The sequence below is a fragment of the Marmota monax genome, unplaced genomic scaffold, assembly GCF_021218885.2.
Source record: "Marmota monax isolate L192 unplaced genomic scaffold, Marmota_monax_Labrador192_F-V1.1 WCK01_AAM20220418_F8-fsc00028, whole genome shotgun sequence".
Classification (NCBI taxonomy): Eukaryota; Metazoa; Chordata; class Mammalia; order Rodentia; family Sciuridae; genus Marmota; species Marmota monax.
The window spans coordinates 10681933-10754021 of record NW_026694779.1 but is presented as its reverse complement, the minus strand read 5'-3'; the positions used below and the strand labels follow the sequence as shown (position 1 = coordinate 10754021).

Here is a 72089-nt window from a genome sequence, read left to right as displayed (position 1 = left end):
CATCCCAGCAGCTCCGGAGGCTGAGGCAGGAGGATCCTGAGTTCCAAGCCAGCCTCACCAAAAGCGAGGTGCTGAGCAACTCAGCGAGAGCCTTTCTCTAAATAAAATACAAACTAGGGCTGGGGATGGGGCTCGGTGGTCGAGTACCCCTGGGTTCAATCCCTGGTTCTCCCCTTCTCACAAAAAGGGGGAGCAGCAGGGCCCCCTCCACCCTCAGTAGGGGTGCCTCTCTGTGCTCTGTTGTGCTTGGTGGGACTCAGCCCATATTCCTCCAGGATAAAGCTTGAATCTTGTCCCTCATCTATCTTTTATGGATAGGAGGTCTTCTCATAGCTTGGTGGTCTCAGTTTACTCCAGTGACACTTTTGCACTAGTTTTTTTGCACTAATCTCTAGATTAAAGCAGACAGCAATTCAGTTCCCATGCACCTGTCCCCTAAATTCAGGGACCCATTTCAAACCGTTCTAACAGCTCTTTCTAAATCATTTGCTCCAGCGAAAGCAAGACAGGGACTGTGGGTCATCAACTCTTCCAGTGGGGGAATAAGATGTCTTTGTCCTTTCTTGAAAGGTGAGGAAACAAGATCTTCCCTCTTGAAAGAATAATTTCTTAGACCCATATAGCATCTCCTGAATCTAGTGTAGAGTATGTTTTTCAACCAACCTGGTTCTGAGACATCAATGAATAATAACTGTACTTTTAAATAAATGAAATCAACCTGCTTTGAGTTTTGTTCTTTTGTCTTATAAAAGAAGAAAAAGTTACATATTGCAAAAGGAGAAGGTAGAATTTAACATGTTTTCTTCCTTGCAAATAATCTATCTTGGGTTTCTTATAAAGACAGTAGACACTTGGCATTTACATTTATGTCTCTCTAGCAATAAAACACAGAGCTGTATTTCTGAGTGAATAAATGCATTCTTCCTGGGATTCAAAAGCCTTAGAAAGAATACGTATTGATCTTATTCTCTTAGATCCACGGTTCAAGATTAGACTCTCTCTCCATCAGGTTTTTAAATGAAGATTTCTTTTTGAGGAAACAATTTATAATGGTCCTGATTACGACTCGTGCTTATCCGTTTTGAAAGAATTTAGATGAGGTCCATCAGAAATGACAAAATAATGACTACCTTCTGCTCCCTCTCAAAAGTTTTCAATGTTCAAAGCAAAAAAAAAAAAAAAAAAAGTTTTTTTTTTTCTCAGATTGGCTAACTTTTTTTTTCTTTTTTTAAAGAAAGAGCCTGACATATTTGTTTATGGTGTATTCATTCCAAAGAGCATTCTTAAGAATGCCCTTGCAGGAAGATGACGAGGTCTGAGAAATGAAGAATTTGAAATCTCACAAGAAAGCATTTTTTTTTCCAAGCTAGCAATGAAAGAGCTTTGTGTGTTTCAAGGTCATTTCACCAGGGAGGAAATTGATAGAGTCTAATTAGGGTGGAAATGGTAGGCAGTCTGCGTGGTGGAGATGCTCTTGGCGACACAGAGAGAAGGAGTCAAAGGAAGCATGTACAGATTTCTCCCATTGATTTACCTTCCATATGGCCCCATGAATTACATGTATGCTAATATCACCTGCCGTGTCTTATCCCGGTTAGGAGAGTAAAGTGGCACTGGGGGAGCTCACTTTTGCTCTCTTATAATCTTATGAGTATTCCAGCCAACATGGAATTGGAGATTTAATGCCTTACAAAGTGCCTCCCTTTAGCCAGATTCTGAAAGGTCACTCTGAAGGGTCAAGCAAGGCACCACTGGCCAGAAGGATGCCAAAGGCATGGACCTTGGGAGGCCTTGTAGCTGAAGTGACAGATAATGATGCGTCATTATTCCTCTGTTGTTGACATGGAAAGAAACGTGCTCTTTAAAAATTGTAATCATTGTATTTACTGTGTTTGTCAGATATCTTCTAAGTCAGATATTTTTCTTGGAGATCACACATACACATGGGTGTGTATAAATATATATCAAACATATATATATATATATATATATATATATATATATATAGTCTGTAAGTGTGTGTTTGTGTATATGTACAGAAGTATTCATTATTTTGTATATATACACATGTGTATATACACACGTACATGCATACACATATACATGCACACATGCTCATATTCATATGCATGCATGCATATACACACATAAAAACAGGAAAAAGGAAGATTGTAATACCTCTGCAGAATTTTTCTGCGGCTTAACTAATGAGAGTCTGAGAAGATGCCTATTGTGTAGCAAGGCATATTAATGCATTTTAGGACTCCAAAAGTATAACACAGATAATGTGATTTCCAAATAGATTCTTATTATATATCTCCAAGCTCCTATCCCAATGTTGGACCTTTTCTTAATAAAGCATCTGGAGTTGAGTCCCTTTGCTCTGAATTGGCTGTGGGGTGCCTCACGAAGTACTTATCCGTCCCTGGGCTCCCCTGCTGGCCCAACTCTCTTGGACTGAACAGAGAAGGGAATATTTGGGGTCTGGCCTGAAGATACAGCAAGTCATGATTACTCTTCTTTTTCTCTTACTATTTGCTTTTCTCTTTGCCCTAATAAAATATAAAGGAGGGGGGGAAAGCTACAAAAAATCTTTATGAAGTGTTCTAGTTGTCCCACTTGTGAAGAGCTAGAGAATGAAATTCCTTCAAGATCAGTATAATTTATCAGAGGGACCCCTGGTTCTCTGTAGGCAAAGTCTAAGTGACATTAAATCCAAATTCCGCTCATTCAAGTTCCATCCAATTTACTGCCCACCGGTGAATCCCACTTGACTTCATAGTGCTGTTTTATCTTCTAATAATGTTTTTATGAGATTGTCATTGCACACTGGCTTTTCCTGGGCTATGTGTGCCTAGGAGACCGATTTATCGTCCTGTGCATGCTCTTGTTCATATGGGTACAGACTCGGACTCCATGACCCTTTAAAGTCACAGAAGTGAGAAGTACCATTCCAGGAAGAGGAAACAGGTTACTCTGGAAAATTATCAGAATTTTTGTCTTGTCTGGAGCCTCTCTAAGGCATTTGTGACTTGCCGTCATCTTGAACTTTAGAAGCTTCTTCTATTCAGGCCATTTCTTGGGTTAAACTGACTTGAGCTAATGCGGGACTTCAATGGTTGCAGACTCTTTATAGTGTTATGGTTTGAACTTAAGGTTCTGCACAACAATCATCTGAGTTCAAAACCTGCCCTTCCTGGTTGTCTGATCTTTGGCAACTTAATTGCCCACTCTGTTTCCTATGTTTAAATTACGGAAAATATGAACACCGGTCTCATAAGTCATTGTGAGAATTTTGCGAAATTACATGTGTATTACACGTTAGGTGGCGTCTGGTGCATACTGAGCCGTCAATTACTGCTGCTAACCTATACTATCTGATAGAGATCATGTTGCAAAACCTTGTCATTTTGTGAACACTCAGAATGAGATTCAAACCTCAAGGAGCTGACCTAACTGTTCTGGGCGTTAGAATTCATCTTGCCTTTCTCCTCTGAGTGCAAAGGCATTATTGGATAGACCTGATTTCATGATCCAGGACTGCCCTTCTTGTGTACATAACTTGCAGCAAGTTTCTTAATATTGCTGGGAGACTCAGAAAGGTTGGATAGTTTACCTAGCAATGCAAAGCAAGTAAGCAGAGGACTTGGATTCATCCCAAGCAGGTCGGATTGAAAAATCAGTATGTTGTCTCCACTTAGAATGCCAAGAAGTTACTTTATGTACGGGTCTGTACGTATTTCTCCATATTTCTCGTGTGTGTGTGTGTGTGTGGGTGGGTGTGTTTGTATGTGTTTGTATTTTATTTTACCCTATTTTTTTTTTATTATTAGCTTTTTCGTCATTGTGACCAAAAGACCTGACAAGAACAGTTAGAGGAGGAAAAGTTCATATTTTGGCTCACAGTTTCAAATGTCTCAGTCCCTAGACAGTTAACTCCATGTCTCTAGGCCTGGGTGAGGGAGAATATGGTGGTAGATGGGTTTGGAGGAGGAAAACAACTCAGAACATGGCAGCCAGGAAGGAGACAGAGCTCCACTCACCAGAGACAAAAAATAAATCCCTCTGACCTCCCTCCTCCTGCCACACCCTCCCTGTGTACAGTTACCACTGAGTTAATCCAGATCAGTGGATTAATCCACTAATTAGGTTGAGGTTCTCATAACCCAATCCTTTCACCTCTAAACCTTCTTGCATCGTCTCACACATGAGCTGTTGGGAGACACCTCAAATCTAAACCGTAACAAGGCATAATGTTTGTACACCATTATGGGGCCCCATACAGTACCTGACCTATGTACACAATGTGTGATAATCTCATCCAGGTAATACGTATTCCCATCTCTTCAAACATTAATGGTTTATATGTGCTGGGAATTTCCGACTCTTTCTAGTCCTTTTGAAATATAGATTGTTTTAACCAATAGTTGCCCTACTGTGCTGTAGAAAAGCCAGAATTAATTCCTCCTGTGTTTCTGTCTCCCTCATCGAACTCCCCTGCCCTTCCCATTCCTCAGTGATTACTCTCCCCCTCTGTTCTTCTGAGATCGACTGGTTCCCATAGTGAACGGGAACACGTGGTACTTGTCTTCCTGTGTCTGACTCTTTGCAGTTAGCGTGAGGACTTCCGATCCCATCCAGTTTGGGGCAACTGTTAGGATTTCATTCTTTGTGGCGGGGGCTGAAGAACATTCTGGGTGCAAAGCCACCCCGTGTCACCACCGGCCCATCCTCTGGTGGGCATCTGGATGGATTCCACGTGCTCCATCTTCCCTAGTCTCTGCAAGGCAAGTGGGAGAGAGACGTGGGACATGGGCTGTGGTTCCAATTGGTCCCGAAGCTGCAGAACCCGAGGGGCTGTCTCCCACCCTGTGAGGCCCACACCGACCCGAGGCTCCTGGTGGCATCCGGAGAACCAGCTGTGAGCTTCCAAGTTGCATGGTGTATAACAGTAGCTCTGTCACAGCTTGGGTGCTGGGAGCCGAGGAGGCCCCGAGTGAGCTTCTTTGGAGCAAAGCAGTGTCCCCAAGACCAGCCAAGCCAGCTCCCGACTCCAGAATATCTCCCTCAATCACCTTCCTCAGAATATGGTCTTTGCTTTATTGCCCTAGATCTTCCCTGTGGCAGAGTCCTGCACAGGGCACCTCTGTCCACCCACCTGGGCTGCCCTCTTGTGGCACGTGCTGCTTTTGGTGAATGAGGAAGCTGAAGGTCAACTTCCTCTGCACGGTTCTAGCAAACCTGACACAGAACTTGGATCTGAACAGATGCCACAGGGATTCGCAAAGCCTGGCTCCACGTTGAGGCTCACCTGGATGACACACTTTAAAACTTACACTTACCTGGGGCCCCACCTCACCAGAAAGTCTTCAAAGGCCTGCTGAATCCATTCTAAGATGCCGATGCTGAGAACCATGGACCTTGACCCACATAGTGCAGAGCAGTTTATTTCCTAAAAACAGCCTCCCTCCCAGACTGCATGCTAATGATTCCCCCCAAGACTTATCCTAAGATGAACCACACGGCCACAGTTCCAGCCCCTGTCCGGTGACCCTCTTTAACATTTTGTCAGACTTTGTCTCCACGACGGAGAGGGAGCTATAAAAAAATTAATACAGAGAATAATCCCCTCTGGCCCTCGGTGATTTTTTTTCCTGGCTTCTTATTAGATTTGTCTCCTCCTCTAAGCTGTTTTTCTTTGAACTCCTGTAGAATATTTTCTTAACATTTTCTGATGGAATGTATTACTTTGCAAGTTACACTTAAGGGCAGGGATCATTTAGGATTCCTCTTTATCTCAAAGAATAGTAAATAATATGGAGAACAATGCCAGTTTGGTTTTCAAAAAAAATACCAAGAAAAAAAAATCCTCCGTGGCCTTCATTATTTCTGTCCTTGTTTCTTATTCCTTACCTGATTTATCTCCTCCTCCTGATCTAGGATAGTGTGCTCCTCGATGCATTTGGCTGGCAGCGCTGAGGTTCCTAGTCTGCTGTTCGAGAGCTTCAGTGACTCCTTCCTGCCCCCTGGTAAATGTTAGTACCCTAGATCCAGAGCTACTAAGACCTCTAGAGTCTATTTTTTTTTATTTTTCAGGGGGTGCTACAGGTTTAACTCAGGGGCACTCGACCACTGAGCCACATCTTCACCTCTATTTTGTATTTTATTTGGAGACGGGGTCTCAATTGCTTAGTGCCTCCCTTTTGCTGAGGCTGGCTTTGAACTGGTGGTCCTCCTGCCTCAGCCTCCTGAGCCACCGGGATCCTAGTTGTGCACCACCACGCGTGACTGTTCAGTCTATTCTCAAGTGCACGTGACAGTTTTCTTCAGTCATTGATTTCTTTTCCCTCCACTTCCTTATATTTTATCAAATATTTTGTCTTACCCAGTCTTTAATTTTTAATTTTTTGTATTTGTTCTAATTAGTTATACGTGACAGCAGAATGCATTTCGATTCACTGTACACAACTGCAGCACAACTTTTCATTTCTCTGGTTGTACATGATGAAGTCACACCACATGTGCAGTCATATGTGGACATAGGGTAATGATGTCCATCTCGTCCGCCATCTTTCCTGCCCCAACTCCCCTCCCGTCCTCTCTCCCCTTTGCCCAATCAAAGTTCCTCCATTCTCCCCATGCCTGTCCACCATTATGGATCAGCATCCACTTATCACAGAGGACATTCGGACTTTGTTTTTTGGGGATCGGCTTACTTCACTTGGCATGATATTCTCCAACTCCATCCATTTACGTGCAAATGCCATGATTTTATTGTCTTTTAATGCTGAGTAATACTCCATTGTAAGTATATGCCAAGGTTTCTTTATCCATTCATCTACTGAAGGGCACCTAGGTTGCTTCCAGAGTTTAGCTATTGTGAATTGAGCTGCTATGAACGTTGATGTGGCTGCGTCCCTGTAGTGTGCTGTTTTTAAGTCCTTTGGGTATAGACCGAGGAGTTGAACCATAAGGCCTTGGGGGAGCCTTAACTTTGAGGATGACACGTGTGAATCCTACCTAATCCATCTGTGGGTCCCAGTCCCTAGGCCATGGTGATTGGTTCTAGGTTGTGTGCCTAAGTTGATCACAGAATAAAATCTTAGGAACTTTCTTGGATTTTCAACTTGTAAATGTGTACATGCAGCACAAACATCTGGTGACCATCCTGCAATCAATGAGGGTTAAAAAAAAAAAAACTGTTTAAAATAAGATTTTAAAAATGCAGAAAGAAATAATGAATCTGAGGAACATACAAAGGACCTGTCTAACTGGCCTAAAGCTACAAATCGCACTGGATCATCCAGTCATATCATGCAACTGAGTTATTTAACATTTAAGCCTATTCAATTAGGTGTTCTGCATATTAAAAATCAAGGAAATAACTAGCGTGAGACACAGTCACTGTGTCACCTGAATGAGCCACAGATTACATTACCCATGCAACCCCACTAAAATGGGGAAGGGAGAGACTATATCTTATACCCAATCAAATCCTCTGGGCTAATTGGCAAAATTTTTCTCTTTGCTTCTTATCTCAGCCAAAGAACTTTCACATACTTAAGTTTATCTGACGAACACACAAGGACAGAAAAGACACTCTCCTCTGTTCCTCTGTCAACCCCACACGGCGGAAGGGCCTGTGCTCATCACCTGGCTTCACTTTGCCATGCAGAAGATAGCGACATTCTCCTCTGATCCGCTTAATTGTAAACCAGGATATTCTGCGAAGGCTTAGGGGAAAGAAAAAGAAAAAAAAAAAAAGATCAAAGATAAAAGAAGGGAAAAGAGAAACCTGCGTGTCCAGATCATGCTCCTTATCTTAAGACAACTTCAAGTCCTTTCAGGTATTTGTAAAAGCAAGAGAAAAAAAGTCAATGAGAATTAAGGCCGCCGGAGGGAAGGACCCATCAGATCATTAGAGGTTGATCATGTTCTGGGTGCAAAGTGGCTCCGGCTCACCGGCGCCTGTCATCTGTCTCAAGAAGACAGCAAGGCATTGTCTCTGTGTTTTCAGAACTTAAGTGGAGATAATGCTGGGAGCACCCTGGTGCCCTGAAACAAGGTCACGGGCACCAGCGTAGTAGGCAGTGCTTAGGAAGTGTTGCAGGATGCTGTTGATTGGGAGGTGAGGTGTCTCCCCGCAAAAGGTCCTGCAAATGCAGAAATATTCTTAGGTGAAATGTTTAGACTATGAGGGCTGTAACCTAATCAGTCCATTGTAGCCTGAATGGACCGACTGGGTGGTAACTGTGGGCAGGGGTAGGGCATGGCTGGAGGAGGTAGGTCATTGGAAGTGAGCCCTAGAAGGTGCATCTCCCTGTGGCCCCTTTCCCTCTCCTCTTCCCCTCTCTCTCTCACTTCCTCTCTCTCTCTTCCTCTCTCTTCCTGATCCTACCAAGAGCTGAGTGGCTGGCTTTCCTCCACTGGGCCCTTCCACCATGATGTTGTCCCTCACCTGGGACCCAGAGCAATGGACCAGGCTGTTGTTTGAGTCAGCTCTTTCACTGCTGCGACTAGAAGACCCAACCAGCACAGCAATGGAGGAGGAAAGGTTTACTTGGGGGCTCCTGGTTTCAGAGGTCTGAGTCCCATGGACAGCCGACTCTATTCCTTGGGGCTCAAGGTCAGGCAGGACATCATGGAGGAAGAGTGTGGCAGAGGGAAGCCGCTCACATAGTGATCGGGAAGCATAAAGAGAGACTCCACTGTCCAGATACAAATATATGCCCCAAAGCCATGCCCCTGATTCCCACCTCCTCCAGCTACACCCCAAAACTTCAGTTCCGACTCCATGAATCCATATCAGGGGGATTAATTCACGGATGGGGTTAAGGCTCTTGTAACCCAATTTCTTTTTGCACTGTCTCCCACATGAGCTTTGGGGGGACCCCACATCTAAACCTGAACAGCTGTCTATGAACTGAACCTCTGAAACTGTGAGTCCCAGGTAACCCTTCCATCCTCTCAGTTGTCCTTGTTGGATATTTTGGTGACAGTGACGTCAAAGTTGACGAAAACAGAGGTTAAGAAAAGCCCTTAGAAGTAGAGCAATTATATATAGGCTCCAGGGAGGGAGATGGAAGAGATGCGCAAAATTCACACCAAAGTGTGCATCATAAGCCTAAAAGAAGTCAAGAAGGAGAGGGAGGGGGTGGTAGGAGTGGAGAGGTGAAGAACCCAGGGTTGCCTCAGCCAGTGTCTGTCCTGCCTTGCACAGATCACCTCTGTGACGGGAGCAGCCCCCAGCACGCGGCATCTGGAATTCCCCCTTATGGGCTGACAGTGATGCTGCAGAAGCCACCTTTCACTCACAGTCACACATTTATCCCCTCCAAAAGCAGACAAGGAGGCCACACTGTCCTCATGTCAGTGGTGGACAGAGAGACTTGGATGCAGAAAGAGAAAGCTGCAGTTACACACATAGAAGGACTAAAGTGGAGAAGTTCCCAGGCCTCCCGTATGTCACATCATTGCTAATGGTGGCAAGATTTGCACAGACAGCCAAAGGGTCCTATCAGGGGGGACGGAGCTAAAAGAAGCCCTCCCACCCTCGTCGGTGCATAGATGGCCATGCATGCAGAGGGTCCCTGTGACAGCCCCCAGCTGCTTCCAAGAGCAAAAAATTCGGAGGCCCAGAAAAATGTCACCTAATTGTCAGAAGGAAATGAAATCAGTGACCTCAGTGTGGGGCCTCTAACTCATCCTTGTTCTTTGTGTTAGAAATTTGCGCAAGTTCCATCTGGAAGGGAATTGGTAAGTGATCTCTCCTAAGACGATATTCTTTAACACACTTAAAAAAAAAAAAAAGGTGTATCTCTTAAATAATTCTCTCCATCACCTCTGGGGGAGAAAGAAGTGCATACTTCTCAGGGATCACAGGGAGAAAATGGAGGAGGAAGTAAAGTTGGCAAGGTCTCTGTGAATTATCCCAGGCTTTTGATTTGAGGGAGTCATCATTTTAGGAAATTTAGGTAGAATCAACTGTGGGATAACCTGGTGGTTTTGGATGCGATGGTAGGAGCTCTTAAGCTCAAAGTCATTAACGCAACTACTTTGTTACACTAAAAACTCTTTGCCTCCTTTATTCTGTCTCTTCATATTAAATTAAAACAAGAAACTCTGTGTGTGTGTGTGTGTGTGTGTGTGTGTGTTGGCGGATCTATAGCTACATCAAGAGAGATGATACAGAGACAATATATGAAAATATCAGACTGTCTCAGAAAATAGAAAGGGGTAAGATTTGCTTGTAATTGGGCCAGCATTGGAAAGATTAACGAAGTGCACATTTCCTTGAAGGAAACAGTGGCTTGATCCAGGTTGGGAACCACCAGGAAAAGATTCCCCTGCAAAATCAAGTCCCGCTTTCTTCTTTCACTCTTTAAAATGATGGTAAAGTGCTCTCTGTTGTTCATGGACCTGCCTCCCTCAGGGATAAATCCCCAATGCAGCATTCTGAGCTGTGCAAGCCATTCTCACTCCTCTCCATACCCCTGCAGAATGCTGCAAGTTCCCCCTTCCAGGGGTAGGGGCGTCTCAGATCAAGCCTTCCAGAAACCCAAGTTGGCCTCAGCCAGGGAAGTCCTCTACCTCTCCCACTCTTCAGGGGCTTCAATGGCTGGATTGTGCCGCCACGCTCTTGAACCTGCTCTGGGAATTCTGTCAATCATTTTTTCAAAGCTGCCTGGCTTAGCGCTTCCTTGAAACGCAACTTCCAATTCTACCACGCATTAAAAATACTCAAAATTAACAAGACCCACAGAGGCTTGGCGATTATATGACGCTCGATGTCAAATTTCAAATTTGCTGAACTTTGAGATTTTTCATCAGAAGTCATTAGCCAAAACTAACAAGGTGTGCGTTCAGTGTTAACTGATTTGATGTCTTCCTTGCCCCATCTGGAACACGAAGTGAAAAAATGGCAGGCTCTGGGTGGTTATCACAAAAAGGAAAAAGGAGGTTTATTGCTTTGCTAGCAAAGGAGAAACATAGGGGACTCCTGTCCCAAGCTGTGATTCTGCCCATCAGCAGGAACAAGGGGCTTTTAAAGAGGTGACTCAAAGGCTACATTCCACATGTTGTTCTCTGTTGGAGTTGACACTCACTTGTTAATTTGGGGGACAGTCCTTTTCGAGATCTTCTGGTGCCAACCCCCAAAGCCCAGGATTACTTCATTCCTATGGTGGGTGTGGACTCAGGGACAGACAACTCTGCCTAGGATGGGGAAGAAAGGTAATCCTGTTTCCCCTGGGATTAGGGAGGGGAGACATTAGGGAGGAGCAGAGAAAGAAATTTGTCCATTTTAAAAACCATTTGCAGTAGCTGGGTGCAGTGGCTTAAGCCTATAATCCCAGTAGCTCAGGAGGCTGAGGCAGGAGGATCGCAAGTTCCAAGCCAGCCTCAGCCAAAGAGAGACACTCAGCAGCTCAGTGAGACTCTGTCTCTAAATAAAATACAAAATAGGGCTGGGGATGTGGCTCAGTGTTTGAGTGCCCCTGAGTTCAATCCCTGGTGACCGCTCCCCCCCCCCCATGACAGTTCCAATGACAGAGCAGCAACGGTTATATTCAAAGCATAATGTGGACCACGGCTACGTTATGATCATTCAGACTTAAATCTAGCTGAGGCTCTCGGGGAGTAAATATCCTGCCTGTGATCCTTGGAAATAGCAGAGCCCAAGTATCAAGGCCAACTCCCGAGTCCCGTGGGATACAGCATAACGATAAAGTCTCTCCTTCAAGGGACCCACGGAGTGGACCTTTCCTGTGAACAACATGTGAATAAGACACACTGGGAATAAATACCTCGGGGTCCTGCCAAGTAGGGACAGACGGAGACTCTAACTAGCAAGTGTTCTCATCGCTGACTCTGTTTGAAATTTGCCAACTACAAAATCAACAGCAAAGGCAGTTTCGGCAGCCGGGTATTATTATCTGTGTCTTCACCTGTGAGCCTGCTCAGTGCCCAGGAAGGATGGAGCCCCTCAAAGTCTGCCGTGCTGCTGCCCAGGCCCGGGTACACACCCTGCCTGCTGTCAATCAGGAAGGTCAAGGTGCAGCCAGGATTCTGCAATAGAAACTTCCATCAATTAAAAGCAGAAGTGAGCTAGCAATCTCACTTCCGGAGGTGACCCACAAGGAAGCCCTAGGAAACCGAGCCCTCTGTGAGTTGATCACGTGGCCTTGTTTGGTCCACATTGTTCCCAACTGGTGCATTGGAACCTTCTCCTCATTTCCTTAGTCACAGGTTACCTCTGGCTCACGCAGTGATCTTACAAAATTAATTACAGCGCAAGCAGGGGTGGTTTCCTCCCTTTACCTTCTTTGAAGGCAAGAATAAGATTTTTCCTTTTTATTTCCGACTCAATAAATAATCTATGGGATCATTTAAACCCCGGCTTGACTTGCCCCCACAACTGATCTCTCCCTAAGCAGTCCGATCAAAAATATCCACATGCTTCTGGTTTGCACGGTTCTGAAAACTTCAATTTAGTTGGCCCAGCTCTGTAATCTGCCTAATTCAAGGACTGGCATGTATTGAGCGCTGTCAAGCACTATTTAGAACAGTGTATGTTTATTCATTCCCATTCAACATCAGTCACAGAGTGGTTAAGCAACTGCTCAAGGTCACACAGCATGTAGGAGGGCTTGTTCCAGAGCTGGGGCCTTCTGGGAAACTGAGGCAGAACACAGACCTGTCCTTCAAACCCTGATTCTTGTGACCAAGTCTGGAAGATTGCGGATATATCACTCAGCGTAACAGGAATGAGTTTATTGAACGGAGAGGCAAAGATGAAGGGGACATTCTCAAGGGAGAGAAGGGGTCTTCTCAGAGAGGGACAAGTGTGCTCCAGTTTTATTGGGGCATCCCAGAGAAGTTTCCAGGGAGTCCTGCCCAGTTCCACCTCTTGACTTTTGATTGACAGCAGGCTAACGGTCCCAAGTCCTCGCTGCCATGACAACCCTAGGGCACCTTAGCTCAATGCTAACAGGTTCTCATCGGATTCCTAACTACTCATTCTTGGAGATTTCCTTGTTAGGAGGAACTTCCTTGAGATTTTCTTGTGAGCAGGAATTTCCTCATCTCCCAGAGTTTCAGGATCTGGCCACAAGTCTCCTGGTTTCCTCCCATGGACATTACCTTGGGCCTGCCCTCCTCCTGCAGTTAACAGGTAGTTTGCTGAAGAAGGTGATGCAGACTGTGCACCGAACCAAGCAGGGCTTGCAGGTAAATTGCCTCTTGGCAAAGCAAGCATGTGGGTGTCAGCACTGTGGGCCCATCCCATAGAATTGTTCTTGATCTTGTTTCCCAGCATCCTTTGCAGCAGCAGTGGTTATCAGTACCCACCAACCCCGGAGCGCCTCTCCTTCCTGGCACGGTTGCTGGTATATATTATCTTCCACCTTCACCATAGAGTTATCTCCTGCTATTAATGCTACTACGGAAAGCTCAGTCCTTGTCCCCGATGCCCATTGATAAGGAGAACACAGTTTTGAGAAAAAGGAAAAAAAGAAGTTCTATTGCTTTCCTAACCAAGGAGCGGCACACGCTGTCATTGTGCCATCAGGGAGAACAGAGGGCTCTTCAACAAGCTCTTTAAAGGCTCCATTCCATGTGCCAGGACAGGGGTCCCAGGTGTGTGTGTGCGTGTGTGTGGGTGTGTGTGTGGTGGGATTCACGCATCAATTTGGGAGATGGTCACTTCCTAGATCCTCTGGTGACATCTCCTTCCTGCGGTGGGTGTGTGCTCCAGGACCCCAAGCTAGGCTCAGGACAGGAATGGGTCATCTCATTCTGGCCTCCAGGTTAGGGAGGGAGAGAGGGAGAGAGAGAAGAGGAAGAGAAGGAGAATTTTAAAATGTGCCTTTAAAAATAAAAGCAGCCAGCCGAGTAGTAAACAGGAAACAAGATGAAATTCCAGTTTTAGGAAGAAGCAATTGATGAACTATTAAATGATCAATAAAAGTGTCCTTTGAAACTGGAAAAAAAAAAGAAAGCAAACAGGGCTATATTCAAAAGTGAAGTGGATGGCTGCTCCTTGGTCCCAGCAGACAATCTGGTCACCCAACCCAGAACCCTGGGAGCATCCCCTCTTGCATACCGAGTCCTTGACTCCTGAAGTAGTTTTTCCCAATCAATCCGCTCTTTGCCTTTACTTTTGTCTCCCTTGGCTATTAGGGATGGTATGATAACTAGTCTCTCTGACTCCTGGGGTGTCCCCTCAAATCCCTTCTCTGTGTGGTTGCCAAGAAATCCTTCCACAGTGACAATTCTGCAGTGCCGCTTTCCTGATTGAAAATTATCAAGGGCTTTCAACTGTTGTCAGAATAATACCCAAGTATTGTTATAGGGCTGGGGCTTTCGGTGACACTGAGGCAGCAGGAAGGTCCCCCTGCACCCTGGGTTCTCCTAGTCAGGTTGGAAAGCCCGCAGGGGACAGGCTTGAGTTCATCAGACAGCAGAGGAAAGGGGACACTCTTAACGGGGACAGGGGTTCCTCTCAGAGAGGGTAGACACCTTGGCTTTCCAGTTTTGTTGGAGTCCCAGGGAAGTTTCCAGAGTCCTGCCCAAGTCCTCCTTTTGACTTTTGACTGACAGCTTAGGAACTGCAGGGACCCACCTCCAAGAGAGGACCCTGTGGTCCTTCCAAAGCTGATTTTAAGAAATTTGAGTCCCTTGTTTTTGCTCCAATTTCCTGCCACCTTAATGGGTTCATTACCCTTTGAATAGCCCCGAGTAAGCCTCCTTTGTGAGGGTTTTGATGCTGTGGTTGCCAGGGTGATTGGGGGTGGTGACAGTTCCAGCAATAAGGGAGGGCTAGGCCACCTGGTCGGTGTAACTTGATCTTAAAACTGTAGTTTTCTCAAGGGAATTCCACTGTGTGTGTGTGGGGGGGGGGGGGGGGGGGCAGGGGGTGACCTGCCAGGCCCCCCTCTTCCCTGCTGGCCAGCCAGAGGAGGCCCCCTGTGGCTTTATCCACCCCTTCATGGTCCTTCCCTGCTCTCCCATTCAGAGCTGACCAGTGGCCTAACCCCAGCAACTTGGAGCATGGAGAGCAGGCACTTCTATGATTTTGCTGCTCAAAAATAATAGCCGCTCACTACCTGTGCTGTTGTAAACAGAAATTAATTAAAATGAAATAGAAGTAAAAAAAAAAAAAATCAAGTGTTCAGTTTCACCAGGTTGAAATTTCAACTGCCCCGTGGTGACCCTATGTGACCAGTGACTCCTAGGGTGCGCGCAGATGTTCCCATTATTGGTGTAAATTGTTCTCCTCCTCCTCTTCTTTCTTCCTCTTTTCTTGATTTTTTTTTGAAACTTTAAAAAAAGTAACTATATTTTATTTATTTATTTTTATGGGGTGCTGAGGATCAAACCCAGTCCCTCACAGGTGCTAGGCAAGCACTGCACCACTGAGCTGCACCCCAGTCCTGGGTGTGAGTTCTAACAGAAGATAAAACACCAGTGTTCTTGGACCTCACACCTGTTCACTTCCCAAGTGTTTGCCCAAACTAATGCTGCACCCCTTCAAATTTTTGAGTGACTCATGGACACATTTGAGTCTCTGTAGCTTTGATCAACCTCATTCTGCTTGATATGCTTTTGATTTTTTTTTTCCCTAGGTAACAGCCATTCCATATTCTGTAAGACTCTCTAGGAAACCACCTCTGGAATCTGGGGGCTCACCTGAGGTTATTCAAGGCATCTGAGCTGGCAGGTCCTTAGGCCAAGGTAACTCCATTTTGAAAACCAGCACCTGCCCAACCAGGCATGACCTTTCATTAGGCCCACCCCGAAAAGAGTCCCTAGCTACCAAAACCACAGCAAAGACGCCAATTAACAGTCATAGGACCAGACAGGTTTTTTGTTTTTTTTTTAATTACTTGTAGTTAAAAAATTGTACTTGACTATAGTTCAGAAGTTTCTTTCCAGCAGGCTGCTGCCCCTTGCAGAAGGGCAGCCTGGTAGATATTCTCTGTCCATAAACCTTTGCTTGAACTCAGAGATGTGTCTCTCATGGATATTTGCCCCAGCTACTCTCCCATGGACCCTCTTCTACCTCTTCATACAATATGATGTCATGTGCTTTGTGCTTCACTTCCTTGGGGACAGCAAACCTCAGTCTTGAGAGTCTTGTTCTGACTTGTTCTGTCCTCACCATCCATAGTGAGTGGCAGGTACCAAGCTCCCCAATACATTTTTTTGCAAATGTAATAAATCATGTAAAGAGGAAATGTATTCGCTTTGTGAAATACGGGGTTGGGTTTTTCCAATTAACAGAAGCAGTAGGTATTCCCAGGCTCATGCAGATTGTCCCCAGACCGAACCTCAATTCAAGTCCAATGCCACATTTCAGCTCTTCCAAAAATTCTCACCTTGGAGTGGATTCCCTGATCTCCTCCTCCGCTCAATGCAGTCAGGTCTAAGGAATGGTCTGTGGTTCAGGGAGGATCTAAGTCTAACACCCTTTTCCAGAAAGAACTGTAAGTGTAAAAGAAATTGAAGTTAAAGCTTAAAAGTTAAAGGGTAAAAGACCGGGTGTTGTAAAGTTTCTAAGCTGCAAGGTCTGAGTTAAAATGTAAAAGAGGTATTGTTAGGTGTCTATGCTACCTGCAAAACCTGAAATTTCTGTAGCTGTTGAGACAATGCTTAGAACCGCCCAGTAAATATTTCCCCTGACTATTGGTTGTTTAATAAGGGCTCTGTGTGGTTGCACGTAGGCATTGCAGGGCCTGGACCAATCAGTTTAAATGTAACCCCCTCCTTAGGAATGACCTATCACTCCAGCCTGACCTGTTCCCGCCAATGAATGAACTAATCATGTTTAGGAGTTGTTCAATTTTCCCGCGCCTCATGGTGATTTGTTCTGATGTATACAAGGCCCTCCACCCTCCCCAAAAAGTGTACTTAAGCAGTGCTCAGCCCCTGCTCGGGGCTCTGGGCTGCTTTCCCTTCTTGAGTGGGCACGGAGCCCCAGCATGCTGGTTCAATAAATCCCCCTTCTGCCAATTGCATGAGTGGTCACTTGGTGGTCTCTTTCTCCAACATTTCGCGGGATCCTTACAGAACATCAATGTTTCATACACTGCTGTAGCCTGCCTCAGAGTGCCAGGAATTCTTCAGACACAGTAAAGGTAACATTTCTCCATCTGAAGCTCTGATGGGCACAGTCTCCATAAAATATTAAAAAAAAAAGAAGTGATGGACCCACTCCTCCAGATACCTAATCATCTTTGATTTAAAGATGGGAATGGGAAGCCCACAATTTGAACTTGGGATTGTCTTTTCTGTTGTGTGTTTAAGTTTCCCACCTACCTTCGCACAGAAGGGGGTCCTTCCATAAAATGATGATATGTGGCCATTTGTCCTTCCTCTTCCCCTCTAGGAGGGGCAGGGGGAGACCCTCCTAAGGGACTCTGAATGGTTGTCTCCATGAGCTTAGGTCAGTTTGATGAGATTTGAAAATGAATATCCCTGCAATGCAGCTATTAAACATTTTTTGCATGAGCCTCTTTAAATCACATCTCGGATCTTTTGTTCCTTGACATTTAGCATCATTCTGTCCCCAGTAAAGGTTGTTGCTTTTTTTTTTGGCTTTGCCTTTCTGACCTGTCTTGAAAGTCAGCACTCCAATCAGTCTCCACTGACATCCAGAGAATAGTGACATATTGACTTTTACAAGAGATGAATCAAAAGGTGGCAGAACATGAATAGATGGAGCCTTAGCACTGGAATTTTCCATAGAAATGCAAGTGTCAGTTAAACAAAGAAAAAGGGCCCTGTTTGCATAGTCATTGCGGGTGCTTTCTCCAGGTAATTCATACTTGACTTAAGACTTTGCATAGGCCCCCCGGTGTTCCTGTGGCATTATGGGTATTTTTTTTTTTTAATGCAAAGATGAGTTTTAATCTCACATGGGCTTACCATAAATAGCCATGCTGTTAGAATTTTTTGATCCATTAAATCAATCTCCCCCTAGTTTTTCATTTTAGCTGTGAATTTAGGAAATTAATGAGAGCTCAGAAATAGCTAGTAGATTGCCAAGATTTAGATAGCGAAAGTTACTTCATTTTTAAACTTCCCCAGAGTTTTGCTTTCTTCCTACCCTTTGTCTGACTTTTCGGCATTCCCTTGATACCTCCGCTCCTGCAGTCCACATAGCTCCGAAAAGCAATGAACCCTCCTTCTGCTGTCAAATTCTTTCCTCTGTTTTATTCTGTGTGGTCCTCGTGACTGTGTGAAATTTTTCCAGTCGCCCTTTGTGCAACAGGATCCACACTAATCAATGACTCATTGATAGAAATGATCGTCCTGTCAGCAAAAGCTCATTGGACATTCAGTACGTGTCTGTTCCCATGGCTTAGGTACACATTGCCTGCATTATCTCAGGCAATTCTTAGAATAGTTGTGTGAAGAAAGTGGTTCCTCTCTTGATTGCCATCTCAGAGACAGGGGAAACTGGGGCAAAGAATATCAATGAAGGGGTAAAGCTTTCCATCCATCTCTGATTGCCACGATCCAAAATTCATGTTCCTAAGCAGATTTCTCCATTCCCCATTCAGGATGTATTCGCAGTCAATTTATTTGTTACTGTCAAACTTTATTTCCACATCATAATGTAAGAACATATCAAAAAAAAGTACATGATATTAATCTCTTTTGCAAAATATGTACTACCGTAACATGATATTAGTGAATATAAAACATATTTATACTCTTTTAAGCTTCCTGACTCTCTACTCTGTCTAGCTCTAAATTCTCATCTTTGTGAATACATTGTCATAACGAAGACAAATCAGGTGTATTAGGAATCAAAGCCAGGTGCAGTGGCGCACACCTGTAATTCCAGAGACTAGGGAGGCTGAGACAGGAGGATCACAAGTTCAAAGCCAGTCTCCGTGAAAGCAAGGTGCTAAGCAACTCAGGGAAACCCTGTCTCTAAACAAAATACAAAATATAGGGCTGGGGATGTGGCACGGTGGTTGAGTACCCCTGAATTCCATTACCAGTACAAAAAAAAAAAAAGATCGCATAATCTAAAAAATAATTTAGTCAGAATAGTTCAGTAATAGAAAAGAGTTGAGAATTATTCCAGAAAGTACCATTAAGTGCAAAGAGATGAAAGACAGTGAAAGAGTATGAAAAACTGAAAAGGTGAATTTAACATACACAATATTTTGAATAACAACAACAAAAAATTAGTGAAATACATGAAAGTAAGAAAAGTGCGTGTTTGGTTTGGTTTGGTACTGGAGATTGAACTCAGGAACACTGAGCCACATCCCCAGCCCTGTTTTGCATTTTATTTAGAGACAGGGTCTCAGTGAGTTGCTTAGCACCTTGCTTTGAACTTGAGGTTAGCTTTGAACTCATGATCCTCCTGCCTCAGCCTCCAGAGCCATTAGGATTACAGGTGTGTGCCACCGCACCCGATGTGTGTGTTTTAATATAACTGTTTCAGAACTGAAGGGCAGACTAGATCAGCCAAAGATGAGTCAGTGTCACAAAAATTACAGAGTTAGGGGGTCAAGAAAAGATTCTATAATTCAGGAAGTGAATTATGTCCCTCTGCCCACCCCAAATCTACAAGGTACAGCTAAACCCCTAATGTGACTTTGGAATAAGGAAGTAATGGAGGTTGGAGGAGTTCATGAGGATGATGTCTCAAGCTGATAACCTCGACGCTCTCCTTAAAGGAGACAACAGAGAGCTTGCTTTCCCCCACTTCAAGTGAGGACTTAGCAACTATGGAGCCCTAACCAGAAACCAAATCCCTTGGAACCTTGTCCTTGGGCTTCCAGTCTCCACAACCAGGAGAGATTAACTTACATTCTTTAGGTCACCAGGCTTTCCTAATTTGTTATGGGAGACCCAGAAGACCCATACAGTTGCAGAAGAGGGGAAATCACAAAGGATCAAGATCCAAACCTCACCAGACTGGCCAACAGTGACCCTGGGTGTCCCAAGGCCATAAAGGAACATCATAGAACTTTGAGACAAAGTTGCCTTTGAACACAGAATCACAGTAGCCCAGACAAATTAACCAAGACTTAGAAGACATCATATAAATTTGTCAGGTGTATACAAGAAGAGAAAATAAGGAACATCCCAGGTTCTCCTTTATCACTTTGAGTAAACTACAGAAAGCTGACCATCAGGGGAGACACAAGCATAAGTCTTCCCAGGGGAAGACATTTAGGTAGGAAACTTGCAGAGACATATTCCAAAGTAACAATGTAATATTTGCCTCAGTGTAAAAACGGTTCACAGCCGAATAACTGTGAGTAGGCTTCCAGGAAAAGAAAATTAAAGGAAGGAGTGTTTGATTAATTTGAATATTTAGAATGAACTCCTTAATAGGCATGCAACATATCCTTTGGAGATGTTTGAGGCAAAATTTGAAACAAATACCTCGTATACTAAGCAGGGGGGAACAAGAATCAGTTTTCAAGTCCAGGTTAAGAAAAAAGTTATTCAAAAGTAAACATAATCCTACAGCCCCAACAAAGAGCGGTAATTTTTTAGATGAAGAAATGTACAGAAAAGGGTGGTAATGATTGTAGACATTTGTTATGCAGCTAAGTTGGAAAGAGTGGGGAGAGGAAAGTGGGCAGGGTGAATATCCATGTCAAAAACGCTAGTATCTAGTATTAATATTTGATAAATGAATGAGTAACAAAATGGCAATATTATGAGGAAATTGTTGATTGTGTAGTAATGTGAGTATATGCAATCTATCTATCTATCTATCTATCTATCTATCTATCATCTATCATCTTATCTATATCTGTGCAATACTGTACCTACACATGAGAATAATTGCATAGAAAGTGGAAGAATTTAAGAAACACCAAAGATAGTGAAGTCAAGATATACAACTTTTGAATGATAAAAAATTTAATAGAAGAAATGAAAGAAAGCAAATTGTATGTGGTTTTTTTGTTTGTTTTTATTTTTGTTTTTGTTTTTGCTTATTTTTATTTATTTTTTTGTTTTTTCTTTTAATGTAAATGCTTCAGAACTGAAGGGTAGATGGGGTTAGCCAAGGATGAGTCCATGTCATCAAATCTCAGAATCCCAGGGGTAAAGATTCTAATCACTTCCTGCTGTGAAGCGGACCTCTCCTCCTCTCTTGGGATGACTAATCCTCCTCCTGTGCAGGTTTGATTGGGTGACTTGCTGCAGCCAGTGTATATTTCAGCTGCAACAGGAGGGTGCCTTTCTCTGATCTGTAATGACATGGAGCTGTGTTCCGGGGTGACCTAGTTACATCAGCCTGGGGACCAGAGTGTGCACATACATGCCGGTAACAGTTCTCTGCCAAATAAGGCTGAGGGTTTGGTTGCCCTAGGAAAAGCTGACCTATGATCAGAAGTTCATTGCATTAGACAAGGGGAATAGGAAAGACAGTGGAACGAATCCAACATCACTTTCCTATGTCCATCTATGAATATGTGACCAGTGGAACTCCTCCTCATGTATAACCACAAGAATGGGAAGTTATACTTCATGTATGAATGATATGTCAAAATACACTCTCATGTATATCTAAAAAGAACAAATAATAAAAAAAAAGAAAACAGAAAAGCATCTACCCTGTTCTGACCCATAAGGATTCACCACGCATGTCCTGTGGTAACGAGTGGTGTGTGCTGTAATGTAAAGTGAGTTACCAGCTTATATATTTGAAGAGGTATGTTTCTGTGGCATGAAGTAGATAGCATATGTGAAAACATAGACATATGAAACACATTGACCATGAAACATAGACAGGCATATCATGTTCATGTGTGTGATATATTACATGAAGCATGTTACACAGGAAAACACAAAAATGTGGACGTATGAAAACATAAATGAAACACAAAAACATGGTTTTCAATGTGCAACATGCATGATGTAAAGCATGTTACACATGAAAAACATAAAAACGCACAGAGATGGTTTTTGCATATGCAATACATACTAGATAAAGCGTATTGCACACAGGAGAACATAAGGGTCCCTCTTTGTAAGATATGCAGCATGCTTTTTGGCGGAGTCATGTTAAAAAGCCAGTTTACATTAAATTGCCACTCCATCCCACACCCTGAGGGATCTAATAGCTACACCCCTCCTCAGCCATTGCTCAGGGTTTCTCCAATGTTTTAGTTAATTGCTTAATTTCTCATCTTAGCACAAGGTATTCCCTCTTGGGTGGTGTCAGAGAGATCTTGAGTCTCTCCTCTGTACTTGATTTTATACTTCCATCAAGAGCTATGAGCTTACTTTCCAGGTGAGCGGCATAACCGGCTTCCTGAACTTGAGTCTGTTGTTTGAGTGACAGATGTTTTGGCACTTGAAGTTATATTGACCACATAGAGGGCTTTCTCAATACCGGTTCTCAGTGTTCCCCTGTGGGACCTCTAGGCTTCAAACACAATTGGTGGAGACAAATGGACCCTTAGGAAATGTCACTCAATAGGTTATGCTTTGTTCTTCATGAAGCATTTGGGAGGTCAGGCTGACTTACCTGCAAGATAGCATGTGTCAGGTGGGGGTGAGCTCCCTGCCCTCCCTCCCGGTCTCCCTCCCCCCCTCCCCCCCTGCCTCCCTCCCTCCCCCCCTCCCTCCCTCCCTCTCTCCTTTCACACATAAAAGCCCAGAACAATGCCACTCACAAAAACACAGGATCTGATCTTCCCTGGGGATTTCCTTATACATACTTAATTTTAGGTAAGTTTCTCTGTAGTCAATCTAGCAACGTAGCCAGCTGTTTCTCTATGTACCAAGTACAGAATACCGAGCCGCCAAATCAAAATCTGTCATTTCAAAATCTTACACTACAAATTTTTCCTTTCCCATTTTTTTTTTTTTTGGAAGCATAAAGAAAGAAAATGAAGTATTTGGATCAAGATCATCTGTTCACTAGGACAGGGGACCTCTTAGCATCATTCAAGTTTGCACCTGGGAGGAGTTTCTTTGTGTTACTAAGTTAACTTCAAGTTTCAATAATTAATAGTCTCGAATCTTTGAATTTCAGGGTAACGTGCAAAGATGATAAAGTATTGTTAATTGCTAATTATGGGGATTTGGTATTTATAGAAAGCTGTGACTTATCAGGAAATTCACTTATTTATAACTTTGAATTCTCCATACTTCCTGTCACATTTTAATGAATCTCACATCTTATTGTCAGAAACCCCCTCGGTAGAGGGAAGGGGTGCGAGCCATCTTTCATTTCTTTAATGAATCTCTTTCCCGAGGCTCATTAGCTGGTCATCCTTTCCCGTTAGATAAATGGCCAAATGATAATCTGTAGTGTTTTTTTACCCTGAGCAATAATCCCAACATTTTTCTTGGAAATGACTCCTTGTGCCCAGGGGGAAACTTCGAGAAGTCGTTTCTAATTGCATATCCGTTCAAATTTGGTGTTGCTGAGCCCTGTTTTGATGCCTGAGACAGGAAAGGAACAGTTTGACACATGTGACATCTCAAGACTGAGGTGCTGTTGTAATGTCAATGACATATCAAGACTCAAGTTCCTCCCAAGCAGGTTTTAATCATCAGGGAAAGGGTGATGACTCATGAATAATGGAACATGGGTTTTATATTTAAACAGACAGATCCTTGCAGTTTTGTTAAACTAATTTTAAAGTAGGGTGGAAGCACCTTCTACCTGGCCACTGTTTATCTCCCAAGGGTTCTCTGAAGTTCACTGACTTGATGGCGTATCGCGGTGCCATCTGGCCGACTGTGGCTTACTATAGTCACAGCCAAAGACCACAGAGAAGCTTCTTTTCTGCAATTCCAGCCATGGGTAGAACCAAGCAATAGTCTGACTTCTTCTTTTCTATAATTATAGCCATGGGTAAAACCAATCCATAGTCTGACTCCTGAATGTTTTAATCTCACCTTTCATATATATATTTTTTTCTTTCTTGGTGGCTACTGAGTATAAAAATAATGTTCTTGACAGTAAAGAAGAGTAAAAGATGCTTATATGACCTATGGAGAATGGTTTCCCTTATTACTAAACTTCAGGCTACAAAGGAGGTCATTGTTTCTGTGAATATTGATTAGCCCACAGTCTTTCCCTGTGACCCACGGTATATTGAAGTCTATTTCCAGGGGTGTGTCAAAGGAATTTACCTGGTTAATCTTGAGCAGGGCTCACAGCTTCCTGACAGTAGCCCCACCCCACATTTGTATTCTTGTGGTATCAGGAGTCCTTTGTTAACTGCACCACAAATGATTTAGTGTTGATACAGCTCCTGCCCCTGTTTCATGAAGTAATGTAACTACGTGTGCATCTTTTACCCCATGGAACCTAAACTAGAGGATAAAGGCATCTTATATTTCTTCCTACAGTATCTGTTCTGGACATTTCTGAAGCTCATTTAAAAAAAAAAAATCATAATGACTTTAAAATTCACTTGATGTGAGTTGAAACTTATCTCTTTGAATGAGGGTTTTAGGGGACAACCATGCAATTTAAAAGTTCCAGATGGCCAGGTGCGGTGGCACATGCCTGTAATCCCAGACGCTTGGGAGGCTGAGACAGGAGGATTACAAGCCCAAAGCCAGCCTCAGCAAGGGAGAGGCACTTAGCAACTCAGTGAGACCCTGTCTCTCAATATACAAAATAGGGACTGGAGATGTGGCTCAGTGGTCGAATGCCCCTGAGTCCAATCCTTGGTACCCTCCCTTCCCTCCCCTCCCTCCCCTCCCCCCCACAAAAAAAACAAGTTCTAGATGGTTTTGAGTTTTCTGACTATAGTTTCCCTTCCAATTTGCATAAATAAATTAAAATGACTTTGTTTTGTTCTGGATGGGTATTTCAAATCAATATTTCAGAAAAAAAAATATCTACTTTTAAGTTTGAAAAACAAAGATATTCAGTATAGACCAGTAGTTTTTGAGTATGACTGTTTGTTAGAAAAAATTAATGAGTCTAAAATTAAAGATTCCCTGGGCTCCATGCCTGAGGGAGCTGGTGCAGGGAGTCTGGGGTAAGGTCTATATTTTTTTGTCTAAGTGATTGAACTGCCTGCCACTGTGCATGACCTGCTGTTTAGAATAATGGTGGAGACGGACTTCATCTTTGACTTTTCTGCTTTCTTCATCATGGGCACAGGGAAAAATAAAATCTTGAGGAGAACATTTCCTGAGTAGCACGGGTTAGCAGAGATCTTGAAAACCTTGATCAGATTCAGACCATCCGAAGACACTCCTTATTCTGTAGTCTGTTATCACCCACGGTCAACTGGTCAACTTCCGTCTCCTGGCATCCTCCTAGGACATACTGCCCCAAAGGCTGTCATATTAGACTTTGTATATTTGAACCCCTTTTTATTATTACAGCATTTCAGGCCTGCCCTGATGAGGAAATGCTCCCGTGTATTTCCCCCAAGTCCTTCCTGTTGTAAGACACACCCCTTGCTTCTCTTTATCTTTCTTCTGTTGCAGGGGAAAGCTGTTTGCTGCTCCTGGACTTCATATCTATGAAGTTGAACTTCAGGTTTCCTTCCTAGAAATAACTAATTTCAGGACATAGGAATCTTACATATATATATATATATATATATATATATATATATATATATATATATATATATATATATATATATATTGTAAACCAGAAAAGACATTAAGGATGTGCTATTCCTTTTTTGGGGGAATCAGGGAGGGGTTATTAGGGATTGAACTCAGGGACACTCAACCACTGAGCCCCATCCTGAGCCCTATTTTGTATTTTATTTAGAGACAGGGTCTCACTGAGTTGCTTAGCGCCTCACCATTGCTGAGGCTGGCTTTGAACTTGCAATCCTCCTGCCTCAGCCTCCAAAGCCGCTGGGATTACAGAATAGTGCCACTACACCCAACGTGGTAGTTCTCTTAAGCCATTAAAATAAGGATTTCCTTAGGAAAAAAATTGTCATTTAAGGGCTGCAGGAAAAAAAAATAGTTTACATCTGTGGAGATGTCGTGTTCTCATTTTCAAGGTTAACTCTTTTTTTCTTTCCCCGCCTGTTACTTTGTTTGGAAGAACAAACCACTGGCGTTCACCTGTGGTTCCACTTATGCAGTGATCCTCGACCTGAGAATATTCTTACAATTTTCTGAGGCATGAATTGAAATCCTGCATGTTTCAGGGTGGTTACATGTGGAAGAGATTCACTTTGATGGTGACTACTTGACGTTAGCAGGACTTCCGTAAGTGTATTTTCAAAAGCACTTATTTTCTTCTCTTTTGCATTTTTCTTATTGACCCTTCTTGGATTTGGCCTGGATGATCTATTGCCTGAGTAGAAAGAGAGGATGGTTAGTTGCACAAAAGAAAATGAAATTCACTTTTGGCATTCAGAATCAGGTCTCTGAAACTCATGTTGAGAGGGGTCAATTTTGTGAAATAGATCTTTGCTGGACCCCGGCGGTGCATAAAGAAGAAACTGATCTAGATCTCTATAGAAATGCTCTGGAGTTTCTACCACGATATAGGAAAAACCTCATATTCTACAAAATTGCCATGCAGAATCAAAGGGTATTTTTGGAAAGAATGCAATAAGGCGGAACACTAAAACCCATCTAACATTGTAACCAAAGCACTCATAAAAATAATAATCCTAGTATCAATATCAATGTGGTTAAATCTTGACTGTGAAATAATTCACCAATTTGGTACCTAAGATGAAAATTGGTCCATTTTTTCCCCTCCTCTCAAGATTCCTTTCTATTTCTTCAACATAAACTTCCTTAGAGGGATTTTGTTTCAATTGAGACCAGTTTTCTCAAAATCAAAAAATGTGAACTTCTATATCAATTTTTTCTCCCTCACAGAATAGAAATGTCTTCACAGATTCATTTGCATATTCAGCAGAGAGATTTCTGGCGAGCTTACTGGTTCTTGAAGCCACTATTGGTACAAATGAAGGACACTCATGTCATATTTTCTCTTTCCTGGAGGTTTTCTCTCTTTACTTCTGGGAAATATTGTCCCAGAAGGCTTCAAAAAATATTAACATGCTGGGAAAATCAAATAGAGGCTAATGCAATTTCCACGTTTTATGGGTATTTTTCCTGCCTGTGCCAATTGTAGTTGATCTAGTTGACGCTACAGAAACGTACAGGGTTCACCAGAAAAAAATTAACCTGTCCCCTACCCATACACTGTATGCATCTGTTTCAATTCAGATCCTGCTAGAAGCAGATGCTTCATTCAAGAGATTTTTTTTTTTTTTTGGAGGAAATTCTATGAAGAACACAAGGACAATGGTTAACGGTACCCAGAATGAGCCTTCAGGTTGAAAAGCAGGTGTGCCCCCTGGGTATGGGAAAAGGGAAGCAGAATTGAGCAGGAAGAGTCTCAGACTAAGCTCAGGGGTGCAAACGTGTCTGTCTAGCCAGTGGGGATTTCCTAAGCAAAAATTTGCTGTTCAGGGATCCTTCACTGGGCACAAATGGGTCAGCCCTGGTATCCATGTCCTCCTCACTCAAAGCTGGCAGTCATTTGAGGCAAGTAAGATCTGCACGTGCTTTGCAGGAGCAGCTGAGAGTATCTGCTCCCCACTATGAGTGGTCTAGAGGGCCATCAGAGATATTCCTGTCCCTGGCTTCCTCTACACATGTACCATCGCTCACCCACACCTACTCCCTCTCCTTTGTCCAAGGGAGAAGACGCTGCTAGAGCAAGACACAAAGGTCATCCATAAATACTACATTGAAAAGTTCACAGAAGACACTTTGCTTGATATACAGAGTTAGGAATTGACAAGCATGAAGAGGGACTTCCAAGACTCTTGGATACGGAGGAGCCCCAGAGGATGTGCATGCACACCACCTAATTCCTGCTGGAGAGAGTGACAGAGTCCACATCTGGGGCCTGGGATAACAACAGGAGCTGAATCGACACCTCCCCCCCCCAATCAGTCGATCACAATTGTGGTGCATTCCACACATTGCCACCCCAAGGAGCTAGTCTGGCTCTCTGGGGAGATAATTCCTGAAACAGCTGCTTGAATTTCTGTCAGCAGGAATATTGCCTCTTTGTGCTTACTTTCTGAAGATCTGCAGACACCACAATGTTAGACGATTCTTAGCCAGTGGCCCAGGATGCTTCGAATAGAGGAGAGAGAGTGGATTACCCAGGTGGCTTTGATTGGCAGGTGGGAGGAGTACAGGGTGGAACACACATCATACCCCAGTGCCCCCCACAGTTAGCTCTGCCCTGATGGAATTGAACAGGACCACCTTCCAGTTTTCTGTCTGCGTCCGTCCGTCCCTTTGCAAAGGGTTGGTGAGTCTAATCCCTTATTTCCCAGTATGTTACCCGTGTTGATGTTAGTGACTATTTACTGTTGCGTAAAGAGATAAACGGCATTGTTATAAAGTAACATATTTTTATGGTAAGCATCCCACTGAAGAACACGGTGTCATGGCAGTACCCATCAAACAATCATTTCCTAAAGACTCTGAGTACATTTGTCACTAACGTCAGGCAGCCGCCATATGACAAGCCCTGATACTCTCTGCTAAGAGTCATCAGTGAGTGGCCTGTGGACCACATCCCGTCTTTGGATAGCTGTGGCGTGGCCCTCAGGGTGTGTTTTGAAGGAATGAGTCACAACCAGGAGCATTAGCAGTACTGGCTCACCGTCCCACTGGTTGACCATGACCTTGTGGCCCTGGGGACAGCCAGCCACACTGAATCAGACAGTGCACCTGAGCTGGCCCCTTATCATCCCTTTCTGTTACCTACCTGGTCCTCTTAGAGGTGTGTGTCTAAGAAGCCATCAAAAATGTGTCATCCAAGAGGGACTGCACTTTTTTTTCCCTCTTTTCCCCAGCAGTTTGTCCTTCTTAATTATATTTGGAATGAGTTAAATATTAACGATGACATTCCCAGGGTACACACTGCCTTGCAGAATCCGATCGCAGACATTCTGCAGAGTGGAACTAGATTAATATTTAAACTTTTCGGCACGCGGAAGATAATTTACACATCTCTAATTGAGAATGTACAGCATTGGATATCCTAAAAAAAAAAAAATTCTTAATGTAACAGATGAATCAAAAGCAAGTCCTCTAAAAAAATCACATATTTTTTAAAAGAATTTTTGATCTCAGGGTACAGTTAGGAAGAAAGAAGCCTTGAATTCACCCCATTTGGGAAGGTTATTGTTTTTTTTTTTTGTGTGTGTGTGTGTATGTCTGTTGTCCTTGTTATCGGTAACCAATGGAAAAATATACTGGATGTTTTGAAAGACGGAGATGTCCCAAATTGAGTGAATACACAGCTGCTTTGCAATCCCTCGGTTGGATTTTACCTTCATCCCCATTTTAGCATCAAATCCGGGGGATCTTTAGTTCAGACACCTTTGCAGGTGCTCAACATAACTAACCTTTCAATAAGATTAACTGCCAGACTGTGACATTTGATGTGTGATAATGGGAGGCTTTGTGAATTTTAAGTGGTTCTGCAGATGAAGTTGCAATACAGTGTAGACTTCTCAAGGTATAATTTAAGGACGAACAACTAAAAAAGCATTAAATGCAGAAACTTCAGAGATACAAGCATCAACGTGTTCATTGGAGGAGGAGTGTCAAATATTTGGGCACATGCCACCGGGTGTCCTCAAGGAAAGGATTCGTGCCAAATGCGGGAACAATGTCATTGTTGCGGTAACACACTTTGTACACGTACCTACTAAGAGAAAAAGGCACACTCATCTTCTTTTACTCGTGACAAAAGTCATAACCCAGAGGAGTGGCAAAGAAGTCTCTGTCAGGCCCTCTAAATTATCTAGGTATGTCCATTCCGTCCTCCAAATTCCCTAAACATCTATTTTCTTTGAAAGAAACAGGCTGGAGAGTTTAAATAGCTGGATCAAAAAGGACCAGATCTCATCTCATCCGCTGTTTGGAATCCAGGGACAATCTTTTTAAATCAAGGAACATGGTATTTTGAGATATATATATATATATATATATATATATATATATATATATATATATATATATATATAAAGAATCTTCTGTACAAATTTTGACACAGTGTCACGGGTCGGATCTGTGGTACCCTCCAACAGCTCTCGGGTGAGACAATGCAAGAAGGTTCACAAGCAAAATGATTAGGTTAAGTCGGCCTTGAGCTAATCAGTGGATTCACCGCTGATGCGGATTAACCAGTCTAACCATGGGTAGGTAGGGTGTGGCTGCAGGAGGTAGGTCACTGGGGATGTGCCTTTGGGGTTTGTATTTTTGTCCCTGGTAAGTGGAACTCTCTCTCTCTGCTCCCTGTAGCCATGTCATTAGCTGGTGTCCTCCACCACGCCTTTCTTCCAAGATGTCCTGCCTTACCTTGTTAGGTCACAGGAACACAAAGCTGTCTAAAACACACGGTATCTGCCAAGTGGGCCTGTGGATTTGAATTCACACAGACAATCGGGGAAGCACTGGCCAAGTTTATAGAGACACTCAATTAGCAAGTCCACTTCCAGGAGCATTATCCAAACATGCCCCCTGCCATGTCCAACCCACCCATATACATAGGGCAAAGGATAGTGATTTCAATATATAAGTGAATCAATCATTTATAATTGCATTGGAGAGATGTTTCCTTGCTTAGAGTTTGGCAAGTTTATAATAGAAACATATTTTGAGAATATCATTTCACAGGTACAAATTTTAATTTTAGATCTCCATGGTGTGTGTTGATGTTACGAATGTGCATGACACATCTGTAACTAACACACACACACACACACACACACATATAACAAACACGCTAAAGTCTTCGTATGTTCACTATGTTTATTATTTACCAAAAGTAAATAAAGGGGAAGTCAAGCAGTATACAGTTGTACGTGGTAATGTTGAAATGTGCACTCACCGTGTATGATGACTCATCCTTGGTGTTTAACACGCACACCCGCTTACACGCCAGTCACATCCAATCCCCGTGTTTAGCCAGGCCTCAAACAGCCAGCACATTAAGAACCCGCTAATACAAATAGGCAGGCTCTGTCAGATTATTTTGTTCAAAGCATGAGAAACCCATTAAAAATGAACACATCAACCAAAACCTCTCATAATTGAGGACTCCTGCTTTCAATGGTGGGAGCACCTTTGGTGAGAAGGATTAGCCATGACATGAAGAATATACATTTTTAAGTTATATTTCTTATAAGAAAGAGAATGTCTAACAGGAAAAAATTGAAACCTAGAAAGAAGTGGAAATTTGTAAATATAAAAAAATGGACTTTATCCCTGGGTCCTCTTTTTCCTATTTTTGTGTGTTTTATTACTTTATGCATAGGATAGGGTGTGTTCTGTGCACGAAAATAAAAGGAAACAGAAGACGATTTGTGTTGGAGGTGGCCGATCCCAGTTTGTAAGCGGGGAGGAGGATATATTTTATTGCTTACAGTTAGGAAAAAAAGAATGCTCTCAACCTATTGTCCCCATCTTTTGTGCTACAGAGAAATCAATACATTTGTTTGTTTATAAAAATTGATATTTTATAAGTGCATGTTAATGATACAGAACAGTGGGCTTCATCGTGGCATACCTGTACATACATAAAAACACAATGTGTGCTGGGCACAGTGGCACATGCCTGTAATCCCCCGGCGGCTTGGGAGGCTAAGGCAGGAGGATCCTGAGTTGCAAGCCAGCCTCCACACCTAAGTGAAGCTCTAAGCAACTCATCCTAAGCCCTATCCCTAAGTAAAATTTAAAAAAAAAAAAATGCCTGGGGTTGTGGCTCAGTGGTTAAGTGCCCCTGGGTTCAATCCCCAGTAACAAATAAATAAATACATAAATAATAATGTGATCAATTTCACCCTCCAATTCCTCCCCTCCCCTCCTCCGTTCCTCTGATTTCCTGGCCTCCTCTTTTTCTTTTTCTTTGTATTTATTTTTCCTGAGTTTTCCCTCTAGCTTACACATGTGAGAGAAACCATGCGAAACTTTTCTTCCCGAAAGTGACTTATTTCACTCAAGATTATGATCTGCAGTTCTGTGCATCAATCTTTTTTTTTTTTAGCCTCCACACGGATCTCCAAGGATGCTGTACTAATTCACGTTTCCAACCACAGCTCCTAAGGGCTCTATTTCCTCCTTCCCCACCAGCATGGACGGCTATTGATATTCTGGATGATCACCTTTCTAGCCGGAAGGAGAGGAAATGTCAGAGTACTTTGATTTGCATCTCCCCGATGGACCAAGAGAGTGAACGTTAGTCACACAGGTGAGCAGTTGTCTTTCTTCTTGGGAGTGCTGTGTGTTCGGTTCACATGCCCATTTCCTTGGGTCATTGGATTCTTTTAAGGATGCTTTCTGGATACCAGTCCTCTGTTGGAAGAGGAGATGGCAAAGATTTTCTCCCAACCTGGAGGTTGTCGCTTCATGTCCTTAATCATTTTCCTTTGCTTTGCAGAAGCTTTTAAATTTGATGGCATCTCACCTGTGGAGTCCTGGTTTTATTTATTGAGCTTCAGGAGTCTTGTTAAGGAAGTCAGTGCTTCTGGCAAGGTGATGGAGTGCTGATCCTCTGTTTTCTTCTACTAGTTGCAGAGTTTCAGGTCAAATTCCAAGACATGTGCTCCACCCTCACCTTCCTGCAGGGTCAGAATTAGAAATCGAGTTTCATTCTTCTACCTATGGATTTCCAGTTTCCCAAGCACCATGTGTTGAAGAGGCTGCCTACTGCTCTGTGTGTACTTGGAAACTTTGTCAAGGATCAGACACAACTGTATCTCCGTGGGTTTGTATTTTCTGTTCTGTTCGTCTCTGCATCTGTTTTTATGCCAATACCATGCAGTTTGGGTTACTATAGCTCTGTGGTGTCATTTAAAAATCAGGTTTTGGGATGCCTTCAGCATTACTTTTCTTGCTAAAGATTTCTTTGGTTTTTCTGGGTCTTTGGTTCTTTTCTATGAATTTTAGGATTTTTTTTTTCTCTTTCGAGTGCAACAGTCATTGGCATTTTGATGGGTGGTGCATTGAACCCATAGATTGTTAGAGTCTGTAAACAAGTCAAAATAACACCTGGCATTTTGCCAGGGGAATGTTAGAGTTCGTAAACAAGTCTGGATGGTGCCTGGCAAAATGCCAGAGGGAGTGGTTTGAGAAGTAACAAAAGCGAGCCATTAAGTGTGGAGATTCCTTATTGGTTGACTGATGTATCTAGTTTATGCTAATTAGATAAGCTGTGTGGAAAGTATAAATACTGCTCCTGTCCTGCAATAAACGGCTCCTACTCCTGCTGTATCAACGTACACAAGTTCTTCGTCACCCCCCCAGCTATTTTGCCCAGCCAGCCTGGCTGCGGCAGTAGATCACTTTTTCATATTTCAAATTAAAAAATACATTTTTTATGGATGTGCAATTGAGAGGCCAAAACAAAACCACCCTTTAAAAAAGTGCAAATTCATCCACCAAAGAAATAAACCAAGATTCATGATTAAATAAAAGGTATTTTAAAACAAGGACAGTCATTGATTATTTATCAACACTTTTTCATGCTGCTGTGTTTTTATTTCTAATAATTTCTTTAAAATTGATTTTAATTTGTTATATATGACAGCAGAATACATTTTGAGACATATTACACCTATATAGAACTTTTTTTTACATTGCTGGTCATGCTGCTATGTTTTCAAATATCCATTTAAATGCTTCCATAGTGTTTCATTGACTACTATACTTTAGTGAATTTCAGATGCTTAGGGTATGTCATGGGTTTTGCTATTGTATACAATTTTCCAACAAAAGTCTGTATAATGTTATCCTTCTTATTTTTCTCTTTTAAATTATACTTTCTTCCACATGGACCCTGTTTTATATTTTTAGCCTAAGGGGAAAATGTTAAATTCTTAGATTTTTATTTTCAAAATTGCCAGAGGCTACTGGGAAAAGATAAAAAGAATACACTCACACAACACTTTAAGCTAAGTATTAGAAATGGAATAGGTGTTGATGATTTCAAATAGGCTGAGAGTAAGTGCCTTGTAATACCCAACAGTTATTTAGAGACCAGCACATGATAGGGGAGGTTTGAGTCAGCAAGGTCTCAAGAAAACTCAATTTTGGCTCTGCTGCTAACTAATTGGTTAAGGTTAGACAATTTTATTTTTACTTGATTAAGTTCAAATTGGCTCATGTATAAGATGACTATCAGAAAAACTTACTATTCACTCTAAAATCAGTACTTCTTGCTATCCAGTTGGATTTGTAATCCAATTTAATTTTTTAAGAAATCTTTGTTCATAATAAAATTGACTTTCAATTCCATTTTTAAAAGCCCTGTCCTTATCTAGTGACCTAAATTGTGACCTTATCAGATGAATTGATACATATTCCATCAGCTTCTATATGGATCAAGAACTCATTAAAAAAGGATCCTTGGAATTTTTGTAGTGATCATTTGTGAGGTCCTCTGAGTTTGATAATTTCCCCCCCAAAAAAATTTTAGGATAGCCGTTTCTAAGATTGTACTGGCTTTTTAACTGGGTTTTGAAGGGATGGTACCAGGGTGTGAACTCAGGGGCACTCGACCACTGAGCCACATCCCCAGCCCTATTCTGTATTTTATTTAGAGACAGGGTCTCACTGAGTGAATTGCTTTTGCTGAGGCTGGCTTTGAACTTGAGATTCCCCTGCCTCAGCCTCCCGAGCAGCTGGGATGACAGGCGTGAGCCACTGCACCCAGATATCTTTTTTGTCTTTTATTTCTAATTTTATTGCAATCCACAAAAAATTACACAATCATTGGTGAGCTTTTGTTTTGTTTTGGGGGCGGGTGGTGGTGATGCTATTTTGTCAGTTTTTATTTTGTGACTTTATAATTTACTGAGGCTTTCTTTTGTGGGCTAGCAAAGAAAGCCTTTTTGTGAATGTGCTGTAGATGTTAAAAATGTTATTTGCTTTTGCTGTCGACCATGACCATGTGTCTATCTGCCATCTATCTACCAACCAATAGTGATATCCACATGTAGAGAATAATAACAGTCATGCTATTGTGACCTTCTAGATATCTTTCTGTCTGGTTGACTCTGTAAGGTTCCAAGGTGTTTATACTAAATAAAATACTCAACTCTAATTATTAACGTATTTTTCCTCCATGTGCTAACATGATTTTTAATTTACACACATTTATTGAATTTGGCATGTGATATAATTGAGGCTCAGTAGAGAAGAAGTAGAAGTAGAAGAAGGCTCAGTAGTATTCTGGAGCAGGTTAATAATAGCTTATGCAAGCCAGTTGTTAATTTTTCAGGAGTTTTGTGAGCCAATGGTTAAACATGGCTATTATTGAAAGTTAAATTATATTGACCTGTGAGTAAGCACATTACAGTTAAAACAAAGGTAGTATATGCTCAAAATCCACACTTCTAAAATATTCTTCTTCATTTACAAGAGAGAAAAGATATTTTAGTCTGGCACACAGCTACTTCATCCAACCATGACAGGTAGCCCGTCAATACTAGAACTGGACATCCGTAAGTACCTCCCCAAAGATGCAAAGGAACGTGATCCACAGCACCTTGGTGGAAACATCTTCCAGTTAAGGATGAATCTGACCTTTCAAAACCCAGATTCATTAGAACTGCTTGGCTACAAGGCAAGTCTGTCCTTCCTCAGGTCTGAGGAAGCAACTCCTCACGGTTGACTTTGCATCCTGAGGATGAGCTCTCTTTCTATGAACTGACTGATCATGAATCTTCTTTTTGGAACTGTTCATTCAGGTTCTTTCCTGAGTTTTGAAATGAGTTCTTTTGCTGGTTGGCTTACAAGAGCTTCTCAGTCAGATACTTGCACACTCATTGGTAAGATAGATAAACCCATGTCAGCCTCTGATTAGATCCCTATGTTAGAAACAACCCCTCAGTGTTTGGCTCTCTTGCTCTCCTTTTTTTTTTTCCTTTGTAGAAGCTCTTTAATTCTGCATTGAACACCCCTGGACTCATCAATAGAGTACACACTACCATTACTCCTAAACTCATCAATAGAGTCCACACTACCATACAACTTGAGATCTCCACTTGAGAAACAGGATATTAAAAAAAGAAAAATCACAATTCCTTATGGAGACATTATTGAAAAATAAGTGGAAATCAACGTCATTCAATGTTTTTACTTTATATCTTTAAAATATATCTTATTCAGTTGATTTTTTCTGATAAACCCTATTGTTTGAAGAAATTATAGAATTTGGATAATTTAACTCCTCAAACATACTTCTGTCAGAGGTTCGATCACATTCTTTCAGGATTTTCCATGAGTAAACTCATATACATTTTTTGGTGTTTTTGTAATGGGGTCTTTTGTTGAGAAGATATAGAAAATGCTCTTTTTGGTGGGGCTGGGGATTGAACCCAGGACCTTGTGCATGCAAGGCAAGCACTCTACCAACTGAGCTATATCCCCAGCCCTAAAGCTCTGTTTTAATCTCTCTTTTCTCCTACTAAGAACACTGTTTCCAAAACCATGGTGTGTGTGTGTGTGTGTGTGTATGTATATATATATTCTCATTTGCCCCTTCAGTTCATTCGTGCAAAATAATTGCAAAATCAATATGTTAATTTCCTCCACCAACAAGGAATCTGCTACATGAAGTTCAAAAGTTCTTTTCAAAGAAACTAAGGCCATCCTTTGATCAAATGGAAGGTGAAATTTTTCTCTTTTCCTGTGCATTGATGTTATACATGTATATTCAGGGTTTTTTTTTTTTTTTCATTATATTCAATTTCAGGAGTTGCTTTTTGGCATTTGTCTTGAGTTTATTTTACTTTTGAGTATGTTAAATCATTGATGTGGTTCTCAAGTCGGTACAATATTAGAAAAGAAAACTCTTGAAAGTCTCATTTCTATTCCTGTCTTTCTTATGTTGTTTCCACTGACCTTCCTTCAAATAAACATTTAGTTTTGAATTATTTCAGTGTTTCTTCCGAAAACAAGTAATATGTACTTATAGGTACGTGCACACAAGGTCATCTAAAATAAACATGGCGGCATGATGACTGATATCTTTATGTTCCTCTTCTTTATCCGTGAGTGGTTGACTCTATATGTTCCTCCCTTTGTATTAAGTGCCTTATTTAAAATGAGATGGTATTTGTCTATATGTGCACATCCTCTTGGATCCTGGAAATTATCTCTGGATTCCTCGTGGTACCTAATACAATGGAAGCACCTTACTAATAGTTGTCACTCTGTGTCATTCAGGGAATCATGACAAAAAAACAAGTCTCTGCATGTTTATTCAAGGTGTCATTCTTTTCCAATAGTTTTGGTTTATGATGGATTGAATCTGGGCAGGCAGAACCAGCAAATGTCAGCTAATTGTAGACTTTTTGCACCTTGATATTTCTTTGTTATATGGTAGTATGTAATAAAAATCACTTCTTGTCATATTATAAAGATCATGCACACTATTTTTTTTAATATTAGATGCACCATCCTGTACTGTGTGAATGTACTGTAAGTTTATTCAATCCATCTCTGGTAGTGTGGCATTTAAATTTTTTCAATATTCTACTGTCAAAAATGATGGTGCCCTGAATGATCTTATAAGATCATTCTTACTACAGTAATATTGCTTTGACTTTATTTGTTTTTTTTTTTTTTTAATGAAATGATAATTCTTTTTTTTTTAATGTTCCTCTTGTGCTGTGGTTGTGGCTCAGTGGTAGAGTGCTTGCTTAGCATGTGTGAGGCACAGGGTTCGATTTTCAACACCACATTAAAAAAAATAAACAAATAAAGGTATTGTGTCCATCTATAACTAATAAAAATATTTTTTAAAAACTTCTTATCATTGTTCTCATGATATTTCAAAAATGATCCTTTGGCTCTAAACACATTCAATGTCACACATTAGGAGAAATAGATCTGTACGCCTACTTTGAAACGTGTTTAAAATAAATAAAAATCAACTGTGTGGCGAGAAGTGGTCATCATCCTAGAAAATGATTTTATGTTCTCTGTTTCAGGGGTACAGATTCTGCTGTTGCACACGTAAACACAGGGTCTTGTCCATTTGACAAAGAGATTTTAAAATACGCCACTGACTCCCAAATCTGAACTTCTGAGAAAGATTGAACTTGACACCTTTTCTGTGTCTTCAGGTAACAGTTAAAAATTGTGTGAACTGTTCCAAGAGTCGAAGCTTATCCTGCTGTGACCCGCGAGGCTACCCCCAATGGAGGAGAAAAGAGGAAATCACAAGTAATGGGATCCAGTTCAGGAAGAAGGAGCTCTAGTCGTTGCCCTTAAAATTGTCTTTGCTTTGGGAAATGAAATGACCTTTTGGCGGGCTGTGATTCATTTAAAAATGTTGATTAGACAGGTAGCATATTTACTATCCCTGGATGCCATTGGGTGTCATCCAGTCTGAGAAGGAGGAAGAAAAAAAAATTATGTAATTTAAACTAAAACTCAGTTACGACTTCATTAAATGAAGAGTGAATGCTTCTTGGAGCCAAAGAGTGTGGAAGGGAAGTAGGAAACCCATGGTGCAGCTTAAAGCTTCTAGAATTATGCCCTTGAACATTTCCCCACATTATCTGGTTTGAAGCAGAAAAAAAAAAAGAAAGAAAAGAAAACAAAAACAAAAAAAACAACAATTCTGACTTAGAGAACTACAGGAATGAGTCACAAAGTCATCCAGGGCATGGTAACCATGCGGAGTGGTGTGGGAAGAGTGAAATGAAAGCTATGGGTCATTATCTGTCTTCCAATAATTTGGGAATGTCAGGATGTTATTCCTGACACCCCTAGTTCTTATTTTTATGATTTATCTGGGAAAATATGGTCCAGATAACAAATACTATTCTTTGAAAAAGAACTTCTACCTGGGCATGGTGGCACACGCCTGTCATCCCAGCGGCTCGGGAGGCTGAGGCAGGAGGATCTGGAGTTCAAAGCCAGCCTCAGCCAAAGGGAGGCACTAAGCAACTCAGTGAGAGCCTGTCTCTCAATACAATGCAAAATAGGGCTGGGGATGGGGCTCAGTGGTCAAGTGCCCCTGAGTTCAATCCCTGGTTAAAAAAAAAGTAATAAGGTACCCTCCCCCCAAAGTTGCTTTCCTTATGGGGTACGGGGGTACTCATACCCCCTTGGACTTTCTAATGACACATTTATTGATCCTTCTTTGATACAAGTTTTCCTCAATCTTCATGGCTATAGACATTTTGGGCTCTATGATGCTTTGTCATATGTGTTTTGGAATATTTACTATTCACTAGATGCCAATGACACTCACCTTAGGTATGATGGTCATCAAAGATACCATCAGATAGATTCAATGTCCCATGGGAGGGAAGATGACTCTCATTTGAAAAACAGGACTTTTTGTTTGTTTGTTTGTTAGTTACTAAGGATTGAACTCAGGGGTGTTTAACCACTGAGCCACATCTCTAGTCTCTTTTTTATATTTTTATTTAGAGACAGGTTCTCACTGAGTTGCCGAGGGCCTCCCTAAGTTGCTGAGGCTGGCACTGAACTCAGGATCCTCCAGCCTCAGCCTCCCAAGTCCCCAGGATTACAGCTGTGCACCATTGTGCCCAGCACAGAGAAGCACTCTTAAGGCATGGTACCAAAAGGGTCAATAATATCAACAACTGGTCTCAACAGGCGGTAGATTTGAAGTTTTTAGTTTTAGAGGAAAGTCTCAGTTGCATCAAATATTCATTGTTTTATCACTTCTGTACTTCCATCTGGAAACCTTCGTATTTCTAAGGTTAATGTGCAGAAGTGGTTATATAATTATTTTGGCGACCTGTATTTGGAATTTTACTGAGATGTATCATTTGCCATGCAATGAAGTTTAAATCATTTTAAGCGTTTTTTTTTTTTTTTTTTGGTACAAGTCCTATGAAACCATAAAGATGGAATCACAGATATTTTAGCTAATTTTTCTCTAAATGAGATTATTTAAAGCATTTTCCTCATTGACTGAAGTTTACTGCATTAAGCTTTTGAAGGAGGAGAGTTGGTTTGGGACCAAAGGGCCCTTTGCAAACAATAATGAGATCATTACTGTCCCTATACCTTGTTAGAGATCAGAGAGGAGGAGGTTTAGGAAAATGGATCAGGAATACCTCCCGAGGTAAGCTGAATTGAAGCTTATTCAGCTCAGAATTTGGACTAATGTGTCCCCCGCTGTATTTGCACAATGGATAGAGTTTTTTTTTTTTTTTTTTTAACAATATGTTGATTTTTTGTAAAGCAAAGGCTGGTAGTGGAATAATTGCTAGCAGATAAAAATCCACAATTGTGCCCCGATAACGTTATTTGTCATGAGTATCCTACAAATGTATGTTGACAGTAAAACTGGTTTCAAATGAGTTGAATGATCATTTTGTAAGAAAGACAGATTCATTTAATTTGAGCCCTGCTTAGGGAAAGTCAATACAGAGATTGCCAATATAAGCAATTACATGTTAAATGGAATTTGTACAGTACATTTGAGTGTAGATCTTGCTTTTCAATTTTTTTGCATGATTGCAAATGATTACATTCCAATGAGGCAATCCATGCCGCACGTCATGGGAAATGTCAGGGTCTCTCATTGCTAACAGGCTGGAGTGAGAGCTACGAGCTGAAAGCCCTGGATGGCAATAATAGAATCAAAAGGATAAAGACGACGGAGAGAGAGACCATGTTCTAGTTATTAGTCTGACATAGAGTTACGTTGAAGGATGGGATAAATGTCCCTGTTAAAGAGAAAGGTGCTCACCTCTGTAACTTACTGCAATTTTCCCCCCCCCCCCGCCCATCATTAGGAAATGCCTCTACAAATTACTCAGGCCATCTTTTTTTTTCTTTTCCTCTTGAGGGAAATGGGAGGTAATTGAACTCTGGTGGTCTAGTTCTCATGTTGCAGGTCTATTGGAAAGTCAATGCACACCTTTAAAATCTAGAAGAGCTTACTTAAATTCCTTAACGTATTCATCCATTGAATGGCCTGGACCAACGGTACCTGTGGACTTGAATCTGAACTTCATCCATTCAGTGTTAATTGAGCATCTACTATCACCAACTCTTACACTAGATTTTAACACAGAATTTAGAAATAGAATTTAATTTATAGTAAAGGTTTTGAATACTGAGATCTGCAGTTAAATGTAGTGACGACTAAAAATATGAATAAGGAACACTATGTCCAGCATACCTTATGAAATAGAAGGAAAAAAAATAGAACAAAAACCTTGCAACCTTATGTGACATTTATCCTGAAAGAAATGATAGCGACTCTTGTTCTACTAGTGATATTTATAATTTTGATTCTTCTTAGATAAGAAGATAGAGTCTGAGAAAAATATAAATGGGTTTTCACTTTCTTCTCTTGCATTGAAAGTTTAATGCAAAAGTCAACTTTCCATTACTAGAACAAATTACATGACACAGTCAACTTAGGAAGAGAAAAGGTTGATTTTTGTCTTACGGTATTTGGAGGTAGTGATCTATGATTGATTGGCTCCATTCTTTTGACCCATGGCAAAGCAGCACATCATAATGTGATGGAATCTGCTAGCAGGACAAAAACCTCCCAAGGCAGAGAAGAGGAAGAGATGGTGGTCCTGCAGTCTATTTCAAAGCAACACCCACAATATCCTAAAGAACTTCAATTAGGTCCCATGGGCTGCCAATAAATAGTGAAACCCTGGGGACCAAGCTTTGGACCCATAAATCTTTCCAAAAGATCAATGAAATGTTTAAAAATTTATTTTCTGTGAAGGACTAATGAGTTCACAAGTAGCAAAATATCACCATAGGTTGTTCCTAAATACAAATAGACTAAAAGCTTGCCAAGAGTCTACTGATACTAAATTACTAGAAAAGTTTTTGAAGGTTAAGAGACTTCAAAGAAACAACTGAATTATATCATCCTTTAAATTAAACAACAGATGTTGATGAATTTAAACTCCTTCTATCACATGAGCTCTTTGTTGACTTCTCTCTGTCTCTCTCCAGCTGGGATTTGGAGGGTATATAGCTAATTAGGTCAAAGGAACTTGAGAAGTTGACTTGCTCATAACGAACATACGTTGCAAAATAGGTCTCAAAAGGCACCGATTTAATACTGTCACCATAGCAACCACGGTTGATACTTTTATATTTAGGTTTGTTTTTGCACTGTCTACAATAAATATATAACCAACATGCTACTTATTTATTTATTTAGTACTAGGAATTGAACCCAGGGTCACTTAACTCCTGAGCCACATCCCCAGCCCTTTTATTTATTTATTTATTTTTATTTTGAGATAGGGTCTTGGTAAGTTGCTGGCTTTGAACTTGGCAATCCTCCTGCCTCAGTTTCCCGAATCACTGGGATTACAGGCAGGCATCACCACACTCAGCCCAACATTCTTTCTCATAAGAAAACAAGAGATGAAATATCGATGTACCAAATCACTAGTTAATGGAAACTGGCCATAAATATAAATTCTAAATCCATAGTTCCGAGGACGACACAAATAGTCACTCCTTCCCAAAGAAGAGCGATATCTGATGTGAAATCTAGATGAGCATCGTTCTGTTAAGTTTGGCCCTCGGTAGCTGCTGACGCCATTGGTACCCAGAAGACAGGCCATTCTTATATCTCTGTTCACGGTCTGGCCAGCTGGAAACTATAGTTTATTCTGTCCTACGCAGCAAAAATAGAGTGCATTTGAAGCAATTATCCAATTCATCATATCAGCCGAGCTAGAGGATTCAGACAGAATCCTGATAACTCAGGCCCTTCATTAAAAAGCCGTGCAGTAGATTTTTGCATATTCTCTATCCAAGTACGTTGTTCCGTGATCCCATCTCCCTTCTAATTGGGGACATAAAGCCTTTGACCTGAAACAGTTAGAAATCGTCTGGTGGTGGATAGTATATAGCAACAGTCCTATATACCAGTTCTCAAAACTACACTCTATGAATCAGACGTGCAGAAACGATGTGGGTTTTTTTTTTTTCAAATTATTATTTACTCCAGCAATTTATTGTAACTACCTAAGTTTCCAGCAACGGAGGAAGGAGTAGCCTAAATCACGATATATTTGGATAATGGAATACTTACACAGCCATCACACTGCCTATTTTTAAAAATAGTTCATGACTTGGGAATATGTTCAGTGCATAATATTAAATGAAAGTGGGGAAGACAATTCGATCCAAACTTTAAAAAATAAAGCTGAATATGGAAATGCATATGTGTACATTTAAATTTACTTCTCTGGGGGGGGGGGAGAAATACCAAAATGTGATCTTTAGTGGATGTGATTCCAGATGATTGTTATTTTATTTTTGTTAATTTTGAGTCCTGGTGATGCTTCTTAAAATGATTCCGTATTATTTTAAACATGTTATGTAATGAACAGGGTGGAAATGTAGGGGGATATGTTGGTGATTCATTCTACAGATCATCCCGGGGTCCCGCCTATTTCCAAAGGCAAAGCCTATCTGTGTACACTGTGGGATGCTACCAGAGCATCTAATCTATTTTCCAAGAAGAGACACTTCTAAGAATGAAAGAGGATGTTGTTCCTTAATATTCTGGGAAAACAATGATAAATCACTATTATTATTATTATTATTATTTGAGCAACATTTTTTTAAATCTTTTTGTCAAAACTCCCCGGATGCTGGTTTTCCAGAATATTCTATGACAATGTATCCTTTCGTGGTAAAGAGCAAATTAATTTTAAGTCACAGGGACTCTTAAAGAAAGGTTGCCCTGGACGGTGAAACCAGTCCAGAAAGACTTTATCAAGACTGTTACAGCAGGAGAGAGTGGAGGAAGGAAGGGGCAGGGCCATTTTCAAGTACTGGAGCAGGGAGTTTGGTCCTATGATTCGGTCCCCTGTTTAGAGAGCTCATCAGAGCTAGGTTCCCGCCTTCCTGGTCCTGGGGGCAGAGGCCCTGTGTGTGCTGATGCTACCCTTTCGAAGTCATGGCTCTGGGGACTTGAGAGAAGCACCCCGGGTCAGCAAAACAGGAGAAAATTGACATTTCCAAGGACCAGAGAGAGAATTGATCATTGAAAGGTCTTTCGTGTAAATGCTCTAAGCACAGGGTGCTCAGGGGTCTGGGGTCCGGCATGAGCCTATCTCAACTTCAGTCCAAACCTGGGCGGGTATAGGGAGGGCGTTCAGGCTATCTTGGTCAGAACCACTAAGCACCAAGTGGTGCCATCTTACCTTCCTAAACACTAGGATTGGGGGAAAGTTGGTGGTCTGAGTCTTCCTCTTTTGTCTTTATTCTTTTTCAAGAGTCATTTTCCAATTAGGCAGCATTGGGCGGAGATCCATAAAGAGCTGCAATTTCCTTTTTCATTCCATATTTTTAGTTGGTATATTACACATAATGGCCTGCAGCGTGCTGCTATATTTCATGTCCATACGTGCACACAATATGACAACATAATTTGGCCGGAATCGTTACCAGTATTTTTTTTTTAATTTTTAAAATTTTTTCACTCATCTCTTTCCTCTGACTCTCCTGATCTCTCTTTAATATTCATGAGATCCCCCAATGCCAATCTCTTTCTCTTTCCTTTCCCCTCTCTGGCTTCCCCACATCAAACATAGCACCTTGGATTTTTTCTGAGTTTGGCTTATTTTGTTTAACATAATGCTCTCAAGTTCGGACCCTTTTCCTCCAAATGACATAACTTCTGTCTTGCTCATGGCCGGATGTAACTTCATGGTGTCCATACACCACCACATTTTCTTTATCCATTCTTCCATTGATGTCCACCTGGGCTGGCCCCTTAGTTTGGCTCCTGTGAATTGTGCTGCTACCAACCTGGGTATGCACATATCACCATATAAGGATGCCCTTAATGCTTTATAAATACTGAGGATAAATACTGAGGAGTGGCCCTTTCCAAACCAGATATGAAGCTAAGTCCGTTTAACAAATGTAAACCTGAAGTTCTGAATGTGTTTCGAATTAAGAACTTAAGCAAGATCTTCACCAGACCTTCTTATTTCTTTCCTAATTAAGGACTCTCTAAGCAGTGTGTTCGCACGGGGGCTTCTTTCTCTGGCTCACCCTCTTACCCCACAGTAGAGAGAAAATATTACTTCCCAGAGTAAAAGAAAGTATTTCGAGGCCAAGGGCGCTAGATTTATTAACAATGAACAGGAGTGGGAAATAAATGTCATTCTGTAGATGACTTTCTCAAGGTGTCCACGGACAAGAGGTCACCTGACACCCTGTGCACATTGGGACTTTCCATACCAACATTCAGTTACCTGGCAATGTCCTGGGAATGATTAAGTTGGTGGTAAGTGTATAATGAAGATGATAAAAATCAAAGCCAAACAAAGGTAGAAGCCCTATTCCATTGAAGGGTCTCTGAAAGAAAAAAAAAATATCTTTTAAAATTTTATTTAAAATTTTTTTTTTCAATATGATTAAGTAATTTTATTTAGTCTGAATTTTCCAAAGTTGGTGAAAATGCACACTAGTTTTAATGACATTTTAGTGATAGAATCACCAAATAAAACTTCACCAAAACAAAAATGAAGAAAAAAAAATTAGGATGTATGATAAAATTGTAAAAGCACAATGTATCATTATAGGACTTTAATTATATATATGAAAATGAAAATAAAAATCTCATGTTAAAAGGGTTAGGGCAAAATTATACTTTAAGGGTATACTTTGAAATTTTCCCTGGGCATAATGGAAAATGAAGAACAGCAAACAGGTTTTTACAAATATATGTAATTGAGATTGACGTACAGGTATTGTGAGCTATTTCTTTGTAATAAGTTAGATTCGCTTAGTATGAAATGTTCCAGTTCCATCTATTTACCTGGGGAACGTCTTCTCTGATATATAGATGCTAATTCACAATAAGGGGCTGGGAGCTAGGGAAAAAGAGAGGTACTTTAGGCAGAGAAGTGAAAGGAGGAGAGGGTCCTGGGGTTGGAAGAATAGTAGAATGAACCCACATTATTACCATATTTACATATATGACTATAGGACCGGTGTGACTCCACATCATGCACAACCAGAACAACGAGAAGTTATTCTCCATTTATGCATGATAAAAATAACTTTTAAAAAGAAGCATTCAGAGAAACGTTATTTGCATCGCTTTTTATTTGATGTCAACACACAAGCGAAGCCGGAAGGGAAGAAAATGGGCAGTGGAGCCAATTGCGGGCCCTTTCTGGAGTCTACACATTGGATTCTGCTTCATTTTTTACACCTTCAGTATATTTTCTAGTCATTTTCCATATCCTGAGCCCGAACCTCCAAAATGAAAAGGGAAAGGTGTACAGATGCAGAGAAACTTAGGCCAATAACAGGACCCCGTGGCCATGAACCCCTGAAGATTCTCTCTGTGCTCTGGTGTGGAGGCAGAGTCGATTCCTTGATGAAGTGCATGATTTCCATAGCAAAACTGAGCAAAGGAGCCAGGCGCGGTGGTGCACGCCTGTAATTCCAGTGGCTCTGGAGGCTGAGGCAGGAGGACGGCAAGTTCAAAGCCAGCCTCAGCAATGGCGAGGCACTAAGCAACTCCGTGAGACCCTGTTTCTAAATAAAATTCAAAATAGGGCTGGGGAGGTGGCTCAGGGGTCCAGTGCCTCTGAGTTCAATCCCAAGTACCAAAAAAAAAAAGAACCCTGAGCAATGGAGTGTCGGTGTGTGACATCTTTGATGTAAAGAAGCAACAGTGAATTGTGACCTGAGAATTTATAAGAAGAACCCCTGTTAGTGTCACATGCCTAGATCATGCTATGCACTCTTTATTCTCCATGTTCCATCTTGCTGATGGCTAATTATAGTGCAAGCACATGGGGCAGTGCAGGGGGATCTGGGCATGACAGTTTTGACAGTCCCGAGCCAGCAAAGCAAGTTGGGGGTTGAATGTTCATGAAAATAATTGCTCACTGTGATGAGCAGAAGTTCACTTGGGATAAAGACAAGGTCTTTATTTCATAATTCAAGGTGGATCTTAATGAAAAATGCTATTTTTGTATGGTTTATGATAATTGCGATTCTAATTGTGTAAGATAAAATATATATTTGTTTTGTTGTGTGGTACACTAAACCAATATATTAAAGGACTTTCCGATCTATATTAATCTGTTTTTAAAACAATATAGCTTTCCTCGGCATGATCATTTCTTTACATAAGAATTAAATTGTAAACCAGGCACGGTGGTGACCGCTTATAATCCCAGCAGCTCTGGAGGCTGAGGCAGTAGGATCTCAAGTTCAAGGCCAGTCTCAGCAGAATTCTTACTCCCCAAAAAGCCTCCCTTGGAATCCCACGGTTACTCCAGCGTCTAAACTCATCAGAGTAGGGCAGAAGTCTTCAGAACACCCCAAAGGATGGATGGGAATTAGATTCTGTGATCCTGCACCTTTTTTCTCTGGTACTCTTTAAAATCGCCCGACTTAATCCAAAAACTGGCTGGCTGCTTTTATTTTAACTTTGCATTTGCACAATTTAAAAAAAAAAACCTTTTATTTTCATGGATGCTTGTCTTAGTAATTGAACGGTTTCTTCCTTTCTCCTCAAATCCCTCAAATCACAGGATTAACTTGTTGCATTAGAGATGCTCCACTTCCCTTCTGACTTGCAAAGTGGCTGCCCTGATTATATTTGGTAAACAGAATGAATACATTGGCGTTTCAGTGGTGCCCTTGAACTTCATTCATCCTGAATCCTAGCAAAACAAATCACTGTTTGGGAATGTGTTTTCTCTACCCCAGCTGCAGATGGGGTCTGGCTGGCATTGCGGTGTGACTATGACAGCAATTGTCCAGAGGAAAGACTATTCTAAGGAAACCTTACTAGAGAGAGTTCAGTTCTAATTAAGGATTTAGATTACAGTATGTTCTCCTTACCAAAGTCCCACGGAATCTCCCTTTCCTCACAGAGCAAATTAGAAACAAAGTCCACTTCGCTGGAATCCTGTGTTTAGTGTGATCAGTTCCACGTTGCAATGACGCATCACTTTAGTTTCCATAGACCACAGTGGGTTTACTTATATGGCTCCAGAATATTTAACGGAAGCACTCACCCCAGCCCATGGGGAGGAAGTCAGAGCCACAACTTGTTCTGCAAAGAAAGCTAGGTACCAATTTCTGATAGGACGCAGGTGGAGTCTGGTAGGTAGGAAACATACTGCTTCTGGAATAGACCTCCTCGTGTAGGTGTCCTGGCTCCACCACCTTCTGGAGGCATTTTGGACCAAATATCTCCATTGTACTCTCTTCCTTCTATATCAGTTTGTTAATAGGATTTAAATGCAATAAGTGAGAATTTCTTAGCAGGATACATGGTAATGAATACCCACTGCTGTCCTAGGTTTGAAATCCAGTAATTCTTTCACAAATCCTGTGAATCCCAAACCCTGGAAGATTCTGTTTCCTTAAATTACAAATTCTGGCACATGATTAGCAGCAGCTACTGTTCTTACTATAAGGCCAAAGATTATTACAGGATAAAGTGTCCCTTATCTGAAGTCGCTGGGAACAGCAGTGTTTCGGATTTCAGATATTTTTGGATTGGGGAATATTTGCAAATAGCGAATAAGATTTTTTGAGGAGGGGAACAGAAATGTGTTTAAGTGTAAAAATCCACGGATGTTTCCAATCTTCTTTCTGCACACATCCTGAAGGTAACTTTAGACGATACTTTTCCATGTTCTTGCTTTTTGACTGTGATTGGTCTTACGGGTGAGGTACCATCTTCCATTTGTGGTATCGTGTTCTCACTCAGAAAGTCTCAGGTTTTGGAACGGTTTGGATTTCAGATTTTGAATGAGGGATGCTGAATTTAATGCACAGCAGATATCTACCCAGTACGTCACACACAATGATTCCTGCTCACTGGCTGCTGTTGTAGACTGAGACTTTTTGGGAAAATAACGACATCCATTTATTGTTTATGTCTAGAGTTTCTCCACGGAAACGGTTGAGTAGTTTCAACAGAGTCTGGTTTGCAAAGTTTAAAATATTAATGATCTGACACTTCACTGAAAGAGTTTGGCTGTCTCTGGTTGTAGCAGTCATTAGGTGTAGATTTGGACGATAAGTGGATTCTAAGAACAGGGTTGTGAGAGTCTTAGCCCCATCATTGCATTCATTCCCTGCTAGGGATTCACTGAGTGGTAACTGAAGTGGTGGGGTGTGGCTGGAGAAGGTGGGCATTGGGGTGTGGCTTTGGTATACATATTTGTATCTGGTGAGTAGAGTCTCTCTTTGCTCCCTGGTCACCATGATGTGAGCGGCTTCCCTCCGCCACCCTCTCCAGCCATGATGTTCAGCCTCACCTGGAGTCCTGAGAAATGGAGTTGGCCTTCTATGGACTAAGACCTCGAAAACCTCGAGCCCCTGAATAAACCACTCTACGGTCATTCTGGTTAGATCCTTTAGTCACAGCAACAAAATAGGGGACTCAAACAACGAACTCCTTCAGACCATCTGAATATCCTTAGGGAAGCTTCTGAACAGCCTGGTTGTGCATGAGTTTGGTGATACATGGGGAACAGAATGAAAGATGGAAGGGAAAATTCTTGATGCCATTCCAAGGTCTTATTCTGGACCTTTATTAGGAGTCTGTCTCCAGAGTATCTTTCAGCTGAGTCTAACATCAAGCTATGACATAAGAGTGACCATGAAGGGAACCCCAGGCCTGGAAGAGGCTGGGCATAAAGCAGAGTCATGAAGCGTCAGACGGTGTCTGGTGGGAAGATCACCCCGGTTTTTCACCAAGTTTGCATCTTTTAAGAAAGTTCTGGAAGCAATCCATGTTTCTGATCTTACATCCCCCTCAGGAGAATCTGAGACTTAGGTGGGAAAAATGAGGCCATCTGTGGACACCGGGAAGAATGCATTGTCAATCACAAATAAACAAATCACTTGCAAGCATAATATCTGACCCAAATCTAAATGGCCAAATGGGGAATGAAAAAAAAAAAAGAGTTCCATGTGAGTTTCATGCATGAGTTCTTCATTCCTCTTCAACATGAATTCATACTGCGGACCAACAGAATCACTGTCGTCTATCTGCAGCAATTTTCAAGTAAGATTCATGAGTCGGAAAGAAAGGTCAGATAGTAAATGAGAGTAAGGAACAAAGTAAAGCAAAATAAATTGGCAGGAACAGAAACGAGGAAGTGGCTGTAAGATAATGACTAGGGAGATCTACAGGGAAAGGATCATTCCACTTCCATATAGTCAAAGCGCAGCCTGGCTGAATATTAGCTTAATATATGTATATATTTTTGGACTCAATGTAGGATCTCCTATCACTTGTTTCCTTGGATTAACTGAGCTGGATGATTTCTGGAATTTCAACATGGGGTTTACAGACATCCCATTTTAATTTAAGTGTGTAGGCAATATATTAGAAATAGAATATTTGGTAGGAAGACCTTTCTTTGAATCCATAAAGGGTGGATGAGTTTACAAGGTAAAATCGTATAGGTCTATAACAGGAGATTTGCATGGGTCAAGGAAGTCATGATAAATAGTTGCTTTGCTTCTCAGGACCTGCTTCAAAGACCGTCGTCCCTGAATCTCCTGATTGAAGTTAGTCACCCTTTGTCTTCATTGTGCCTTGGTCATAATAATCATCTGGTGTTCATTATTTTATTCGTGTAGTATGTTTATGACATTTTTATATCCTTAAGGACAACTCTCTCTCTCTCTCTCTCTTTCTCTCTCTCTCTCTCACACACACACACCCCTTTCATTTGATGGGCAGGCCATAGCATAGCAGAGTTGCTAGTACCGTGTGTCTAATCACAGAATAACCCCATGTTCTGAACATGGCTTGCCATACAAATGTGGGATTAGCCTCACCGTGTGAATCTTCGGCAATTGACTCAGTTCTTTTAGATTCTGCTCCTCATTCTGTGCAGTGGAAGAATTCCTTTTGACCCAGTTGCTGAAGGAGGAACTGAGATAAACTCATCCCACCTCTGTTAGTTGCAATGTAAATAAAAACTCGGACAAGGGGGACTTTGGTAAAGGGATTGGACCTCGTAAAGCCTCCGGATCAAGGAACTCACTCTAGGACCTGGGGATCCTCCTGAATCTTCTGGTATTTTTATCCCACCTCCAGCAGGATGATTTCTCAGGGCTCCGAATTTCTGCATGTTTTGAAATGTCAGCTTTTTTTTTTTTTTCCTTTCCTTTGGAGTTTGTGTACATCAGAGCAAAGGCTTCTCAAAGCAGAAATAATTCATTTTTTTCCTGCAAGCTTTACCAGAAAAAAAAAATCTCAAGACTGGACATTGGTGGTATCATGCTCCATCATGGGCTCACCCCTGACTATAATCAGAATGTTTCCAAAAAGGAGGAAGGAAAGAAGACAATAACTATCGCATCACCCCATACCTGCTGCTTAGCATATGTTTATACTCAGCAATGCTTAATAAGTGTTATTACTATTATTATTATTATTTTAAGTTGCAAGAACAGGTAGTAAATTCTCGATAAAGTATTATTCTCCTCTCCGCAGTAGCTTGTGCAGAGGAACTTACATATGAGTGTCTGCGGACACAGGGTGAAAAAAAATAACCCTCTGAATTATTCTAACAGCCATCTTCCCTAATCACCAAGTTCTGCCATCTGCCCTAAACAGGAGTTTCTCAGCTGCTTTCTCTGCAGACTCGACAATCCCTCTGACCACTTCTCTCCATTCCCACAGATGCCATCCTAGGCAGAGCCACGGGTATCCCTCCATACATTCCTGAACTAGTCTTCCAGATACAGTCTCTGCTGCCCCTTTGGCTCTCTGAGTGGCTGTCTTCTTCTCGGCACCCAGAGTAGTCTTTCCAAAGAGGACACCTGTGGAGGAGGAGCTCAGGGGTAAGGTGCAGGCTTAGTATTTGTGAAGACTTGAGTCTACTAGCTGGGACTCCCCAGAGGGAAAGAGTACATCCATCCAAATCTTCTCTTAAAATCTGAGTGTCATCTCATTGCAGTAATAACACCAGGATCCAAACCCTTAACGACGTGTGAAATACCCTCACCCTCTGGTTCGTCCTTTGCTCTTGCTGTTCTTTCATCCTTTACCCCTAGGTCCCTGCATCTCTGTCCTCCCACTCAGTCTTTCAGGAACCCAACTTCTTCCAAGCTCAGCATTTTGACATTGCCTTCCATCTCTGCAATGCTCTCGTTGCAGGACTCTGCCGCCTTCATTTCTTTAGATTTGCTGGTAAATGCATGGCCTTAACCAGAGCCAAATATCCTTGGTGTCAATATATCACACTTCCACCCTATGACTCACGTCCCCCAACTGCAGTAGACACTCCCTGCGAACAAGAATGATAGCTGTCGTGTACCCTCCTTCATCCTGAGCTTAACATCCAGGACGAACTTGATAATGACATGGTGCTAATAGACAACGTGTGATTAAACTAGGAAGCAAGAGAACTGACAGCTTCAAACTCCCACAGTAATTAATGTTAAAAACATTGGAATTAAGGTGTAGTATCTGTAGAGCTGTTTGTTTGTTTATTTATTTATTTATTTTTTATAAGCTGGGTGTTTCTGTGGAAAAGATACGGCATGTCATCATTAGCACCACCGTACTGAGACAGGAGTGTCACTGTGGACCAGGGGAGTGAGAGGTCACTTCATAATGTCCTGAGAGAATGGAAACCTACTTCGATATATATATATATTTTTTTTTTGAGCAGGAGCAGAAGAATAAATGTCAGACAGATATAGAAACCTGCATGGGCTTCTTCTCTTGGGATTTGTACAACAAGGAACCAGCATAAAAATAAAAGCTCACTAGATTCCTAAGAAAATCTGGAGAACTGTATTGGTCAGCTTAATATCACCATAACCACAATACCTAACCAAAACGACTTGGAGGAGGAAGAATTTAATTTTGGCTCATGATTTCAGAGGTCTCAGTCCATGGTTCATCAACACCATCGCTCTTGGCCCAAGGTGAAGCAGAATATCATGGCGGACGGTCATGGCAGAGGAGAGCTGTTCCAATCATGGCAGCTGGAAAACAGAGAAAGAGAGAGTAAGCAACTGAGGAGTCGGGGAAAAGATTTAATCCCAAGGGCCTGCCCCCATTGACCTACCTGTTTAGCCATACTGTGACTGCCTATAGTTACCACCAAGTAATTTATTCAAATTATTAATCCATCAAATGGATTAATCCAGTTTCTAGTTCTCATAATCACTTCCCCTCTGAACATTGTCACATTGCGTACCACATGAACTTTGGGACGACATTAAAGATTCCCAAACATAACAGGGACTAATACTTCAGTCAATCTTGCTTCCCTAATTTTCCAGAAAGGTAGCCCTAGGAAATATGGAATTATGGAATAATACCATGCTTTGAGTTGGAAGACCAGACACGGCTAGTTGTGAACTTGCTGAGTGCCCTCGGACAAATCCTTTTCTTTCCTAAGCATCATTTTTCATCTGTATCAAACTGAGGATCGGTTTCATGAGATGGGGACACTCCCCTTCTGTAATCCATGAGCCCATAAACTCTCCCACATTAGCATGCCCCAGATGTCTATGAGAGGTTTAGAGCCTTGGGGGGCCTTGTTCGAACTCTGCAGGGAAAAGATACCCCAAAGAAGTACATCCATCACCAGACTGCCTTTCCCAGATACAGACTAGGATGTCACACTAACCACTCTGGGACTGTCCTACTTATTTTATCAGCTCAGTAGGGGATAAATGAATATATTACGACGAAGTGGGACAAAGGGAATGGTGGAATTTTGGGGTGCGGGTATTTTCCATCTTTTGTTACCATGGTCTTACCCCTTATGAATATTAACACGAAAAAAAGAGGCAATTTTATTTAGGGTTCTTTCTGTACTGATAATGGCTATCAGTATCTTAGCTCTCGAGAAGCTCCATTAGGACTGGTATTGCTGTCTCAATGTGGGTCACACTCTCTCTCCCGGTCACACACTCTCTCCCGAGCCTGCAGAGAACAACAGAGCTCGTGGAAGAACTCACGTGTTCAACCTTCATTTCTACTCCTTGGTATACTTGGAGTGCTCCAAAGCAGTAATTCAATTCCTAGAGCAAACTCTGAGAGACCCCAACATTTGGGAGGACAGGATCTATCCATCAAAGACTTCAGATTAGTCTCCAAATAGCCAGGGACAGAGTCTGCTGAGCAAAGACAGGGATGGTCTCTTGGAGGATTCTTGGGCTGCATCTGACGTAGGAAGAAATGAAGCTCACTTTGGGAAACGGATATGACCACCAAAGTTCGGATGCTGTTGCAAAGGACGATGTAGAATTTCACCAATAAAGGAAAATGTCTCTTCTTTGCTATCTGTAGGATGGAACTGGAAAGAGCCAGAAGAAAGGTCTCATCCTAATACCATTGGCAAACCTCCTGTGGTTTCATTTGTGTTTTGGCATGAATCTGGAATGATCCCCCAGAAACTTATGTTGTTGAAAAAAATATGGCCACCAGTGCAGGAAGGTTCAGAGATGGGACATCTAGACCAACTTGAAGGCTCTGACCTCATCCGTGTATTAACCCAGATAGCTGAATGGACTCTTGGGAGGTGGAATTTAGTTTTTTATATAGATACACACACACACACAACATTATATATATATATATATATATATATATATATATATATATATATATATATATATATATATTATATTTATATTATATTTAAATATATTATATTATATATAAATATATAAAAAATAGAGCCAGGCATGGTGGCAACTACTATAATCCCAGCAACTCAGGAGGCTAAGGCAGGAGGATCTCAAGTTCAAAGACAGCCTCAGCAACTTATCAAGGTCTTAAGCAACTTAGACCCTGTCTGAATCAATCAATCAACCAATCGATAAAATGGGCTGGGGATGTGGCTCAGAGGTTAACTGCCCCTAGGACCAAAATTAAAAAAAAAAAAAAAAGATTGACACAGTTTTAAGTACTAAGGACTTCACAAATATGCCACTGATTACCATATTACTATATTTTCAAAGGAAAGACCATACTCCCAAACCCAAATGATGGCACGCACAGCTTCGTGCATACCATTAGCTTATGGTATGGACATTGATCCAGTCCAGCAGCGAGGTTGGAACTTGCATGAAAGTTTCACTGGTTGCGCTGAAACCGTATTTGCTCTGGGATATGGCCAGAATCCCACATCAGCAGTCGAATGTGCCCTTCATTCCACTCGCAGCGGAGACTCGGTGCTTTGACGAGGACCACTTAAATTTAATGGGGAAGCCAGCTGGCCTGTGCCTGGCCTAAAATCGGAAAGTGATCCAAAAGCCAGCAGACAGATTTCTGTGACAGGCTCCCAATGGGATGTGTGCCTCTCAGTCCACGGAGCAGATTTTTAGCCAGAATCCCGGGATTTGAAGAAGTGGCAGTCGGCGGGCAGAACCTCTAGGGTGGTAGGCAGGAGCAGGCAGGCTGGCTTCTTTCATACATGGCCCAGGGGGAAAAAAAAAAAAGGACAGTCCCCCTTTTAGAGAGCCGATAAAAGTGCAAAAAATAAATAAATGAATCCACCGAATAGAGCAGCCCCGTGCTGATCACAGGCCATCCGCAGACCTGGAGGGAACCCACCGCCTGACAACGTGATCGTCAGAAGCGGCTGCCAGAGAGTCACATGCTGCAGCAACGGGGGGATGTTGTCTAGGGCTTGGCGTTTGGAACCTACCCAAGAAGTTCAAAGAAGAGCCGCGATGACTAAACCGATTCTCAGGGGTACACTAGGACCGCAGTATCTATAATTGATTTGACTCTAAAGACAATCTATGATTTCGAGGGCATGTACAAGGGATGACGTTTCCCCTCTAAGAGAAATTGCCCTGGAGGGTGTGTTCTGCGGGTGTCTCTAGAGAGGGGCGTGAAGATTGAAATGACAGAGCAAGCTAGTCAAAAACCCTGGTTTGGACGAGGCGAATTCTGATCCTATTAGAGTCACGCCAGGGCAGTGTCGCCTAAGAGGACAAGCCGGATCCGTTCAGCAGGGTGAGGACAACTGTAGCAGCAGGATTCTCAATCACCATATCTAACCAGTGGGATGATAGAGGTGCCCCCCAAATAGTAGGGAGGGTAGGGAAGTGTCCTGTCAAAGCCAGCGCAGCAGATGCTGAAATGTCTATCAGAGCATTGCAACCAGAGTGTGGACAGGTTAGCTAAAGGACTGGGGCTTCCTCTCGGATCAAAACCTAGAACTGCCCCCATCTACCCAGTTTCCACTAGCCTTGTATTAAAATTTATATCATTTATTTTTTTTAAAAAAATGTTCTTATCAGCGCATGATTATGTCCCTTGTTACGGATCAGAATTCAGCTGGTCTGATCCGCACGTGTATGTGCGTGTCTTCCACGTGGACTTGATCATTTGATCACTTAGTCTACAATTATTGAGTGTGTGTCCTGTCCCTGGTCTTGACCCAGGTGGTGGCATCACAAGAGTCCAGAGAGCAGACACAAGCTTCTATCCCTTCCTGAGCTCACCTTCAGGTGGACGGAGGCAGAAAATCAAGTATTAAAATTATATATATATATTTAAATAATATATGTTAGGAAAATCTTGGAGATTTTGTAGTTGCACACTGCAATGCGAACAAAAATGAACAAAAATGGTTTCTAAATCTTAAGCTGTTACTCAATAGTTATATGACTTAATTACTTAATACCTTTATGGATTTGATTCTCCCTATAGGAATTAGGATTGTTTGAAGGACGGTGAGATGATTCAGGTGAATGCAACTTAAAAGTGCTGGATTCTTTCTCATGAAGTGCATGTGGGTGGGTGTGTATGTGTGTACTTGAGGGAGTGTAATTTTTTGCAAGAAGCCACAGAGCACCAAAACTATCCCAGTGTCTAGCAGATCCACAGCACTTTGCAGCCTTAGGTACACAGTGTTGGGATCCTCTTGTGCCTACCCAATAGGATACCTAGACTCCAGGAGATTAATTGAACCCGATCACAGGCACAGCCTGTGTTTGACCACGGTTTCAGTTGCTATGATTGGAACTATCCCTCAAACAATGAAATCATACAAAAAGGCCATCCTGGGAGCTGCCCCTCCATGCGTCTGTGACCCAGACCTGTCAGGAGGTACAGGGACATTAGATCATGAATGCATTTCAGCACAGGTTATCAGCAAGAAATGGGCTCGGACTTAAGGTAACTCCCAGTTATCTTAGCCTGTTAAACGTGCTATCTCAGTACTTACTTCTAGCCTATTTGAGCAACTATGCGGGTTTATTCTTATGCTCTCTCCTAATGCAGGTGAATGGTTTCTACATGTATGCTTTAGAGTTTGCAAAGAGAATCTTGCCTATATTTTATTGCACTGTGACCTGACAAATTGCTCCAGTTCACAGTTGTCAGATGTTGAAATTGCGGAGCTCAGAGGGGTTTTGTGGCTTGCCTAAGGTTAAACAGCATGGCATGGCACACAGCTGGGTCATAAACCATGATTTTCTGAGTCAAAAATCTAGATCTTTCCATTCCACATGTTTTATAATCCTCAGAGTATCCAGGGGTCTTTCTAACGTTGGTCCTGGATGTATGGTATCAGCTCACTTCAAATGCTATGTGTAGCTTGTCTGAAAACCAATATGTGCATAAATGTAAGTATTTCATCCATCATCATTGTTATTTCTTGGCATAAGTGACATGGAGGTTATAGGCACTTGGGTTCAAGAATGTTGATAACTTCTTTCAGAAGAGAATTTGATTATTTTCTTTATCTTGTTATCATGAACAGTTATGTCCCTCCAAAGTGGTGTCTGAGCTTCCTGTGTTCATTGGGATGTTCTTGCATTGGTAATCTTTGGTCTCCTCATATTGCACGGAGGAGAATAAGGGATTGCACGCAAGCATAGTGCTTTATAAAGTTCTAATGCATGAGATTATAGAACGTTTGAGTTCCAAACTGTGCCTGATATAGCCTTTATCATTTGAGGCCTGATGATGGTCATTTTTTTCTAAGACAAACCATGCTCAATGAGAATTTGAATCCATTTCAAGCATATAGTGATTAATATATTTTTGTTTTTTTGCATTATGTGTTAGTGAAAATACTGCATTGGGTTGAATTCACTATGTGTGTCAGAGTCCTCTAGAGGGACATAATCAACAGGAGGTATGATTATATAAAGGGGACTTGTTAGGTTGGCTTAGGTGACCGGAAGCTGGAGAGTCCACAATGGCCATCTGCAGGCTGGAGAGCTGGAGGAACCAGCAGCTGCACAGTCCAAGAGGCTGAAGCCCTAGAACAAGAGAGACTGCTGGAGCTATGATAATCCAAGACCAAAGGCTTCTGGAAAGTCCCTGGAGAATCACTGGCAGAGTCCACTTTGGAAAAGGAAAGAAGAGAGTCAGTGTCCTCAGAGGATCCCAGCAGCAATCAAGAAGCTGTTCAAGGAGAATGGAGCCTGCATCTCCTGCTGCTTCCTGTTCTTCCAATATTTATTCCATGCAGACCACCATCCTATTGGACGATGCTGCCCAGGCTTAGGGAGGGTCTCCACTTCAGTTGGCTCTCCCGCATGCCAATCATTCCTAGCCACACCCTGAATCCGATCAAGTTGCAACTCAAATTAACCATTACACTGTGGATGTGGCTATTCCTAATGAATAAGCAGTATCATGAACAGATATTCTGGTGATTACTGTGTGGGATCCCTAAAGGGTACACACTTAAAAGCAAGTTTTAACCAATAAGCATGAGCCCTGTTATTCCCAGATTCCTGTCCTTAACTTTCTAACATGAAACTAGCCTGTGCCCTTCACAATGCAGGTGTGGGTCCTCCCAGTCCAGGGTTTGGACTGGATCAGGCTTGTTCTGTTATTCCAATGCTTAATCCTTTACTCCCTTGTGGTCTGCAGGCCAATTTTCCAACGAGTAATTGTGATTTAAATGAAATATGGATATAGTCCGGAATGACCAATATATATATTTTTCTGTGCTAAGTCCTTTTTTATAATATAGAGAAGTGACAACCTGAATGATGCTTCAAAACATTCCAGAGGGAAATAACCCCATTTTCTCAATCCCATCATTGCTCTAAATAGAAAGATGGAGAGAGCTCTTGTGATCTGCATTCCAACTGACTGGGCCCGGGGAAGGCAGATACTAGGCACCCCAAAGGGGGAAGAGATGCTTTTTCAGGTTACTAATTTTTCACTTGGAGCCGTTCCTATTTTTAGCCTTGCAAGATGCCTTTGGAAACCTACAAGTTATCCAAAAAGATAATGTCACTCTGCCTAATGCAAACATTTATTGCTAAATAAAAATAACTCCAGATAATATCACTACATATCATTCAAGCATGATTGCTAAATTAAAATACTCCATTTCTTGTGTTTTAAATTAAAATACTCCATTTCTTGTGTTTTAAACCTTCAAAAGTTAAAAAAAAAAGCATGCATTGAAAGGGAGCAAGAAGCACCGTCACCACGGAGCGCCATCGGTGGAGTTCTTTAATGACACGCAATCTGTTAGCTATCTGGAGACTGTAGACAGACTAATATTTCGAGAAGCATAGGATGAATCACCCGTTTAGAAGCACTGAGGAGAAAATGAAGCGATGAATGACTTGTGCGGCAATGAGAAAGGATGTATGGCACCACGGGAAGCCATCAATATTTGTTTATGATGTCAGCAGAAGGAATAAATCTGTGGGCTCATTTGTATTCTCCACGGTTAATACCAGTGTTTCTGCTTGAGCATTTTTTTTTAAACTCCAGAATGAGTCCTGTGCAGATGTTGAATGGTGCCATCAAGAATTCCGAAAGTCATGGTCCCTTGGAGATAGAAAGACATTGTAAAGTCTGAGATCAGTTCATCCATGATGAGATGTCATTGCTTTTGAACATCCTGGGCTGCTGCTTTGCACACTGCACACCCTCCCCTGCCACATCCCCCCCCCATTGGATTTATTAACATTCCCTTAATCACACACAAAAACGTATAAGTCTGCTCATACCCAAAGCAAAGCAATTATGAGTTCAAATGGCGAAGGGATTATTTTCTTTGCAGTTGCAAGATTTCTTGAACACTTTTCTCAGCTTCATTTGCTTTAGCAATGACTTTGTCAATAGAGTTAAATATAGAAATTAAACAATTTCGTGTGTAGAAAGACCTTTACTTACGGATCATTCGGATCACTCTAAAGGAAGCCGTTACATGTATATTATAACTTACAGGTGCACATGAAACTATGTGGAAATGGAAGTTTAAAAAAAAATAGTTAGATTCTGGAAAGTTCTATTATTATTATTATTATTATTATTATTATTATTATTATTATTTTTGGTACTGGGGATTGAACCCAGGGGCACTTGACCACTGAGCCACATCCCCAGCCCTATTTTGTATTTTATTTAGAGACAGGGTCTCACTGAGTTGCTTAGCACCTCACTGTTGCTGAGGCTGGCTTTGAACTCACGATCCTCCTGCCTCAGCCTCCCCAGCTGATGGGATTATAGGTGTGTGCTACTTCATTGGCCTTCATTTTTGTTTGTTCTGTGAAGTTACATGCTTGACCTTCTATTCAGATTTTGCTACGGAGTAGACACAATCTACGCTCACCACCTTCAAAGGAAAATGGAATTCTTAGCTCAGTTTGGAATTATGTCAAAAAAAGTCACAAACTGGATCTGCACCTCTGAACTCTCCTTACAGGAGGTTCAAATATTCTGTGTCCACTGTCACCAAAGGTTCCAGATGAGAAGTCTCCTCTAGTGATTATAATCTCTTTTATGATTTAGTTGTAGATATAAACACTTGGATACCTACAGTCTTGTTTTTGTAATTCCTTTCCTTTACTGAAAAAAAAAAAGAATTTTAAGCTATTATCCATCTAATGATGGTTTCACTGTCTCAGAAAACTACCAAATTAATAATATAGGGAATGTTGAATATGAAACCGATTGTACTCCCACTAAAAATACTTCCCTTAACCAAGTCAACAGCACACAATTTTGATATCACGTGCCTTTTTCACTAAGACAATTAGCAACAACTTGTCTTGTCTTTAAATATGAAATTCTAGGACAGATAATCATTTTTTCTCTTCCCAAATATGTTTGATGACACAATTTCTTTCTTCCATTCCGATAGTTTTTATTTCCTTAGTTGTTATATTAAACTCAATAAATAGCCTTCTCTTAAAAGAGATTACTTTTTTTTTCCAAATTGCGTTTAGCCAACATATAAGGATATACATCTTTTCACATGTATGCATACGGTATATATAATATTGAAAGAATGACATATTGTTGCATTTATAAAATATCATGACTTTGATCACTAAGGAAAATGTAAAAAATTATTTTGAAATTGTCCTTCTAGATCTGAAACATCCGCTCATTTAGCAAGATGCAGATGATGCATAAGATATATTTAAAAATTCTGAAGGATACATTTCTAATTAGACCTATTAGACAAATTTCTGATTTGCAGTTCTGTGAAGTTAATTCCTGGTTAATAATATCAAGACATGAAAGCTTTAAGTTTACCTTCTAACCACACATCCTTGAAGCAAGGTTTCGCCCTGTCCTTGGTCTTGCAAAAAGTGTCCACTGTCAATAGACTGTACACACCAGGTAGCCTGTGGCTCAGTGATGTCATTTGTGCATGCAGTGACATTATCACACACAGCAGATTGCCTTGTCCCCTTGCCCAGGGCTACTTAGACAAGGTTCCTCCGCTTTGAAGCTGTTACCCAGTAACAGAAACTGAGAAATATTGGGGAGAGTGCTGAGCTGGAAGTGAAGACCCGTGTGTAACTGTTCTTAACCCAGTATTTACACTCACTGCAGTTCTAAGGATTATAAGTAGATGATCTTGCCTAGTGAGAATCGCTTCTGTGTTTCTCAATGGAAGAATAATGAAAAACATTAAAGGAAATTCACTACAAATGCACTTCACTCTTAGGTCACTGCACAACTCTGGATATTTCTAATGCCATCATATTCTGCAAGTATTTATTGAGTACTTACTTTGTGCTAGACATTATTCTAGGACCTGGAAGTAGCATAATGATGGAACTTGAGGTTCACCTGAAGATATGAAGTTAAATATGATCCAAAATTTTGTTTTAATTGAGAGGGAAACGCTGTGGTTCTATTTGGATTTTATCATAAACGTTTTCATATGAAATAGTATGTTAAACACCTAGGAACCCGTTATTCAGCTTTCACAGTTTTCAAAATGTGGCAAATTCTTGTTTTGATTTTTATTTCCATTTTCCTCTTAGCCTCTGTGGGTTTATTTCAAAGAAAATGTGAGACACGGTAGTATTTTATTCGTTAAAAAGTTCAATGTGTTTTAAAATATGAGTTCTTCTTCGTCTTGTTCTTTTTGAAGAACAATGCCTATTCAACAGTCAAACTTGAAAAACCTAATCACATTATTTACTTTACATCAGGTAAAATCATGTCAAGGTTTATGTTTTCCTGGTTATCTAGAACAATGCATGTACCGTTAGTTTGTTCACATCAGGTTGAAATAAGTTCCCCAGGTGACATTTATTTGTTTGGTAAGACTTTCCCTAGCATTTTATGTATGCGATTTTTTTTTTTTTACATCTTCAAAGATGTTAGGAAAAACAAAAATCACAGCGAGCACATTTGCTTGGCTTGGTGAAATAATCTTTTTCATACTTCTTGTATCATAGGTCTATTGATTCCTACATTTAATCACTGATGCAGGCTCATTTATGAAGCTTTCCAAAAATATATAACAGAGATGTAGCTTGTGACAGAGGCATAGCTGGAGTATACCAAAGTCAGGTTAAGGAGTTGTGTTTGGGGAGATAGCTCACTTGGTAGAGTGTTTGCCTCGCATGCATAAGACCCTGGATTCAATCCCCAGCACCACAAAACGAATAATTAATAAATAAATTAAAGTTCAAAGAAAGGGTGTATTTTTTTTTAGAAAGTGTGGACTTTATATTTTTGCATGAAGGATAGAAGATCAAGTAGAACTGATCAATCAGGGGCTGTATAGTGGTTAAGTGTTATGCAGAGGTATAGAAAAGAGAATTGGAAGTAAGAGCAGTTAACAGCACCACGATTTGCAAATGTCCCTAGGATTCCCAAAGTAGGTGTCTTTAAGAAGGTGACATTTGAATAAAGAAAGTCATGGATCTATCTGGAAAATAAGGTCTCCAAGACAGGCAAGAGCAAGCAAAATCCCTGAAGCTAGAAGGAGCTGGCATTTTTGTCTTATTATTTTAATAAAATATAATTATGCAAGCATTATGAGCTCCAGTAATGGCAATGGCATAACCATAGAATAAAGGGGCATCCATAATTACGCTACTGTTGGAAATCAAATCGCTTTTATGTTCTGTCTTTAGTCTTTAATGTTTAGTGGCTTCCCTGTTCACCAAAAATCGTCCAGGAGAAAACTGCATACACAAACCCACATTTGCAGAGTTAACTGGGACTGTTCGTTTATTATAAACGTTTCCTTGTTACTCCAACATCTGCACAAGGATTATTTTAAATTGCTGCCCATTATTCTGTGAAATGAAAAGCCTTCCAATCGCTTACCTGACAATCCTTTGGTCATTAAATATTTAAGTTGTGTAGCTTTCTTCTTAAATATTCAGTAGTCTCTTTATGCTGTTAATTGCTTTTATAAAATAAAAAATCAGCTTGACCGTGTATATTTAAGGCTGAGATCATGATGTTATTGGATACATACAGTCAAATGGTTACCGTAGGAAAGCACATGAACCTATCCATGATCTTACATAATTAGCCTCTGGGTTTGTTAGTTTGTTTTGTTTTTTTTTTTTTTGCAGCAAGAGCCGCTAACATTTACTCATTGGGCTGTAATCCTTTACAAATATTTATTTAAGAAAAAAAAAATTCCCAAATGGAAAGATGGTATCAAAGGGAAAATCATTTGAATGGTTTTGCTTTCCCAAAGTAGTATGATGTATTCAATTGCGTTCCCAACCGAAAGGATCTGGTTTTTACCAGCTCCCCACTCAGGGATGATTGAATTGAGATTTAGAGAATATATTTGGATCATTTAAAGTTAGGAAAAGAAACTTAATCATCTCATGTTGCATTTTTATCTTGCGTATTATGAGGGATCTTAGGAATCCCCGTGTTGAATGGTTTTTATGTTAACCATTTTATCTGTTAATATTTTGCCTGGTGTTTAATGGTTTTTATTTGTTAATATAGGTTACCTCCCCTCTCTCCTGGTCCCTTCCTACCCCTCTCTCCATTATGATGGAGGAACTCAGGTGGATTGCACTGTGGTGTTAGAGGACATGAAATTTATTAAGAAATGGAGAACAGAAGAGAGCTGCATTCTGTTCATAGACAGGAGAGAGGAGAGCAGCCTTACCCAGAAGATTCAGGAATGTACTCGAGTCAAAATAGGAACACAGGCTACGTGGGGAAACACCAGGAGTTCTCAAGTTCAATCAGCTCCTATTGGGTCAAGGGTGTTCTGGGAAAATATTCATGGGGTTACACCCAATGGTTCTTCCCAGCTCATCTAGTTTTATCTTTCCACCAGACACCACCAAAACATCTTCTTTTCTTGCATCTGTCACCTGGAACGAGGATGCAAGCACTCTCAGAAGAGCATCTGACACACAGTAGGTTTTTAATGTGTGCTGTGTGAATGAGCCAAGTCCCCCAAATCTCCACGTTTCTCTGCATGAGGATCCATATCTCAATGGTCTAACCTTGGGGGTTTCAGTGACATCCCATAGGTCCTGGGTTCTCTCTGGGAACCTTGGTAGATAGACTACCATATCTATATTTTCATGATTTTTTTTCTTATGTGTTCCATCTTTTCTAGAAAAGTTATTTTAGTGGGACACAGGAAGAGGGTTTATCTAGACTGCTGGCCAAGTGTGATTTTAATGTACACGTACTGAGTTTATTTAATAATTTAATATCCTTGGCATCCCTGACTGCACTACAAGGTGGTTAATTTAATTGGTTATATCTTTGGCTTTGGCTTCATGGAGGCTGGAGAACCCTATAAAATCCTCCATTTAGGAGAAAAAAAATCAAACATTTTAATGGAATGTGCTGTTTTGGACTTATGTAGGTGTTTTTCTTTCTTTCTTTCTTTTTTTCAACAACAACAAAGGAGCAGTTTTGCTTCTGGCTAACTCTAACCGTTCCTGAACACTGATGGAACTTCAAAAGCATGAAAAAGTAGGCTGTTTTTTTTTTTTTTTTTTTTTTTTGAAGTTGGGCAGAGAATGCACATAAACATATCCTAAGAGAGTCCCCTTTCTAAAAAGCCATTTGCTACTAAGTAGTTTCAAATATTCTTTTTATTTCTGTTTTCCTTTTTTTTTATTTTTTTTTTGTTGTTGTTAGAAGCAAAACTGAAAGAGAAGACTATCTCGTTTGTCATAATAGAATCTTTTGGTCTTAAAGTTTTGTTTTTCTACATTCGTTCCAACATGCATTATTGCTGTTTTAGACCTTGTTTCCAAAACATTTCTGTGGCTCTTTTCGTAAGAGTGGTTGTAAATGAGAAGCTCTTGATAATGTCTGGGTAACTGTTTAATCCTCATTCAGACTCTGGATAGCAGCCCCTACCCGAAGCTTGGAGTGGTACAGAAAGGAATCATGCATCCGATTTGAGGTTTTTAATAATAATTTAAAAAAAGTAAGTTGAAATTAACTGGCCAAGAAGAAAAAAGAGCAAGAAAAGAGAAGCCTACAAAATTCCCATCTTATAATAAATTCAGAATCATGAGAAAGAAATGGAGTGAAGGCTATTATATCTAATCTATCGACAGGCCTTCAACACAAAGCTTAGAGAATCAAGACGTTGAGTCTCCACAGCAAAAGCAAAGACCGTGATATAAAAATCATTTCAGTACTTTAACTACGAATAGCCCAGCAGACAATCAAAGCTTAACACCATTTGTAAGTGCTTGTTGAGTTTGGACTTAGGTCAGTGAATATTTGGAGATGGCAACTATCATTGAGTTCATCAGTAGAATCACATTTTATAGGAGTGAGGGTATGAGTAGATGAGAACACAGATCCTAGAGATGGACCATTTGCATTTAATGGTTCCATTGCTAACTTTGAAAAAAAAAACCCATCTATTTTCAAATCAAAGCTCTTTGGTTGGATTTCATCAATCATAAAATGGGTATGTTGAGAGTACCTATATCTTGGGTCAATTTAGAAATTAAATGTGTTAGCTCCGTATATGTAAAACATGAGCTATCTGGCAGATAAATGTCCTCACACAGTGGTTATTTAATTTTAGTAATATAAATTATTGCTATTTATTAGTATCTTTGTCTCGATGTCCTGGTAATTTTCCTTGGATTTGTGCCATCTCATTTATTATCCTACCTTTAATCAAGTACATGAATTCTGCTTCCTAGATTTAAAACATATAATCTGCCATCTCCTGGGAATCATCAGAAGAGAGAGATTTTGACCTCATTAGCTAAATGAGCAGGGTCCACGTTGCTTGGTGGCTGCTTCTAAAGGAACCACCTTCTAGGTGATTGTGATATTAGCTTTGATCTAAGAATATAAAAACAGTACTCACCCCTGTAACCCCACACCGTATCATGCTGAAAGCTGAATTTTAAAGATACCAACTGACTGTAGTTACCCTTTCAACATGTAATATGTATAATTGCACTCACACTCATGTGATCCATCACTCATGTGATGGATCAGGCAAAACTGGACTCTGGTTGGGTGAGCCAGAGAAGTGTCCATGTTGTCATGATACAGAAAAGTCAAAGAGTTAAAAAACTAGCAGTCACTTCCTCCAGGACTTCAATATGAGCAATCCTCAATCTCCTGTGTTGTTGTTTACTGGACCTTGGGTTTGTGGTTTTAGTAATTCGAAATAAAGGATGCACTTATCCCGCCACACGTTACGTTGGAACATCTCCTGCAAATCCAGCTGTGAGCCATTGATCAGTCATGCTATGGGCTTTGAAGACACAGGTGTGGCTGTGCATGTGGGGTTTAGACGTCTATCTCTGGGTCTTCTCCTGCCATCTCTACAGGACCAGGAAAGCAGGACTGCATGCTTCCATTAATTTAATGACCATATTTAACTCCCACATTGTTCCCAGGATGCAATAAAAGCATATTAACGATTACAAGAAAAACATTAATAAAGAAGCTCAATCTGTGGGTTGAGCCAAAATGAACTTGCAGTTCTTTCCTGCCCATGTGAATTTGGGTCCGACTCAGGTGAAGTTTCCATTACCTTATGTCTCCATTTGAAAGCCCAGGGACATCGTGAGGAGTAGACATTCCCAACCTAACATGGTCAGGTTTTCTGTAATTCCATGCAGTATGGTAATAATCCAGTAAACAGGGTGGTTGGATATTAATCATAAATATGCAAATGATTTGCTTTTGAAAAGAGCTGTTCTTCCAAGGTGAGGAGCATTTATTGAATTGCTTGTGCTGAACGGATGTGTGGAGAAATGCCAATGTCAGTGTTTATGGTGCTCCTTGGGAACCAGGCAGGTTGGTTCTAGAGAAAACAAAACCATCAAACAGCACAGCTATGTGGGTGGTTGGAGTTTTCTTTTGTTTGCTTGGGAGATGATTTACATGCCTGAGCAAAATGGGAAAAACAGGGAGGGTTCCCACATCTTAGGAACAGAGCCTGGTTTTGCAAATAGAGCATGATGATAATATATGGCGATGCGGTGTCCGGTATAGATTCTCTGGAATGAGATTAAGTCTCTTTGGGCTCATTCTCAAGGACCGAATTTTATGGAAGGAAGTGAATTCTCCAGTTATGACCTGGAAGATCTGCGCTGTAAGGAAATGAATGAATATTTAATGAGCCCCCAACCACATGCGAGCCCTCATATTAGGCACAACAGAAAACAGAGTGAAACACTTGCTATTGATGCTCAAGAAATTGGAATGATCCCTTTGTGCAATCCCTAACGTCAAAACATTAGGAAGGATGGAGTCCTTGACATTGAATTTGCATTTGAGTCCTGGATCCGGTATTATCTGTGAGTAGGCAATTGACTAAAACGTTTTGGGTTTCCCATTCCTGTCTGTGGGAAACAGGTGGGCGGAAGGAGCAGAGAAGGAGTATTCTGGGCAAGAAGGAGCAGGTTATCTAGAGAAGGGTGGAGGAAGGGCTCTGAAGGAGTTACACTTCAATTCCTCCCTTCTCTTTGCCTATCTGCCTGTCTAATTCTGGCTTCGCCAGGAGGCAAAAAAAAAAAAAAATTGCACCATGCATTCTTGCACATAAGCTATAAACTTTTCTAAATTCATCGGCTCATTATTCCATAACTGAGTTTCTGAAAATTTAAGTAAAACCTAAATGGCTGGGAGCAAAACATCCTAAAAAATGCAATGGCACCAACACAATCAAAAGATTTTTATTTCATTTTTTTTTTTTTCCTCTAAAGTGATTATCTGGGACAGGTGGGCATATTCTCGGCTCCAGAAAGTTTTCTAGGAATCAGGAAGTGGGTCAGATTCTTGTGCTCTTTGTGACTCATTTCAGTCATTTAAAACAAACGGGAGAGGAATAAGTCCAGGGCAAACATTCCCCGTGAAAACCAATCAGAGATTGGCCACACCGTCCACGGGTGAGGACTGACGCACCAGGCTACCCCTAGGTGTAGGAGATTCTGTAAGGTACCAGTGCTAGCTGCCTGGCTTGGTTTCTGGGATTCAGGGGAAGAAAAGGGACAGGCAGAAAAGCATTATTTTACCACACCTTCCCCAGAGACACAGAAACCCTGGAGTTGAATTTTTTACATTCATTTCAGTTTGTACTTGACATCTACAAACTTTTATCTCCATGCACCATCTGCCCTCTGAGCTCTATCCTAATAAATCCCTCTGCCTCTCTTAAATCTTCTTCTCGAAGGTCAGACTTAACAAGCATACACCTTATCTCTTGATCTTCTTTGCCAGTCTGGTCTTGTGCGAGGTGTGTGTGTGTGTGAGTGTGTGTGTGAGTGTGTGTGTGTATGTCTTTTCCTGTTGCTTCTCACACCCATGGAACAGTCAGGTAGGCAAACGGGTCACAAAAGCGGTGACATTACCAATGTCTGGCCTCTGGTCTCCCGAAGCCAGCTGAATGCCAAGAATATAGATTTGAAGGTAGGCAGTGAGTTAGAGAAAAAAAAATCGTAAAAGAAAGGAATGAGTAGATACCTTACTAACAAGAAGGGCGATGGCCAGTGTGCACAGGTAGCAGGTTCTCAGTGACGAGGGCTAAATGAGATTGATAGGATGGGAGGCTTCTCCTAAGAAGATGATGCATGTGAAGATTTGGGTCAGAATGTAGAAAAAGTCATTTAAGTACAGCTAATGAATGTGAAAACTTAATTGATTTAGGAAGGCAATAAAGAATGTACCTGTAATTGTCCATGGAAGAAGAGAACATGGGGTGGAAAGATATTCAGGTTATTTAATGTGACCCTCTGTGCCCATTCAGGTAATAAGGGTGGACACAGAGTAAGAAATGGTGGGAAAGAAATCACCAAAAAAAACTTGATTTCAGTTTTCAAAGCGGCATTGAATTGGAGGTGTCTACACCTCCAACTATAGTTACCATCTTGTTAATCCATACCAGGGGATTAATTCACTAATTGGATTAACCCAATCATTTCTCCTCTAAGCCTTCTCCTACTAAAATGTAGCCATGGAGACTACCTCCAGGAGATCCAGCCAAAGAAACAGCCATCAAGGGAGACCATGAGGACCAGAGGAGCAGACAGCTTAAATCAAACCCTTGCGGAGCATTCTATCAAGGATATCAGAGAAACCATGAGGTTTGGCAACATTGTGTCCTGGTGTGATGGCAAAATCAGACCCGGTTGTAAAATGAAATTGTAAGAATGTTACGGTGAGAAACTAAGACCTGGAGAAAGGAGGAGTTCCCGACCCCTTCTCTCAGCCTTTCTTCAGGAAACCTAATTAACCATGCATGAGTCCCTTCCTCTGGGATTGTAAATAACTGTCTCTAGGAGTCTGACTACTCCCTCTTGAGAGGTAAACACCCATGTGCAGACTTTCAAGGCTAGAAATTTAACCGATGCCTGTTTCGGTAAGCATGCTTTATGTTGGAGACCCCACCACCACCACACACACACACAGCACATAGATCAGGAATTTTTTTAATGTAACTTTATATATATATATATATATATATATATATATATATATATATATATATATGACAGCAGAATGCATTACAATTCTTGTTACACATATGCAGCACATTTTTTCATATCTCTGGTTGTGTACACAGTATATTCACACCAATGCGTGTCTTCATACATGTACTTTGGATAATAATGTCCATCACATTCCACTCTCATTAATAACCCCATGCCCCCTCCCTTCCCCTCCCACCCCTCTGCCCTATCTAGAGTTCATCCAGTCCTCCCATGCTCAACCTCTCTACCCCGCTATGAATCAGCCTCCTTGATAGAATGAGTCTAAGATGATGCCAGATACCCATAATGTTGTGAGAAACTGTGAATCGGGGTTCAGAATTTGGGGTCTGTTCTCCTCTGGGCCCATCAGCAAAAAAAAAAAAAAACAAAGTTTGGGGTTCTCCTCTAGAGTGCTGCTTGCTGCCTTCCCACTCATCGGTTTCTTGCAACCATGAGTCCATTTGAAGAGCATGGTAAACTGAGGTGTCCAGGAAAACCCGTCAAGGAAATGCAGACATCCGCTAGTTGTCACCTCCTTGGAGGTCTGCCTTGGCTGCAAGGAGCAGGTTCAGCCAAGGTCAAGAATTCCAGGAGCAGCTAGAAAATGGAGAGTGGGCAAGGACAGTATCTAAGCATCTGACCTCTGGGCCAGACAGGGACGGGTTCTGATGGCTGATCCAACCTCCAGAGACTCCTCTGCTGTTCCCTGCGTGGGCAAAGGTGTGTTAGACTCTCCTTGTAACTCAACTTCTGCTCCATCCGGCTCCCTCCGCCTCCCGTGCACAGGTGTTGATCCATAAAAAATCATCTTGCACCTCTACCTCGCCTCAACATGTGCTCGCTGACAGCCCCACCTGTGCCAAGAGCTGAGAGAAAGAGGATGTTGCAGGTTCAAGACCGTCTTTCCAAATAACCACCCAGACATCGATACAGCTTTGTCATTCTCGGATGGCATCCAAGTGAGTTCTGTTTGGTGGCCCGTGCATTCTTCTAAAGTCTTCGAGTCCCTTTATAGAACAGAGGCTCAGGGGGTTGGTTTCTCCCATGAGGTTATTCAGCTAGTTGGAAATGCGGATCTGCTGCTCAGGAGAGAAGTGACAGATGAGCTGTCAATCCACTTAACTTCCAGGAAGTTGCAAAATCAGGGACAAAGCAAGATCTTTTGTCTGTGAGCAAGGGTCCTTCTCATTCTATCCTCCTGCAAAATAGATAAATAAACAAACAAATAAATGAGTGTAAATAAAGTCCTTACCAGTGGAAATGTTGGTGTAGTTAAAGAGAAGGACAGAATGACCACTGGTTTACCTGATGAGGTCTTGCTGAGACTACTTAGAGAACGCCTCGATTTTGAATCTGAATGGTTTGAAGTTATTGGTACACTTCAATAACTTATGACTCCATTGAAATTCATCTCTAGTGTATGAATAGGTGGTCCCTGTATGAATAGGCATGCCGTCTATGTAGAAGAAAGTAAATTCTGTTTCAAAGTTATTTTCTGTCTATAACCTCGACTTTTGACTTTTTAGTGCAATAAATAAACATTCGAATGGTGTCTTTGATCAAAAATCACGTCAAAGGAAGACATAGTGTGAGTTATCTGTATATTTTTAAAACAGCCTCTTCCAGGGTCTAAGATGCTCCAGATCAAGTTCATAACACTTGATTATTTCTCAGTAAGATTCTTGTCCATCTCAGAACATCCACACAGTGCAGTTACAATGTAACTTGTAGACTATAAGCCCAGCCTGGCGTGGTGGTCCACACCTGTGGCATCCCAGTGACTCTGGAGGCTGAGGCAGGAGGATCATAAGTTCGAGTCTACCATGGACAAATGTACTAAGGTTTTATCTCAAAAATAAAAATTAAAAAGGGCTCGGAGTATAGTTTAGTATAATAGTATAAGTAAACCTGGGTTAAATCGTCAGTACTGTCAAAAAAAAGAA

The 72089-nt window shown here is 41.3% G+C and overlaps 1 non-coding gene across 1 annotated transcript; it reads right to left on the bottom strand.

The window, feature by feature from the left end:
- Nucleotides 1–36338: 36338 nt before the first annotated feature.
- Trnaa-ugc (transfer RNA alanine (anticodon UGC)) lies at nt 36339–36415 on the bottom strand. Its single transcript has one exon. It is a non-coding gene; the product is annotated as a tRNA-Ala (tRNA).
- Nucleotides 36416–72089: the final 35674 nt, after the last annotated feature.